Source organism: Heloderma suspectum, chromosome 1, assembly GCF_057233095.1.
Source record: "Heloderma suspectum isolate Gila_16-S chromosome 1, 16-S_ref, whole genome shotgun sequence".
Lineage (NCBI taxonomy): Eukaryota > Metazoa > Chordata > Lepidosauria > Squamata > Helodermatidae > Heloderma > Heloderma suspectum.
Genome location: NC_139458.1, coordinates 43,178,251 through 43,250,339, shown reverse-complemented (window position 1 = coordinate 43,250,339; position 72,089 = coordinate 43,178,251).

Sequence of the window (72,089 nt, the reverse complement as noted above, 5' to 3'; positions counted from 1 at the left end):
TAGCACATATACAAACATGTGCATTTTTGCAATTGCCATTTTATTTTTCAAAAAAAGGTGACCGCGGAGCTTGACGAGGCCACCGGGTTGAGTGCGGGCCACTCACCGAGCACGGGAGGGACTCAGGTGTGGTCCAGGGACTGGCGAGTGGGGGCAGGGGCTGGGCAGGTACCTGAAGAATTGCTATAATGCTTTCATACACATATACATATAAACCAGGGGTGGGCTGAAACTAAATCTCCAGATGTTTTAGACTTCAGTGCCCAGCATTCCTGACCATTGGCTAGGCTGGCAGGGGCTTCTGGGAATTGAAGTCCAAAATCTAACTTCTGTGCATCCTTATTACTAAGCTTGTATTCTGGACTATTGCTTTAACAGATCTAGGTTTGTTAAAACAGCATGCATCAATGGTGTCTCCCTCCCCGTTGGTACAATGCTGAATGTTGATTCATTCAACATCTGCCCCCAAATCTTGTAAGCAGGATTCCACTGTTGCCCTTCAGCACAAAGGAGGACTGGGTTAATGGATTGCCAAGATCGGGGACAGACAGCGTTCTGGAAGGCTGCCTCAAAGGTTGTTGGAGCAAGAGTCAAAGGATGCTAGACAGGAGCTCACAGTCCTAACAAGATTAAAGAACAGACCACATATTACATCTAAATAGTACTTAGCTAAGATGTTTAGAACTTACCATACCTGTTTCTTTAAAACTGAGAGCCAAACTAAAAGTTCTTCTAATTATTCACTTCAGAGCTTATTTGCTTCAGAGTAAGTGCACCCAGGCCGGGTTCAGATCAGGACTGTGATGCTTTAGGAAAGGGGGGGCGTGGTTACGCTTTACATACGCACATGCCTGTTTTCATCCCAGAATTCCACACACTCCAGAGTGGCTGCCTTATGTGCCTTTAAAAAAAACCTACCTCCTTTGATTTCAGTTTCTTTTTCACACACACACACACACACACACACACCCTCTGTGGGGGTGTGGAATTTCAGGATTAAAACAGGTGAAGCTTAATGGCAATGGCATACCCCTTCTGGAATACTGCAGTTCCAATCCAAAATAGGGCTGTGCTCTGACATAAATAAACTAGTCAAGCACAGCTCTCGGGTGCATGACTGGGAGACCGTTTAGTTTGGCCCTGACTATTGTGTCCAATGGGTTGGGATTTTTGGAAAGATTCTGGATTCATACACATCTTAGGAATTGTAAGGGTTATTTTAATATTTCTTCCTTGCATACAGACACAAGCAGCCTGGCCATCGCTTTGCCAGTCCTAGGGTGGTCTATCTGTGCATAGCCAATGCTGGGAGTTACAGTCCAACACATCTGAGGATCATCAGGTTGGGGAAAGGCAGGCTTAGCCAAGGTATTCAGAATGCCTGCCCTGGCTCAAGGAATTGATCCACCACAAATATTTCACTGGCCATATCTGTTTCTTTAGAAAAAGTAGTCACAGCACCACCACCCCCAAATCCAGATTGAGACTGGGGTACTTGGCCTCTGAGGCAGATCCATGGTGCTCAGGGAGGAGGGATTTAATCCATCTCTGTGGCAGTGGAGGCTGGTGGCTCAGATTTCAGTGGGGCTGCTAATCGACTCTAAAGGATCTATCCAAGGTGCTGAACCTATTTGTGGTATAAGGTTCAGCACTGTGGATAGCTCCTTGAGAGTTCTGACTGAAAACCAGAATAGATTCACAGCCCCACCAAAATCAGAGCCAGCAGCCTCCACTGCCACAGAGATGGATTGTTGTTGTTGTTGTTGTTCAGTCGTGTCCGACTCTTCGTGACCCCATGGACCATAGCACGCCAGGCCTTCCTGTCCTGCGCTCTCTCCCGGAGCGTGCTGAAGTCCATATTCATTGCATCAGTGATGCTATCTAGCCATCTCATCCTCTGCCGTCCCCTTCTCCTTTTGCCCTCAGTCTTTCCCAGCATCAGGGTCTTTTCCAGAGAGTTTTCTCTTCGCATTAGGTGGCCAAAATATTGGAGCTTCAGCTTCAGTATCTGTCCTTGCAATGAGCACTCAGGGTTGATTTCCTTTAGGATTGACTGATTTGACCTCCTTGCAGTCCAGGGGACTCGTAAGAGTCTTCTCCAGCACCACAGTTTGAAAACATCAATTCTTCGGCGCTCAGCCTTCTTTATAGTCCAGCTCTCACAGCCATACGTTACTACTGGGAAAACCATAGCTTTGATTATACGGACCTTTGTCGGCAAGGTGATGTCTCTGCTTCTGACTATGCTGTCTAGGTTTGCCATAGCTTTCCTCCCAAGGAGCAAGCGTCTTTTAATTTCATGGCTACAGTCACCGTCTGCGGTGGAGCCCAAGGAAATAAAATCTGTCACTGCTTCCATTTCTTCCCCTTCCATATGCCAGGAAGTGATGGGGCCAGATGCCATGATCTTCGTTTTTTTAATGTTGAGTTTCAAACCAGCTTTTGCACTCTCCCCTTTCACCCTCAACAAGAGGCTCTTGAGATCCTCTTCACTTTCTGCCATTAGGGTGGTACCATCTGCGTATCGGAGGTTGTTGATAATTCTCCTGGCAATCTTAATTCCGATCTCTGATTCATCCAACCCGGCATTTCTCATGATGTACTCTGCATATAAGTTAAATAAGCAGGGTGACAATATGCAGCCTTGTCGTACTCCTTTCCCAATTTTGAACCGATCGGTTGTTCCATGTCTGGTTCTTACTGTTGCTTCTTGACCCTTGTACAGGTTTCTCAGGAGACAGGTAAGGTGGTCTGGTACTCCCATCACTTTAAGAATTTGCCACAGTTTGTTGTGATCCCAAAACCATGGGGAATCCTAATCATGCATTTCCCACGTCACATCTAATTTAGCCCTTAGTTTTCCTACATCTATTGCAAATGCCAGCGAAAAAAACTATTTTGCACTTGAAAGTATTGTGAACCAAAGCAAATTGATGAACCCATGAAATTTCCTCAGAGTACAAAGTGATATTTTTCTAAAACAAAAGAATATTTTATAATAAGTGTTACACATTTCTATGAACAAGTATGTCAGTCTACCTGCTTCTCCTCCAGAACCAGTTTGTTGCCACAGTTAGAGTAGCATTGGAAAGCAACTGGCAGGGAAGGTAATATGTTGTGATTGTGCAGCCTCTCACCTGGGAAGAAGAGCCAATAAATCCCCCCCCCCCGGAACTGCATTGTGGAAAACCATTTCAAAGCAGCCTGAGAAGGGAGCCTTCCATTTGTGATATCATTGGTAAAGTCACCAATCTCATCCCTCTTCTCACAGCTATTTGCATGATTCTATCCCAGAGCAATAACTACAAGAATTCCAGTTGGAGCCAAGGTGAGCAAGGTGAGGTGAAGCCAGTTAGGAAGGGATTACTAATGCATCATTCATGGAGCTGCCTTTGAAGACAGTTCAAACAATTCAGTTAGTGCAAAATACATCTACCAGCATTTTGACTGGGACAGCTTGTTCAGGCCACATCCCACATGTCCTGAGAGAGCTTCACTGGCTGGCCTATTCACCTTCCAGCCCAATTCAAAGTACCGGTACATCTTTAAAGTACTTGGGACCCAAGTAACTGATGGAATGCCCTTACCCATACTCTATGTTCATCAGTTAAAGCCCTGTTCGGAATTTCTTTTCCATTTGAGGTGAGACTCGTGTTAACTAGAGAGAAGGTGTTTTGGCAGTGGCACCCCAATTATGGAATGACCTCACTGAGAAGCCTCACCTGGCACCATTGTTCTCTTGGGCATTTTAAGTTTTGTTGTATCTTTCATCTGCTATGGGTTAGTAATCTCTTATGTCTTTATTTTGCTTACATCTTTGTCTGACTTGAATTCCTGCATTGAGCAGGTGGTTGGGCTCGATGGCCTTGTAGGCCCCTTCCAACCCTACTATTCTATGATTCTATGATTCTAACCACCTTGGAATATTTCTTGAATTTAATAAGGGAGGTTGGGGTTCTTGCCTGTCCCTCATTTCTAGTTCACCTTCACAATCATGTTTTAATAAACATCCCAGCATTTGATGATCATCTTGCTCAAGTTAAGTAATGGGCAAGAACTTACAAACAGCCATGCAGGAGTAGATGAACAGGTACCCATTTATACCTACAGATGTCAATAACCAGGAAAGGAAGCTTAGCAGCAATGCATACATTATGAAATGCTCATTTGCCTCTGGAGCAGACAACAAATCTTCATCAAAGATTTTTGAGCTTTCTGTAATATGCATATTCTAAAATACACCTTGCTTGTTGCCAAGTTCGGTCCCTCATCACTTGGGCTCCAAAGGACAGATATATTATCACTGTATTACAAGACTTAGTGGCCCTAATCCCTTTCCAGGCCTTTGAACAAATGCCAGGTGTAACACCATGCCACTGTGAGATAGGAGAACATCTGAGGTGTCCTCCCAACTAGGATGCAATGCACACCTTGAAGCCAGGATGAGGATAATTTGCATAAGACATTGCAAGTGGTTGTCCCTTTAGTTAGCTGTTGCCTCTGATTATCTCCTTGGGGGAGGAGGAGGAAGTTATGAACTTTGAAGTAGGTTATTAATTATTCATCTCTCCATTGCCCAGAATACGGCAACCTGATTCCCAGGAGCCAGCTCCAGAATTCATTATCTTCCTGCTCAGGTTTGCAATAAAAATAACACTGAATCTTAATCCTGTCACCTTCCCAGTTTCTTCTTCCCTCCTCCAAATTGTCCTCCTTCTCAATCATCTCTGGAGACCATGCTGTGTGCTTAATTCTTCACTTTCCTTGCGACTCACAGAACACAAAGTGTGTATTCAATTGTATTACCGGCCTATTAGAAATAAGTACATTTCTCTGCTCTGTGGGAGGGCTTTGCTTCTGTTCGAATGCAGTTAAGGCTTCCAGCGGATATTTGCTTGTGTTCATTTGGTTCTCCCCTGCTGCAAATTTGGACCCAAGGTTACTTCATTCACAGAGTTTAACCTCACCAGGCAAGTGAGGCTACTTCAGCTGGTTAAAACATCCACACAGTAAAGCAACTTACCACAATCATATTTCATGTGGGGAAAACACCATATATTGACTTTTCACTGTCTTTCTCTTATGATTGTGCTAACTTAATGCCTGTACATGCGATTGAAGTTAACTGCCTTTAGTGCACATGGGAGTACCTTAATCAAAAAAGCTTAACCACAGGAAGAGTTACCATGAGATTAGGGATGGCGGAGAATTTCTCCCCGAAATCGGCGGTGAAATTCTCCACCCCCCGCCCCCTCCCCGGGATGGGACTTACCTTTGGTGAATGTCCCTCCCGGCGGCGGGTCCTGGCGGCGGTTCGTCAGCCTTTTGTCAGGGGCGGGGACGGCAGCCGGTCTTCTGACCGGCTGCCGCCGCCGCCATTACAAAGTGTAAAAAACAACAACAAACCCCGTGATAGGCTACGTAACGATTAACGTAGCCTATCACGGCTAGATTTCCAAAGTCAGCCGTGATAGGCTACGTAAATCATTACGTAGCCTATCATGTTTTTTTTTTTTTTTTTACACTTTGTTTCGCGGCCAGGGAGACGGGGCACTTCTCCCTGGCCTGAATTTCGGCCAGGTGAGGCGGGACGGCTCCCCCCCCACCTGAACTTTGGGGGGAGAAGCGAAGTGCCTCCCCCCCACCGCGAAGCACCCCTGCAAAAAGGTAAGTGACTTTCGTACATCCTTACTGAGATGACCCTTTCCTCTACCGCCAGCTATTGTGATGTTTTTTACCCCTTTTTCGGACTAAGGTCCAGTTCAGTCACTTATCCCAGTGGCAGCTGACTTTGAGTGTGGGAAGAGCAGACACATCCCTCCCTTGAAAAGTTTCAATAGCTTGATTCCAGAAGAAAATTGCTGTAGTGGAATTGGGGCTTGAAGGGGCCAGCGCTGGGACTTTTTGAATAGCAAGGATGATTTCTTACTTTATTTGTTTATTAATAATTATATACTGCTTAATATAATAAAATCTCTCATCAGTGATGTCATCCGTCACCCCCTTCAGACTTCCCTACTCTGAACTTAGCTGCAATCCTACCAAGAAGCTGATGGGAGGAATGGATTTTCCCAGCAAGACTATATTGACCCTCAGATGGGTTGTTTAACCCTCAAATAGACCACAAAACCAGGGATTGCACAACACATCATTGCTTGCATATTTAAAATGGCAGCTGGCATGCATCTTGGAGCCCCACAGGTGAACTAACCCATACTGGCTTGTCATCTTACATGCATTTCTTGGAGGCCTTTTGTGGAAATTAGGAAGAGATTAATACTACCACCGGGTCCAACTAGAATCATAGAATCATAGAATAGTAGGGTTGGAAGGGGCCTATAAGACCATTGAATCCAACCCCCTGCTCAATGCAGGAATCCAAGTCAGAGCATCCCTGACAGATGGCTGTCCAGCCTCATCTTGAATGCCTCAAGTGTGGGAGAGCCCACTACCTCCCTAGGTAATTGGTTCTATTGTCATATTGCTCTAACAGTCAGGAAGTTTTTCCTGATGTTCAGCCGGAATCTGGCTTCCTGTAACTTGAGCCCATTAGTCCGTGTCCTGCACTCTGGAATGATCAAGAAGAGATCCTGGCCTTCCTCTCTGTGACAACATTTCAAGTACTTGAAGAGCGCTATCATATCTCCCCTCAGTCTTCTCTTCTCAAGGCTAAACATGCCCAGTTCTTTCAGTCTCTCTTCATAGGGCTTTGTTTCCAGTCCCCTGACCATCTTTGTTGCCCTCCTCTGAACCATCTCCAGTTTGTCTGCATCCTTCTTCAAGTGTGGTGCCCAGAACTGGACACAGTACTCCAGGTGAGGCCTAACCAGTGCTGAGTAGAGGGGAACTAGTACTTCCTGGGATTTGGAAGCTATGCTTCTATGAATGCAGCCCAAAATAGCATTGGCCTTTTTTGCAGCCACATCACATTGTTGGCTCATATTCAGCTTGTGATCGACAAGAATTCCAAGATCCTTCTCGCTTGTCGTGTTGTTGAGCCACGTATCCTCCATCTTGTAACTGCGCATTTGGTTTGTTTTTCCTAGGTGCGGAACTTGGCATTTATCCCTATTAAATGTCATTCTGTTGTTTTCTGCCCAGTGCTCCAGTCTATCAAGATCACTTTGAATTTTGTTTCTGTCTTCCAAAGTATATTATGTTTCCATCTATTGATCTGGTACTTTTACAACTGAGAGGGAGTAAGGGACAGGCCCATTGTTGTAAGCTCTCCCTGTTGTAATGCAAACTACTTTGGGATGGGCAATTAAAACCCTTTAGCTTTACGCAAGGCCTGCTCCTGGTTGAGATGAAATCTGGTAGAACTAGAGGGTGTAACACAGCTGCCTGACTTTGGGGGCTCTCTTTGGGGACTTAGCTATGGGAGCTGTCATCATGAGTGCCTGCACCTCAACATTTACCACTACACCAGTGCCTGTAAATGAATTTGAGCTGACCAGTTCAGCATTACAAAGGCCATGCTCCCAAGGGACAGACACAGGGAGGTTCTCAGAACAAAGCGGTACCATGAGGGATAACCTGGTGGTGTCTTAACCTGATGATATAGCTAGAGGCTAGGGATGTCAGAGAATTCCACGATGGATCTCGGTGAGGCCGAATGCCAGTGCATTTGGCCCCCCAAAATCCGTCGTGGAATGAAGCCCCCACCCCCCCAACCCATGAAAGGCGTGCGGGACGGAGCACTTACCTGCTCCCGTCCACGCTGCTTTGCGAATGGCGGCCGTCCTGCAGCCGCCATTTGCTATCTCCTCTTCAAGCCGTGATAGGCTACGTAAATACTTACGTAGCCTATCACGGCTAACGCAGGGATGCCATTTGCATCCCTGCGGAGGCAGTGATAGGCTACGTAAGTATTTACGTAGCCTATGAAGGTGTGTGGGGGAAACCCCAGCGTACGCAAATGGCGGTGGCTACCGCCATTTGCGTACGCTGGGTTTTTTCCCCCCTGGCCATGATCGGTTATGTAAGTATTTACGTAGCCTATCATGGCAGGGGGAAAAATAACGAATCCCTTACCTTGCTCCGCTGAGGGGCATCTGCAGTGGGGGGGAGGTAGCCACCGCCATTTGCGTACACTGGGGTTTTTCCCCCTGCCGTGATAGGCTACGTAAATATTTACGTAGCCTATCACGGCTCAATACAGGGATGCAAATGGCGGCGGCTACAACAGCCACCATTTGCGTCCCTGCAGGGCTGCCCAGCGGCCGGATGTGGAGCCGAGCCCAGCAGCTTGGCGTGGAGCGGAGCCAGCCGGGCAGGATTCCGGGGGGAGGGACAGAGCGCCTCCCCCCCATCGAGGATTCCGGGGGGAGGGATGGAGTGCCTCCCCCCCACTGCAGATGCCCCTCAGCGGAGCAACGTAAGGGATTCGTACACCCCCCACTAGAGGCACACTTCAGGATTGGGCAATGTTTCCTGCCAGGTTTTTAGATTAGTCAATTCTTTGGTTACCTCATGGGTTGCTTTGCAAGCGGGGTGACTTGGACGTCAGGAAAGCAGGTGCATTCGTCCGGCATTTCCATCATTTGCGCACTTGCACAAGGGCAACTCCTATTAATTACATTACAATAGAGGACACACACCGGTCATGAACTCTAACTAGCTGAGGTGCTAGTAGCTCACACATTACCATCAGGGCCCTTCTGCTCCTAGCTGCCACACACTCCTTACCCATGCAGCCTTTCCAAAACAATTAAACAGATTAGACAAAGTGCTAGGGTGATGCCAGCAAAACACACATGTACAAGCCATCATGGAGGAACGTCTCAGTAACACTCTCCTCCATAGCCATAGGTAGATTACATCAGGGCCTCTAATCAGGGCCTGTTTCCTGCACTGAGCAGGGGTTGGACTCGATGGTCTTGTAGGCCCCTTCCAACCCTACTATTCTATGATTCTCTACACAAAGGTGAAATTGCACAGATGCTTAATTTGCATGCTCTTCCCTTGTTTTGGGGGTGTGGGTGTGGAGAAGAATTCTACAGCTTGGACATCTAAGCACTTAGCCAGGGGAATACTGGTGTCATATCTGTGGTCATCTGTGTTGGAGGGGGGCGCATGCCCACTCCACCACCATGTGAAGAACATCACCCTCCAGGATAGTGTCTGAAATAGACTTTACTGTTCCTATGTCTTGGCTATTCTATCTCATTGTTTGTTCATACAGTGGAGCGAAACTATAGTTCCTACTTGGTTGGTTTTCAAATGACCTGCCTTAGCATTTTTTGACACATGGCTGGCTTTTATTTAGTTCAGCTTCAGTGCTTGGGAATAAGCAATCTGAAGTGTTCATATATATATGCACAACTAAATAATGGCTACCATCTATTTTTCCAGAAGGAGCTTGATTTTTGATGTGGCTAACATCTTTACAAGAAACATAATGTCTATAATACTTTAAAAATTTAACTGGCATGAAAGGGTTGGACAACTAGAAGTGGAGTTTTCTTGCTGTGGCCTAAGGCCTCAAAATGTGACATGTAGAGTAGGCCTCTCAAGATTGGGTGCAAGGGTGGGGGGAGTGCATGAGAAATTTCTGTGTGTGTATTTTTTGTGGATGCTGTCAGAATACCTTGAGCAGGAATGTTGCATACAGGGACTGGAGGAAAAAGCCATTTGGTTCCGTTCCTTTCAATCACTGGCTAGGGAGTCAGGCTAAGGCTGGGCAAAAATAAAAAATAAAAAAATAAAAAATCAACAGTTTTCTTTTCTGACCATTCGTAGGGTGGATGCATGGGAGTGAAAAATCATAGGGGGGAAAGTAATTTCTCAGGAAATTAAGGGGGTGGTGGGTATTGCCATTTGCCTTGATGGTCTTGAATTCAAAAAGTTTGAGAAATATCACATTATGCAAATACGTTAGGCAGTATCCATTGGGGCACTTCTGGTCCCATCAATTCCTTTCTGCCCCACCAATTTCTTTTTGCAAGTAGTAGGTTCTGCTGATTCCATTGTGCAAGCAGGACCCACTGCTCACGCAACGGAGATTTAGAACTTCCTAAAGAAAGGCCCAAAATCAGTGGAAATGCTCATTTCTGGATCAGGACAGGTCGGCGGAGCTCCCTTATGTGAGCTCTGCTGACCTGCCCCTTCCAGAAACAAGTGTTTCCACTCATTTCACATTGCTTCCGGAAGTGCTAAGTCTCCATTCTGCAAGGAGTGGGAGTTGCTTGCGGAAAAGAATCAGCGGGGCACAAAAGCGTCAGTGGGGCCATAAGCACCCTGTTGGATACTGCCCTAAATTTGGAAAGGGTGATGATTATATCCCTATTCATACATTTTTAAACACTGCACAACATATGTGTGGGAGGGAATCACACCTGCTGTCCCCGCCCTCTGACCTCTACATGTACATTAGTCCTTTGAGAACACAGTTTACGCATGTATAAGTTGTACACAAATAGGATCTCTGCTTCATTGGGCACCCTGCATTTTGCAGAGTCCTAGATGGCATGTAGGGTTTTGCCCTATTGAGGCTTTCCATCCTTTGCAAGATTAGAATTGCATGAAGGGGAAAGAGTGGGGATGTATGCATTAACTCTGCCCTACATTGCATCCCCATCGCTCAGCATTGCCACCTTCCACACATTGGATAGGGAAGGTCTGAAGTGAGGAGACTGTTCTATATAACTAAGTTCCCTGAGCAACTCAGAATCCCAAGTGATTTGGATTCTAAATCATGGGCAGAGTGTCCACGCATAGAGCAAGCTCTCTGGTTCAGACCTTCCCCATCTATTGCATAGAAGGCAGCGAGGCCAGGTGGTGGGGCCATAGCAGAGGAGCAGACCAGTAAGCATGGTCCCATCTCCCCCGCCTCCTCACGCAATGAGGGTGAACACCTGGATAGGGCTTATGTTCACAAAGAAACAATGAACTCACGGAAGTTGAAGGTAGCAGCCATAACCCCCCAAGATGCAATGAGGTTGAACATCTGAACAGGGTTTATGTCCACAAAAAAGAAAAGAAAAAAAAAGAACTCACAGAGGTTGGGGTAGCAGCCATAATCCCCCAAGATGCAATGAGGGTGAACACCTGAATAGGGCTTATATCCACAAAAACCCCCAATGAACTCACAGAGGTTGGGGTTGGCAGCCATAATCCCTCAAGATGAAATCAGGGTGAACACTTGAATAGGCCTTATGTAATATGTCCACAAAGAAACAATGAACTCATAAAGGCTGAGGGCAGCAGGCATAATTCCACAAGATGCAATGAGGGTGAACACCTGAATAGGGCTTGTGTCCACAAAGAAACAATGAAATCACGGAGGTTGGAGGTAGCAGGCACAGGATGTATTCATTGTACACAGCAGCTTAAGAATCTGTGAAAAGGGATTATGTTCTACTTTAATTAGTAAAGGGCTGTTGAAAGGATTGGGGTGCTTTGTATATGCAGACAGATTATTATGCTAATCCAACAGATAGGCTGTGTGATACCTTTAGTTCACTGTTTCTCTGAAAGGCATTTTCTACAGGTCTGTAGCATCATTGTCAATGGGAACCGTATTAATTGCTGCATGAGAAGAGAAACTCCTGATTTGTGCAGGTATTTGCTGCAAAGAGGTATCACTGGTACTAAGCACTTCAGTTGCTACCACAAATGGGTGGGAAAAAAGAATGCCAACCTGTAGCCACGTTCCATTGGCTGCTCATCAAGCCATGGGGCATACGCTTTGCTAACCAAGGCTCGACACACCCCATATAAGCATATAATAGAGTCCCTTCCATTAAGCTAGCTCCTCTTGCTTCGATGTGTCTTATTTCACTGTTTGCAGTGATGGAGTTTTCACAACAACTTAAAGGCAAAATTGTTCCAAGGCCCAACAGTGATGTACTGAAAAACACTGTGCGTATATAAGATTCTGCTCATATATGTCCCTATTATGTGAACTCAGAGAACAATTCCTAAAATAGAGTTTCCACCTTTGTTTCTACTAGTAAAAGCATTTCATTAATTTGAAATATTCTATCCCATCTTTCCTCAGCTCAATGCAGTTTATGCCCAAAAGATTTAAAAGATAGTCTAATAATACAACTAACACCTAGCAATTTAAAAACACCAAATGTATAACAACAGTTAACTGTAATAACAACACAGCAGTGGATCTCAACAGATGAATGCCTTCTGAAATAAAAAATATTTTGCATCCTCTCTAGAAAGACATGAGAGAAAAGCAACTTGACACCTCATCTGGGAGGGTATTACAGAGCTTTGGGGCAACTGTTGTAAAGACTGTGCTCCTCAGAGGAGGAGTTCTTTCCTTCGGTAGCAAAGGCACTTGGAGCAGGGCCTATTGCCCAAGCTGTTATTGCAGTGGGGCTCATACAGGACATGGTCATTAGATAGGCTTGAGTCCCAAGACCTGTGTTTCAAAAATGAAATGCATAGCAAATAGGGTGGTGCTTTTATTATTATTATTATTATTATTATTATTAATTTATATACCACCTTGAGCTTTTCTACACAAAGCTGTTAATCCACTGTATCTACTTTCAGTTTCATCACAGAACTGAGTTCCAAGCACTCCATGGAGAGCATTTCTTTTCCTGCTTTTCTGCCATATAACCTCTAGGTGGCACAGTGGTATAGCAGAATAGTGCAATTACACAAGTGGGAAGTGTTTACTTTTGCTAATACCACATTTTACCCGTTCTAAACAAGAGGTGGTGGTGGTGGTGGTGGTGATTGTACCCTTTTAATAACAAAAACAAACATGCCTTACTCAGCTTTGGTTTTCCAAGAAATTGGAAAATGTCATTTTCCAATTTTTAGAAAAGCATACAAAATGCATATATTGGGGAAGTTGTGTATAAAAATGTGTACATAAGGGGAAATTACATACAAACTTATTTATTAGGGAAAAGTGCTTGTAGAAATGCATATATTATGAGAAATACATAAAATGTGTACACATTTTCATGCATGTGAAAAAGTGCATGAAAATGTCTACTACTTGTGGAGACTTAAAAAAAAAAGCAAATTGATGCAGAAATGGGATAGAATAAATGCATGCTTGAAAAAATGTGAATGATATACCAAGCAAAACAGAGAGATTCATCCATCCCTATTATTCACTCCATGCTTTGGACTCATGCTGTGCCATTAATCATTCTGACCTTCTTTGTCATTTTAAGGGTGCAGTCCTGTGGTCCCTGGAGAGCATGGGATTTTTCACATTCCCCCTCCCCAAATCATAGACACAACTACAACTTTGGGAGGGGGTCTCCAAGATCTGATCTCTCCCCCTCCCCTTCACAGCCTGCTTTCCAAGGTTGCAAAAGCCACCTTGGATGACCTCACAGAGGTCAAAAAGGGGGTGTTCTGGTGGGTAGGCAGAGTAGGGTAGAGGAGAGGCCAGGAGACGAAAAGTCCTATGACCTCTCCAGCCCTGCCCCCTCCTCCAGCAGTGCTCTCCTCTAGCCCATCTAGGGGAAACAGAAAAAAAGGAGGGCTGATCAGTGAAAATTGCCCCTGTCACTTCCCCCCGGCAGTCCGGTAGGGCACTGGATACTCAGAAGCTTCCAAGATAGGAGGTGTCCTTCTAACGCATGGCAACCCAACAGGGTTGCACCCTAAGTGGGAAAATATTCTGGGTCACAGTTTCACCTCCATTATTAAAAGGACCCCTCCCCCGAGTGATGGAGAGAAGTAATTAATTACAACTTTTCTTTGATATGGCATTAATGACACAAGGAAAAACAAATCCAAAGAATGCTAAGACTGCAATGATCCTATACACATTTATCTGGGAGTAACTCCCATTGAATGCTATAGGAATTACTTCTGTGTAGACACAGATAAGATTATGCTGAAATACTTCAATCCTGTGCACCCTTACCTGGAACTAAGCCCCACTAGACACAGTTGGACTTGCTTCTGAGTAAACACAGATAGGATTGCATTATAGCTATATGCACAATTGGGCATAACACTAGCAATGTTTCTTTTTTCAACTAAGTATCTTGAAGTTGTTGTTGTTGTTCAGTCGTTCAGTCGTGTCCGACTCTTCGTGACCCCATGGACCATAGCACGCCAGGCCTTCCTGTCCTGCACTCTCTCCCGGAGTGTGCTCAAGTTCATATTCATTGCATCCGTGATGCTATCTAGCCATCTCATCCTCAGCTAAAAATTAATAGGCTATTTAAGTCTGTTAGGAAATACAGGAAGTGGTAATTGCTTACATCTTTAAAATATTATCTCTTATCTAATTGAAATTCCCAAGAATTCATGTAATAAGTGCACAAGTCCATCTTTGGTATACATCTTAAGTAGCACATTGATAATAATAATATGCAAAGACACGTGGCATGTTCCAGTCATATTTTGCAATTGCAGAATTAATCACTAGGAGCTGTGTGTATCCCTGCAAGTATGCAGTATTGGTTTTGAAATGAAAACATAATGCACATGAAGGCTTAGCAGCTCCTAAAAAAAAAGTGTAAGGGCCAGTTCACAGAACCACAGTGGGTTAGATCTAGCTTCTTTTCCACCAGCAGGAGCATTGCCTGAGTGAAAGTCCACTCAGAATGCTCTTGCTGGTGAAAATGGGCCAGGGGGAAGAGCCAATCTTTGTCAGATCTCCCTCTGTGGCCCCAAATCCCATCTCCGCCATTGTTCCAACCCCCAAAGCAGATTTTTGGGGTGGAATGGAGGCTGCGGGTGGGGGGGGGAGGAAATAAATGAAAATCACCTTCTCCCCTGTTCTATGAGGAAATGCTCCACTGGATCAGAAGTGTTCTGGGGATGGATGGAGCCCTCCCATCCTTGGAAGAAGAAAGACCCAAGATCCAACCTATTGTTTCTGGTGGTCATTTTTCCTATGCCAATTCCTGCTTGTGGCAGATGAGTCACCTCCTTTCTCACAGACAGAAATTCAGCATGCAGCAACAGTCTGCGTGGTGGATAGAACAATGAGCTGGACATTCACGTGGTTCTTCACACAGAGGACTAATCACGGATAGACCACAGGATGAGGTATAGACTGTGCCAGCTTTTCATGTCTATGTTCATTCATGTTATGTGAAAAAATCCTTGTGTGGAGATATCATAATTTCTTAGAGTGATCCGTCTTCTCCAGTTGTTATGGGGCAAAACAACTTACAGCCCTATCCATAGTTAATGCAACATGAGCAAAGCTCACCCCCACATTTCCACAGTAGGGAATGTCAGGACCTAGTCCCACACAAAGCAACATAACTTCTCTAACACAGTAGAACCTACCTCATAGTGCTTCAGAGTTGATAAGGATTTGGTCAGGAAATACCTAATACCTAAAACAATTTTAAGACTTCAGGTCTAGATGAATTGCATCCTAGGGTATTAAAGGTACTTGCTGATGTACTTTCAGAACCCCCTGGTTATCATCTTGGAGAAACCCTGGAGAACAGGCGAAGTGCCACAGAACTGAAAAAAGGCAAAGGTTGTCCCAAAAAGGGGGGAAAGGAGGAAGCAAGAAACTACAGACTGGTCAGTCTGATGCCAGGGAAGATACTAGAACAGATTTTAAAGCAGACTATTTGTAAGCGCATTGAAAACAATGTAGTAGTTAGTAGAAGCCAGCATAGATTTGTCATGAAGAAATGTATTTTTTTTAAATTTACCAAGAAAAATGGCACTCAAGGCAGTTAAATTCTTCCAGAATAATCTTATCTCTCTTTTCTAGGATGGGTTACTAGATTATTGGATTGTTGAAATGCTGAGGACATACATTCATCTTGATTTCAGAAAAGCATTGGACAAAGTTCTCCATGATAGTTTGGTGAGTAAACTAGCTAAATGCAGGCTAGTTGATAATACTGGCAGATGGATTCAAAGCTGGTTGGAAAACCTCACTCAAAGAGTGCTTGTCAATAGTTCCTCATCAAATGGAAGGGAGATTTCTAATGGGCTGCCTCACATGTTCTGTTCTTGCTGATATTCTTCCATATTTTTTATCAATGAGTTTAATCAGTGGTTCTCAAACTCCCCCCCCCCCACACACACACCCTTGCTGGTAGTCTGAATCTGAATACATGACCTACACTTTTTTTTGTACTACAAAACAAAGCACAGTCATAACTCATATTCTAATTATTATTATTTTCTTCAGGACTGGCATCATTGTCAAAACAAGAGCTATATTATGAAAATTGCAGGCCCTAAACCAGGGCTGTGTCTCCATGAGCGATTTACTCTGAGCTGGCTGCATTTGGAGGTCGTTAGGGATACATGATGCCATGGCCATCCAGCTGCCACCCCGGGGCTTATCAGGGAAAAAAACAGATTTCCTGATACTGCCGATTCTTTTCCTTAAGTTGGGTTCTCCGTGGTATAGTTGTTGTGTGCCCCAACCCCTGCATTTACCTCGCATATGTTAGCCCTGCCCAGAGGTGTGTCTTTCACTGTGACCCCAGTCAAGGGGTGTTTCCTGTCCCCGAGTTTCCCAGCACAAACCAATTAGTGTCTACTAAGAAGTAACTCCCATTGTGATCAAAGAGGCTTGTCCCCTGAATGCGCACACCAGAGATCCCCCTCAATTGAAATAACACATTTTAACACATCCCCTAAAGGGTGTAAAGCACTTCCCCAAGCTGTGATTCTCTGTTTGGTTTATTGTCTTCAGAAGTAACTAATTCAGACCTTCCTTCCTGCACAGCATTAGAAAGGGGGCTGTTTTCCCCTCCCTTTGTTTCCCCTCCTTTCCCAGCACAAACATATGTGTGTCTACTTGGAAGTAACCCCCATTCTGGTAAATGAGGCTTGTTCCTGAAATTTGCTCTCCTGAAGTTACTGAGATCCCCATGAATCAAAATAATGCATTTAGAAAGCCTTAATGTCAAACCTTCGAAGCTTTGATTGATCGCAGCAGGGCACCAAGAACACTGTGATCCTATAATGATTGTCGCTATAAGGAAGTAGGGATAGGGGTGGTGGAGAATTCTGCCACGGATCTCGGTGAGGCCAAATGCCAGTGCATTTGGCCCCCCGAAATCCATGGCAGAACAAAGCCCCCGCCCCCAACCCATGAAAGGCACGCGGAACGGAGCCCCCAACCCATGAAAGGCACGCAAAATGGAGCACTTACCTGCTGCCGTCCGCGCTGACTTGTGAATGGCAGCCGCCCTGCGGCCGCCATTCACTTCGTGATCATAGACGTGATAGGCTACGTAAATACTTACGTAGCCTATCACGACTAATGCAGGGATGCCTTTTGTGTCCCTGCGGAGGCTGTGATAGGCTACGTAAGTATTTGTGTAGCGTATCATGGCAAGCAAAACCCCCCACACACAACGCATACGCAAATGGCGGCGGCTACGGCAGCCGCCATTTGTGTTCCCTATTTTTTGCCGTTTTATCCTATGCAAATATTTACGTAGGCTATTACAGCAAAAAAAAAGAGGAACGCAAGTAGCGTAGTGGGTGCTATTTGCGTTCCCTTTCCCCCCCCACCATATAGCCTATGTAAATATTTACGTAAGATAAAATGGTGAAAAATAGGGAATGCAAATGGCGGCTGCTGTAGCCACCGCCATTTGCGTATGCCGGTTGTTGGGTTTTTTTGGGCCTGCCATGATAGGCTACGTAAATACTTACGTAGCCTATCACGGCAGCCTGGCTGGATGCAAATGGTGGCCACTACGTCGGCCGCCATTTGTGTCCTCAGCAGCCCATCTGTGGCTGGAACTCCGACTGCGGACGGCCCTGGCCGGCTGCTCTGCGGAGGCGCCACGGAGTGGAGCTGGCCGGGCAGGATTCCAGGCGGGAGGACTGGATCGCCTCCCCCCCATCGAGGATTCCGGGGGGAGGGATGGAGTGCCTCCCCCCCACCGCGAATCACATCCGCGTGACTTTCTTACATCCCTAAGTAGGAAGAGAGAAAGAGAGTGATTTCTGTGGATACAGGGGAGGAAACCTTTCAGGATTTTAACAAAGGAGAAAGGGGGAGAGCCTGGACGGGGGGGGGGAGTCTCTCTTATTGCTTAAGCAGCCCCTGCCCATCAGATGACATTCACTCCAACCCCTCCCCCCAACCTGGAAGTATGTTCTGTGAAGTGATTTTTACAGGTGTGATTCACTTGCTCATGGACCCTGCGCAGACCAAAATAGGCTGCTTGAAAAATCCAGGTAAGCCACGATTGGCTTCTCCTTCCATCTCCTTCTGTTCTCATGGAGAAACTCCCCAGGTCCTTTTTACCCTGTTTGATAATCCTTTCCTGGTCAAAACGGCATTGATCTCCATTATCACAGAAAATAAATCAAATGTGGGTCCAAGTACAGATATTCTCAGCTGTAGGATACCTTTCCATAGACTAACTGAATGGAGCTCACAGACCACCAGTGTTTAAAGACCACAGTTTGGGAAGTTCTAACTTAGATAAAGAGGTGGAGGGAATCCTTATTAACTTTGCAGATGACAACAAAACTGGGAGGCATAGTGAACATCTCAGAAGACAGAAACAAAATTCAAAATGACAGAATGAAAAACGGCTGAAACTTACAAAAAACTAAAATGAAACTAACATTTTAGTCTTTTAGCTCTGTTGTTTTAAATCTGTTACTGTATTTTCAATCTCTTTGTTGCTTTTAGGTTTTATTTTTATACTGTAGTTTTGAACTTTTAAAGTTTATATTGTATTTTATGCTGTATCTTGTGGATTTAATTCTTGTGAACCACCCAGAGAACCTCAGCTATTGGGTGGTATAAAAATGTAATAAATGAATGAATGAAATTCAACTCTGAACTTAGGCAAAAAAGAAAAGAAAAAAGAAGCTGAGATGTAGACATCAGAGATACTTGGCTTGGCATGTGAAAAGGATCTTGGAATTGTAGCTGATCATAAGCCAAACATGAGTCAGAAGTTTGATGTGGCTGCAAAAAAAGTCTAATGCAATTTTAGGCTGACTTAATAGAACCATTGTTTCCAACTCATGAGAAGTAATAGCTCCACTTTATTCTACACTAATTTAAGACCTCATCTAGAGTACTGTGTCCAGTTTTGGGAGATGCCCTTTCAGAAGGATACAGACAAAATGGACTGGGTTCAGAGGGGGAGGAGGGGGATAGTTAGTAGTACTGAAAAGATACTCTATGAAGAAAGGTTGAAGGAATAGGATATTCCTTTAGCCTAGAGAAGTGGGGACATAACAGCAGTCTTCAAATACCTGAAGGGCTGTCACATAGAAGAGGGCAAAGACTTGTTCTCTGCTGCCCCAGAAAGCAGGACTAGATCTAATTGCTTTAAGGAAGAAGAGGACAGATTTTGGTTGAACATTAGGATTTTTTTTTAATGGTAATTGAAGTCCGACAATAGAATGAATTACTTGGGATATGGAGAGCTCTCCCTTGCTGGAGATCTTCAAGCAGAGGCTGGATAGCCATCTGCTGGGGATACGCTTTGGATTTCCTTCATTGAGCTTGGGGTTGGATTAGATGATCTATAAGACACCTTCCAAATCTATGATTTGACTCAAGATTTTGACCCATTCTGCATGCCAGTCTGGCATACCCCCCAAAATGCATGCTAACTTCACCACAGGACGTTCAGCAAAGTATAAATGGCCATGAAAATTGGCTGTTGGTGTCCCTGTTGGCCTTCATTTTCCAACTAGGTGACAAGTTAACTTCACCAAGCTTTGAATATGCCATAGTCAAAATGTCGTCCATTTTCTCATTTATAATGTGTGTCTATGTTTGGCACATTTAAGGTAGTGCATAAAGAAAATTTCCATATTTGTCACAAGCTGTCAACAGGGAAGAATCTCAAATCTCAATTACCATCCTACAGTGTCAGGTCCCTTTGTAGGCAGAATTTTGCACGCAGCACATTTGAATAAGATGACAGATCTATTTTAATTGCTTTCCTTGGTCACATTTAACCTCTATCACTGTGGCAGCAGAAAGGAAGCCAACCAAGGGAAGGGGTCACCTCTTTGTTTTAAAGGCCAATGGTAGAGAGAAGCAAGAAGGATGGGAGGTCAACTGGCAAGCATCCATCAATTCAGAAGCACCACTGTCAAAGGGGTCCCACTGCTGTGGACAACAGCTATTGTATCCCCATCCTTATCAAAATGGTTTGCATATAATCAGCTGGTTGGATTTGCCTACAGCTTACACATGAATCATTCATAAGTTGTGAATAACAGGCTGGTGCTCTATTGTTGCAGGTGGCATTTTGAATGGGGGCCATCAATGATTTCTTTTTTCCTCATCAAAAGGATGGCTGCTAACCCCTCCTGATTATTGCCTGATTGCTGAGTAGCAATTGGTATTCTCCGGAGAACAGAAAGTCTTTCTGTTTCTGCAGCTACATATACTTCTGTTGGAGATAAGAAGACAAGACCATGAGAAGAGCCCTGCTGGATCAGACCAACGGCTTACCTAGTCCACCATTCCATTCCCATAGTGGCCAACCAGATGCCCATGGAGTGGGCACATGAGCAACACGTGAACACTATAGTACCCTTCTGCCCATGTTCCCCAGCAACTGGTATACAGAGACATACTGCTTCCGATGCTGCAGGTAATCTATAACTAGCAAAATGAGTAGCCATTGATAGCCTTATCCACCACGAATTTGTTTAACCCCCTTTAGGTTTAGTGCATTAGGAAGTTTTTGGAACAAATCTTGCTCCTGCCACAAAATCACTAGGTGTCCTTAAACAAGCTGCTATTTCTCAGCTGCAGTTTAGGGATCATAATAGTAACTTACTGTACAAATGAGTTTTAAGAATTAGGACACAATCCTAAGCATGTTTAGACAGAAAAATGTCCTACAACTCCCAGCATAAGGAGACATTTTTTCCCGTCTTTCAAATACTAGAACCCGGGGTCATCCTAGGAAGCTGACTGGTGGGAGATTCAGCACAGAGAAAAGGAAGTACTTCTTGACACAGTGCATAGTTAAACTATGGAATTCGCTACCACAGGATGTAGTGATGGCCACCAGTTTGGATGGCCTTAAAAGGGGGTTAGACAAATTCCTGGAGGAAAAGGCTATCAATGGCTACTAGTCTTGATGGCTATGTGCTACCTCCAGTACCAGAGGCAGTGAGCCTATGTACACCAGTTGCTGGGGAACATGGGTGGAATGGTGCTCTTGTGCTCATGCCCTGCTTGTGGATCTCTGGTTGACAGCTGGGTGGCCACTGTATGAACAGAGTGCTGGACTAGATGGACCCTTGTTCTGATCTAGTGTGGCTCTTCTTATGTTCTTAGCATTCCCCAGTCAGCCATACTGGGTAACGCTGGAAGTTGTAGACTGTTTCCTATCTAAACATGCATAGGATTGCACCCTTACTGACATAAAGTGTTATATAAATGGTTATTATTCTTTTTATTTAGGGATGTTGTGAGAATCTGAGGGGGGAGGAATCCTGTGGACTCCCCCGTACTCGACATCCTGGACCCTGCTTGCCAAGCTGCTGTGTTTACCAGACCTGCTGGCCGAGCCATCGTTTTGTGAAAAAATGGTGGCTCACTCAGCCAGCTGTGTGTGGAGGCTCACGTGGCATGGCGAGCAGGGTTGGGCAGCTGACAGGAGTTCAGTGGACAGGCAGTGGCACAGACAGAGCTGAGTCCATCTATCCCTATTTCTATTATTTATTGATATGACTGTTTGATTTTTTCTTCTTCTTCCCCAAAGTGGTCATTGTTTGATTTGTCACAATATATAAAGTGTTTCTTTTTCTTAGACTGTCTGTGCCACCATTTGTTTTCCTTAGACTTACACTGTCACCCTTGATTTCTGTCTTGGGAAAACACCCTTTAAAATTAACCTTTTACATGAAATATATAGACAAGAGTGGAAATTTCTTTTGAAAACTCCCCCCCCCCCGAAACTGTGTGTGTGTGGGTTGTGTGTGGGACTACAGGTTTCACAAAATCAGGTCCCACACTCACATTTTCACAGATGCCTTCTCTTCCTATGATCCTGACAATGGTGGTGGTGACTGTGTTGATCACTACAGAGTCTTAGCACATTGGTTGCGTTCACCCCTGCTGCTTTTGTGGAGTGCTGTTTTCTCCAATGTTTACTCCTAGAAGACATCAGAGTGAGAACAGTCTGATCTGGCTTGATGACAGCACCATGTGACATCATTATCAAGTCTCGGAGTAAGATCAGGAGCCAGAAGAAATGGCTCTGTGGTATCTTCAGGACAGGAAACTGGGTGTGCATTGAAGGAAAATGACATCCACCAACAGCAGGGAGTATGATTGCCACCATGGGTAAGTCCCACTCTGTTCACAACCCTATTCACCCTCCAGTTTCCAAAATAGTCCTCAGATTTGCAGCCTGTGAACAAGTTAGCAAATAATGGGAAGAGGCATTTTGGTTCAGCAGTGTGTGTGCATGCATGCATCTGTGTGTGTTCAGCAATAGATACACACTCAGATCAGAGAAGATTCTCCACTCAGCTGTTTTAAGCCTTCATTGGTTTTGTTAAACAAGTCACTACTATTCAGCTAGCAACTTGCTGATCATATTATTCAGAAAATACAGACAGCCTGTGTGAAGCCATATGAACTTCGTTAATTATACAAACATGCCTCCAGTACCTGATGCCTCTTAATCACTTTCTTTCCTTCTTTACAATCTCATCGGAATTTGGAAAAAAAATATTTTAATGAAGTTTGAAATATGAGAGACATGGTTAATCAAGCCTGCATACATAATCATTGTAACAACCAGGCTGATAGCTCCAAGCGAGTTAGAAGTAACCTGAAGAAAGCTGTGCAGTTCACGGGAAAAGCTGTCCACTGCCCTATGAAATATATGTACAAATGCCTAGGGATGGACGGAACACTTACCTTCCATTCTGTTCTGTTTCCGCTGGAGGGGGAGGCACTCCATCCCTCCCCCCGGAATCCTCAAAGGGGGAGGAGGTGATCTGGTCCTCCCCCCCGGAATCCTGCCCGGCCTGCTTCACTCCGTGGCCAAGCCATAGCCGCTGGCCGGCTCCGGCCACCCGCAGCCGGACATCCGGCCGCTGGGCAGCACTGCAGGGACGCAAATGGCGGCTGTCGTAGCCACCATTTGCGTCCCTGTATTTAGCCATGATGATAGGCTACATAAATACTTATGTAGCCTATCACGGCAGGGGGAAAAAACCCCAGCATACGCAAATGGCGGTAGCAGCCGCCATTTGCGTACGCTGGTTTTTTTTCCCCCTGCCATGATAGGCTATGTAAATACATCGCAAATGGCGTCCCTGCATTAGCCGTGATAGGCTACGTAAGTATTTGCATAGCCTGTCACGGCTATGAAGAGGAGGAAGCGACTGGTGGCCGCAGGACGGCTGCCAGTCGCAAAGCAGCGTGGACGAGAGCAGGTAGGTGCTCCATTTCGTGTGCCTTTTGTGGGTTGGGGGCGGTGGGGACTTCATCCCGCATGCCTTTCCTGGGTTGGGGGGGTGGGGGCTTCATTCTGCGATGGATTTTGGGAGGGCCGAATGCACTGGCATTCAGCCTCACCGAGATCCGTCTCAGAATTCTCTGACATCCCTAGAAATGCCCTAACCCTGGCGCCAGTTTGTCTGGCAAAAGGGGGGGGGACGCTGCGGGGGGGTGTAGTGAGAAGAGGTGGCTGCTGCCTATTGGGTGCCCCCCCATGGCACCACCAGGCAGGGGAGGAGTCAGCAGAGACCTCTTAAGCTTTGCGCCCCCTCCCAAACCAGCTCTCTTGCTCTCACGGCTCCCTGAGTGAGAGAGATCCCCTGGACAACAGCGACCGACCTTTGCTTGCTGCTTCACCATCGCCTTGTGCCTGCAGCCAACAGCGCCTCCAAGGGTGCCGGCACTCGCCTTGACAGCACAGGCACCCCTCGCTTGGTGGCTGCGCTCCACTCCTGGGGTGGCGGCGCTCACTTCTACAGCGCATGCCCCCCCTTGCCTTCCTCCTGCCACTGCTTGCCTCCGCGCTGTGGCCAGCTCAGCGACCGGGCCCTGCTGGTTCCTGGCCAGCAGCAGCAGTGGCGGCGCAGTGTTGCTGTCGGGTGGTGGTGGGCGATTGCGGTGCACACCTCCCTGGCCTCCTCATTGGTGGTGGTGGCCGCACTTCATTGTCTAGGGGTGGCAGCGGTCGCTTCTGTGATGCGCCCCCCCTTGCCTTCCTCCTCCACGTACCGCGGCAGACGCTGGGAGCAGCCCAACTAGTCTGTGCCGGCGGCCACGCGGCATAGCCTGCTTGCCAGTGGCGCTCCCCCTCCTCATCGAAGCCCCCTGCCAAGCCTTGTGCTGCCAAGGACGCGGTTCCTGGGCCAGTCTGTCCCTGGCAGCGGCAGTGCTTCACCGCCCTCCAAGGGACTCCCCTGTCCGTCCCCAGCGCCGGACCAACAGGCCCACAGGTTTGGAGGATTTGGGGGAGGGCTATTGCTGCCAGCACCCTCTCAGGCCCCACCTTCGGCCTGTCCTCCTGGCCTTCAGCACCACCGCAAGGGGCTGTGTGGTATAGTGGTTAGAGTGTTGCACCCAGTCCGGACCCCAGGTCCTGGTCTCCACTTGGCCATAGGCCTCACTGGGTGACTTTAGACCATTCTCTTTTCCCAAAGTAGTCCTTTGCCATACGCCATGCCTCCTAAGGAAGGACAAGGGGGCGGAAAAGGGAAGGGTAAAGCCCCATGACCTCCCACGAAGTGGCCACAGCTTAGGCTTTATTCTGAGTCTGAGGATGAAGCAGGCCCAATCCTGGCTTCAATCCTTTCTTGCCCTGAAGCGGCAGAACGTACCTCCAGGATAGCACCCCCCTCCCCTGGCTGGGCCCGGCAACACCACGGTAGTCCAGCCCAAACGGACGCGACCGTAGATGCAACGTTCATTGTTGCTTTCCATTTCAGCATGTCTGGACATCATTGAGGCCTCCATTTCATCCTCCCAGGTTCGGCTCGCTGGCGCACCACCTCTGGAGGCTGCCCACCCACCAAAGCCTCTCTACCGCCAGAACGCAGGCGCCATCATCCACCTCACTGGTGGAGGATCCACACACGACCACACTAGGTCCAGCACGTCTGGATGCCATTGAAGCCTCCACTTCGTCCTCTCAGGTTCACCCCAATGGCACACCCACACAGGAGGCCATCCACTCTTCCATGGCACCTCTACCACTGGTGACGCAGTTGACACCCTCCGCCTTGCTGGCAAGGGATCCAAGCATGGCCGTCCGGGGTCCAGCATGTCTGGATGCCATTTCAGCCTCCACCTTGTCTTTGCAGGCTCACCTGGGCAGCGCACCACCACCAGAGGCAGTCCACCCTCCTGAGGCAGCTCCACCAGCAGTGATACAAGTAACATCATCTGCCTTGTTGGCACGGGACCTGGGTGCTGCTGCCCTGGATCCCGTGCACCTGGAAGCCATTGAGGCCTACACCTCGTCTTCGCAGGCTCACCTGGGTGGCACACCACAACTGGAGGTGGTCCACTGTCCTTGGGCATCTCTGTCAGCAGCACTGCAAGCGACATCCCCCCTTGCTTGCAAGGGACCCGGGCGTGGCTGCCCCGGATATGGTGAGATGACCACACCCTATATGACGCACGGGCCACCTGCAGCTCCATTAGTCACATCTCCGCAGTAGCCCCAGCTGCTCAACTCCCATTTCGTTAGTGTCTGGCAGGGTCCTGCTGATTAGCTCTGGATCCCTTGCCCTGCCCCCGCACTCAGACTCCCACATAGGTGGCAATATTGTCTCCTTTCACTATCCGGAGAGAGGGGCAATGCCCATCTGGGCTACTTCTTTCCTATTGCTTTCACCTTAGGGGCAGCATAGCTGGCTTATGATGAGGTTTTCCGCAGAAGGGCTGCTATTACCCTTCTATGTGGTGGGACCTGAGAGACCAGGACCTTTGGGCTACAAGTTATGCCTCCTTCCCTGCTGGGTTTTGGTGACGGACTCGACACTGGCCTCTGCCTATCGCAGGTCCAGTGGTTCAGCACTGCTTGCTGCACTGGGAGTACAGCCTGAAGAGCGCATGCTCCCGGAACCGTTGCCGTTTCGTAATAAGTGCTCCCCTTGTAGCGGACAGCACCCATGCACCTCTTATCCAAGAGCCCAGGGGTGGTGGGGTCCCCCTTTGGGCAGACCAAGGCAGTGGGAAGCCTTGTAGGAGGCTACAGCTCCCTTAAAATGGGACCCAGCCTGGTTAGGATGGAGCCGCTCCTCTGGCTTTTAAAACGCTACCCCGACGGTGAAAATGCATTCTACTTGGAACATCACTTCATACTAGGTTTCAGGACCACTTTCTAGGGTCGACATAGGCCATACTTAGCTTGCAATCAGACTCTGTCCTTACCATGCATCGATGGGTTTGGGAAAAATAGACAAGGAAGTACTGGCAGGATGGGGTATAGCCCCCCCCCCCTTTCATAGCCTCTCTTCCCCAAAGGCCAGTCCATTCTTGACGAGATCCCTGGGCATCTGCACTCAGTGTGAAATACCTCTTCCGATGAGACAGTTGTCTCGGTCCAGGAGCCCAGCACCTGGCCCCTGAAGGGCATGTGCTGTGTAGGGTCCTAAAGCCCAAGGCACTGTTCTAACTTAATGGAAGCATTCGTTCCCTTTCCTTTTGACTTCAGTGTCACTTTTGCTCATAAGACAGTGGGCCTGTCTGCCATGTTAACATTCCAGGGAATCGAGTTAGACACCCTTAAGCAATGTTCTCGCCTCCCTCAGGACATATTTCTGGTCCTTCGGGCACAGCTCCAGGAGGTTTTACATCTCCATAAGGTCTCCCTTGGGGGCCCTTGCAAGAAGTTGTAGGGCATTTTTCAATTTCTCATGCAGGGTAGTGAGATGTAAAAAGATGCCTTCCTGCACCAGCTCTGTTGGGCAATGCAGGGGCTGCAGCTGCCGCACCATAGGACCAGGGTCACTTCTGCTGTGCACATGAATCTGGAGATCTGGCTTCAATTTTGTGGGATTTTACTGGCGTCTCCTCCTGGTGGTGTGAGCTGCTCCTCCAAGCCGACCTACAGGTTCACTCAGGCGCCACTGGTACACTGAGTCTTGGACACATAGGGCAGGTTCAGTGGTGCCCCATGCAGTGGCCTGAGAGTATGGCCGCCGCCAGATTTTGTTGGGACCTTGCCTTTCTGGAGATCTTCCCTATTTACCTAGCTGTGCACATTTGGGCTGACCTCATAGCCAAGTCGGTGGCCCTCTTGTATACGACGACATGGCCACTGTGTGTGATATTGATTCACTATCCCCCAGGAATTGGGGATCATGTCATTAGTCAGAGCGTTCCTGCTCCAGTGTCTGTGTGATAACAGCTGGTTCTGGGCCTGCCATGTGCCGGGTTTGGTGAACCCATTTGCCGATGCTTTGTCATGGAATCAGGTCAACAGGTTCTAGACCTTAGCCCCTTGGGTTTCTGTTATCAGATCCCATCCCTTCAGTACTATGTGGGACTAGCATACTGAAGCCGAGGATGTCATCCTGAATTCCATAGCTCCCAGTACTGGAGCCGCCTACGACAGGGTGGGTAGGGAGTTCCACGCCTTAGGAGCAGACTTCAGTCACTGGACTCATGGCCCTTCCTATAGATCCTTTGCTGCAATTCAGAGTCTCTTTAAGGAACAAGGGGGATATCTGCCAGAGCCATAAGGGGCAAGCTGGCCATCTTTAGTCTTCTTGGCCACAACAGAAGTGAGATACTGACTCCAAGTTAGGTTTCAGGGCCAGGCGTGTGGTGTAGGGTTGGGGCACGGATGCCGCCTGCTTTTAGCAGATTCTAGGTGCCCTTCCCTCTCCAGATACCCTTCTGGGGTTCCGAGACGATGGCCCTCCATTTGCCCTTCTCAGTATGACATTCCCTTGTTCCATGCTGCAGCCTTATCGGCCTTCTTCGGGCCCTTGGGATTTCAGGGTTGTTTCAGGTTCCCATATCTGACTTGCCTGGGAGTGCCTTGAGATACTATGATTTACAGGTCTGTCCTGCTGTGCTCCACCTACCCATTCAGAAGTTAATGCCCCGTCAGGGTCATCACGGGTTTTTACTGGAATACCGGGTCTGGGAGGGACCCTTGTCTTGTCACTCCGATGGTTCACCGTTGACAACATTTCAGTTTGGGCAGTCACCACGTCAGCTCTAGCATGCTAGGCCAGGTAATTTTTGATTCAGAACCCTCTTTTGCATTGAGCGGGCCCCAAGGCAGCCGCTTCAGGTTTCTCTCACAGGCACGTTATGACGGTGGGAAGATGGCGCTTCGAAGCATTCCAGCCGGGCCTTCGCAATTTGACTGCTTCTTCCTGATGCAATTTTCCCTTCCCTTGCCCTAACGTTTTCTTCCTCAGACTGTCGAACTTGACGTACACCGGTACGGGTGCTCTTATGTGGGCACAGTATGGTGTTTTGGGCTGCACGAAGGGCTTCTACGCTGGCCTTTGAATCTCAGTTTCTGTTACTCCGACACGCTACGATCCAGTGGCTTGGCAGACGGGACATGTGGTGGGAGTCCCCCACCTCACCCTGTTCCACCAAGGTTTGGTCAGTCTTCCTCCGCAGGTCCAGGTGCTGCATGATGGAGGGAACGACTGGGTCTGTAAGCCAGGCAAGGACCTGATCGAACAGGCCCTTGGTTAATGCGCAGGTGGTCTGGCATACCTGGCCGGAAGTAGCCATTGCAGTTCTCACTGCTCCCATGGATCAATTGGAAGGCTTGGAATGACATTGCCATTGGCAGAGCACGTCGGAAAGTGAACGGAGAAATGGCTTATGGCCTATGTGAATGGGGTGATGGATGCACCACCCACAGGAAATTCTTTGGACAAAGAGGGAGTGTTACAGGCAGGACGGTGTCCGCCTGTCTAATGTAGGGAATAATATATTTCTGTCTGATCTGCAAAGGGGCCTGCAGGACGTTCTTCTGCACAGGTGGGGGGAGTTTCACAAGCAGGCTTGTGACTCCTGTGGTGGCTAGGACAGGCAAAAGCAGAAAGAGATTAGGGATGGTGTGCATGCAGAGGCACCTTGTGGTGACAGGTGATGCCTGAGGCCCCCCGAACGGGTTGTGCGGCTCGGGGGGGGATAAGGGTTGCCTGGGAGACCAACCCTCCTCACTCACCCAGGTGTTGTGTGGCACCGGGAGGGGGTGACAGGGGAAGGTCTCCCTCCCCCACAAGGGATTGACGCCACCCCTCAGGCTGGGTGTGCTTTCACCCGAGAAGTACCAGCTAGTCGCTGGCACAGTCAGCTGCCTGTCCTAGGTACCCCTTTGCAGATATATTTTCAATAAATGTGGCCCAATTTTCAACCCCAGCCTTGTTGTCTGAATCTTCTTTGACCCATCTCCACTCACAACAAACATACAGATCTGAACACCAGTTTGGACTAAGCACAGATACACTGTTTTTTATTGTTTTTGTTCATGTCACATGTTCCCCCACTTCCCTGAGATGTTCTGGGGAAATGCAACAGGTTTTAATTTACTTTGTATGAGGAAGCACTGGAAGCTAAAGGTAATTTTGTATTTGCTTTATTATTTACAAATATCCAAGCAAGAGAATAAGTGGAGGCACATGGGCACACCTACTGCAGTCACAAAGGGCAGTATCCTATGGTGTCACTCCACAAACTCAAATAGCGCTACTGGAGCTCCACTGAATCTTTCCGTTGCGCTACTGGCTTCCCATTAAGCTAGCACAACCAGTTGTGCAACAAGTTGTGCAACCAGTTGCACAGAAGTTATGCAAAACCGGTTGCACAACCAGTTGTGCAAGCATAATGTATTACTGCTTGCGCAATGCTTGTGCAACTGTGCTTCCACAAACATAACTTTAGTTGGATTCTGCTCTGGTGCATAGTTCGGAACCTAATTTCCACTAGTGCAATGTCATTTGCGTTAACAGAATGACACAGTTGTATACTGCCCAAAATTCTCCAGAAAGCAATTTGGGCTGCCCCCAAGACTTGCATTCTCAGTTCCAAGTTTTAAGCCAGCTAGAAACTCTCAGTTTCTTTTCCACTAGCTCTTATCTGATGATTATAGTGAAAATCTTTTCACTATAACCTTTGAGTGAAAATATTCATTGTGTATGTGCACATGCGTCTGATCCTGGTCTCCCTGTACCTTTGCATATGTTCATTTGAAGGTCACAGTGGAGACTAGACTCATATACATGTACATAAGGCTCTCTCAATGAGACTTGGGATGCTGTTTTTATTTATTTATGAGTTCCCAATCATTCAGAGAGCATTATGTCCACATACAGTTGTACATGCATAAGCGGTTCTGACTTTCAATTGAATATATGTAGGTTGTGGGTGAGGGCTTCTACCATGATTCTTCTCCCCCAACATGTACACATTCACTCATCTGACATTTGTGGTCTGAAAAAGGACTTCTTTCTCTGCCCATTTCAGGTTCAAAACTGCTGTTTCTCCCACATCCTTTTTTCAGGCACTTGTCTCTGTCCCATCCTTGCAGGTGGAAACATACTCATTCAGGAAATGTGCACAGTCATTAAGAAACATTAACATTCTTTTGACCCATCCCTGACCACTCACTCATAGTGGCTAGAGTGTTGGACTGGGAGTCGGGAGATCTGGGTTCTAGTTCCCACTTGGCCATGGAAGCTTGCTGGGTGACTTTGGCCCAGTCACAGAGTCTCAGCCCAACTTACCTCACAGGTTTGTTGTTGTGAGGATAACATGGAGTGGAGATGGATTAGGTATGCCACCTTAGGTTTCTTGAGGAGGAAAAAAGGTGGGATATATAAATAAATAAAAATTAATTATTTGTGGTCTGTTTTCGAGATACACACAGAAACTGGTCTTATAAATGGTATATACTGGAATCAACAAGCAGGACTTTTTCCCCAGCCACAATATAGTGGCAATGTTAAACGGTGAGTGGAGGATGGGTAAATACATGTGTATTGCTCGTGTTTTGTGAATGGCTTTGAACTGACTGCATAAAGACATTTCTAAGTGGAAGAGATAATCGAGTGGACATGCCTGATAAATAACTGCTCTCACAAAGGGGTGTGTGTCTTTACTTACTCACACGAGCTGTGTAATATTATAGTTCTGTCTGTGCTGACATCTGACTTGCTCTTAAAAAACTTTTGGGCAAGTAGTCTTCCCACTCAGGGCTTGCAAAGAGCAAGGAAGAAAAACAATTGCATTTCAAACTACATAACTATGCTATATACCACAAAACTGAGGTGGATAAGCTGTACCCTTCAAAAGCCCTCTGCAAACAATCAGTTCAGATTTCTGGTAAGAGTGAACTGTCCCTCCTTGGCAGCCCACTGGGTGTGAAGGAAGAGGGAGAGAGAGAAACAAGGGGTTGGTGGAGAAAGAGAGAGAGAGAGAGACAGAGACAGAGACAGAGAGTGGGAAAGGGGTAGCAGAAAAAGAGAGAGAAAGAAGTGTGAACCTGGAAACTACTGTCTTTGGTCCCACCCACCACTAGTATGCGTCCGTCCCCAGATTATCCCAAGAGAATGTGGCCTTTGACAAAAAAAAGCTTCCTCATCCTGTCATAAAAGGATACCAAAAGGCACCATATCACTTTAGGACTCCCAGTAAAACAAACACTGATTTCTACCAACCTGGTGTGCAGATTCCCTCAGAAATGAAAGAGACAGGAAGGTGATGGCTTGGTAGGTTGAACATAGGTTCCTCAGCTCCAAGCAAAAACAAATGAACTATAAAACCTCCCCCTACAGCTCAAATAACAGCACCTGCCCACATCACACCTTTCAAAGATACTATGCACAGAAACCCTACTTAGTGGAACCACTATGAGTGAATTAGGGAGCAATCCTATGGCCACTAGACACTGTCTAGAGGGCCATAGGATATGCTCTTTTCTGGGAACCAACCTCTGAGCCCAGAAAACTGACCTCCCGCCATGTCTGTGCTGCCTTGGAGGCAGTGCAAAGAAGCCCCATCCTCCACGCTCAGAAGAGGAGCGTGGAGCGACCGAAAATTATGTATGTATGTATTTCATTTCTATACCGCCCAATAGCCTGAAGAAAAGGGGCAGGACTGGGGGTGTTCCGGGGCGGGGAGAGAGGAGCTGCGTGTACGACACATCCCCTCCCTGTCGGCCCCCTGTGGCTAGACAGCTGAAAATGGCTGTCCAGTGGAAAATAGCAGGGCAGGAGTGGTGTGGAGGGAATGTCCCGTCCCCCCCGTGCGTCTCCTGCCTTGCTTTGGATAGGCGGTTGCCGCCTATTTTGATAGGATTGTGCCCTTAGTATATCAGTCAAGGAGTCTTAAAAACAAGAAATCAGAACAGGATTCTGCAGATCAAATGTGTCTATGGAAAACAGCATTAGGAAAGAAGAAATGTGTATCTGGAAGAAAATAGGAGGCACACACAAATACACAGACAATATTTGTTCATATTAAACCAGCTCAAAACTATCTGACATACCAAAATCTCCCAATCATCATGGGATACTAGCTAAGCTTACTTGAAACTGAAAGACTATTTCCATTTGTAAATTCCGTCCATGTGTCAGAGTTTTCAGACTAAGCGAAGTAGTGTGTCCCTTTAATGAAGCACATTTTTGTAACTTGCTCAGTGATTAAATTCCAGGAAGTAAATTAGGCAGATCCTGACAAGTTAATCAAGTCTGCAAAGGAATATTAGAATTAATTGTGCTCATTTGGTTTGAAATAAAAGTGATCATTGGATTGAGAGAATATACCAAAGGGCAGCCCAATCAAATTGATTAACCATTTAACAACTTCTTCAAGCTAAATAGAAATAACTAATAGTTCTATATAATTACTGCTCCTTTTCTGGTTGTTTTCTTGCCTTTGAAAAAGCCCTGAAAGTTCAGTTAGTCCAAAATAGGGCAGAAAGATTGCTAACTGGGATTGGATAGTGTAATCATATTACACCAGTGCTTTGTCATCTGCACTGGCTTCCAATCCATTTCTGGGACCAGTTTTAAGTGCTGCTGTTAACTATTAGAGCCCTAAATGGCTTGTGGCCAGATTACCTGGAAAAAATGGCTGGTCCCAGTCTCTAGTTGGGGATGCCCCCAAATCTGGACTTTGGTGGAATATTTGCACGAAATTCTTGGAAAATTGAACTTCGGACTAAAGAGAATCCATTGGTTATTCCATGGAATTCTGGAATGCCAGCAGGCCATGCTAATCTTCATCAAATCTGTAGTAGACACACGTGGCAAAGGCACAATGAGAGACAGACATGTGTTAATAACATTCCTATTAGGGATAGGACGGCAATGCATTCAGTTTGCATTTTATTGCCAACTTACCTCATTTTGCACTTTCAAACCAACATGGAAACTGGAACTCAGTTCTCTTTCCAAATTCACATTTCTCCAAATGTTGCAATGGAGTTCTCTAATAAAATGGTGTACAAAAATGCATATATTAGGGAAATGTGAAAAAAAAAAGTATATATTCATGAAAATAATATTCAAGGTGCAGTATATTAGGAACATTACCTGCAAAAATTTGACAAAATTGTGTACAAAAATATATGTATTAGGAGAAATGTGCACAAAAATGCATATAGTCTGTGTATTCTAGTCCAGTGGTCTCCAAAGTGGGGTGCATGCACCCCAAAGGGTGTACAAGATGATCCACTGGGGTGTGCAAGCTGCCTGATATTTGAGCAGCCTCTCGCTGCCCCGACGAGCGGCCATTGTGTGCAGTGACGGCGGCGGTGGAGGCAGCAGGATGGGACAGGAGCCGAGAGGGGAAGTCCGTGGCATTTCTGTCTCGGCTCCAGTCCTATCCTGCCTCTGCTGTGGCCACTGAGAGCAACTGCGCCAGTCTCTGCCAGGCATGGCAGAGGAAGGCGCAGTTGCTTGCTCAGCCACAGCACTGGAGCAGCTGCCGTCCTGCTGAAGGAGAGCAAGTTTGTTCCAAATTTGCTGACCTTTTCTGTGATGGCAAGTAGTGTGCTACCTAGCAGATATTTTTGAAAAAATAAACACACTTAGAGAGGAATCCTATAGCCCACTGGACACTGTCTAGCGTGGTCTATTCCGGAAACTGACCTTAGAGCCCATGCTCCGAGGTTGGTTCCCGGAGAACAGACTTAAGTTCCCCCCTTGTCTGTGCTGCCTCGGAGGCAGCACGGAGAAGCCGTGTCCTCCGCTCTTGGAAGATGAGCATGGAGCGACTGAAAAGGGGCGGGGCGGTGAAAGTGGAGCTGCACATAGACACATCCTATGTGTCATATGATAGCTTCCTCTCCCAGCTGGCCCCTCTGCTGCTAGACAGCTGAAAACAGCTGCCTAGAGAAAAAAAGCAAGGCGGGAGAGGCATGGAGAGAATGATCCCCCCATGCCTCTCCTGCCTTGCTTTGGATAGGCAGTCACCTCCGAGGTCGGAGGCAGCCATCTATCTACTTAGGATTGCTCCCTTAATGTGCCCCTTCAAGGTAAAGGTGATGTTTTAACAATGAGTGAGGAAGTAACTTCTTTTCGAAAGAAACTCGTGCTATGGAGGGAGCATTTTGAAAATGGATGTTTGGAAACGTTTCCAACAGGAGGTGATTTTGTTGTCGAAAATGATGTGTCACCTATAAAAACTCTCATATCTGCACACTTAAACAACTTGGAAATGGAATTTTCTAACCCTTTTAAAAATCTTCCAAATGAAGAGTTTCAATGGGTTTTGAACCCATTTGTTAAAAATATAAAAATGCAACACCTTCCAGTTATTTTGCAAGAACAACTGATTGACATCAGGGAAGATGGGAATTTAGTAGCTGAATTTCAACAAAAACTGTTGCATAATTGGTAGATGGGATTGAAAAACGAGTAGTATGATTTAGTAAGCATAGCCAAAGATGTACTTCTTCCATTTGTATATATGTATCTTTGTGAGGTGTCGTCTTCAGCTATGACAGCCATTAAAACCAAGTATCGAAATAAACTGAACTTAGAACGAGACCTTCGAATCACTGTATCACAAAGCGTTAAACCAAGATTTTAAAAAAACAATGAAGCCTATTCAATCACATTGCTCTCACTAAAACAATATTATGAATAATAATATTTTTAGTGAGAACAAAAAGGGTTTTTGTATTGTTAAAAATAAGATAAATTATTTTAAAAATATTGTTTATTTCATCTTTATCTCATCCTTTTTTAGTTTCTATTTTTGTGTATGTTTTATAATGTGCATAGCATATTGGCACAGTAGTAGATGTATACAATTTATAAATAAATATACATACATTGGGGATGCATGCTCAAAACTTTTTTACTGATGGGGTGCACGATCAAAAGCATTTGGAGGCCACTGCTAGTCTATAACCCTTTTCCAGGTCCCCATCAATCCAGTTACATGTTGTATTCAGTGCAATATACATTCACACACATACAACCCTCCTGGTGGACTCTGTATGGTCTCTCCACATAAAGGACAGTTCTCAACATCCCTTTAGGGTCACCCTGAGCATAACCAAGAAAGAGAATGTTGGGAGCTGGAGATCGAGCTGTGAGCAAATCGCTTCTCAAAAATCTCCAGCCTATTTGTGGGCAAAGAAACTGGAGGGAAAATTTTGCTGAATTTCTCTGAGGGGAGGAGAAATTCTCCAACAGTTTCTCACAGATAGGGGTCACTATTGGCAGGGGTTGTAGTAGCACAGGTTCTTTCTTTTTTCCAAAGTGTTTTTGGTTTATTGCACTGTTCTGGCAAGTGGCAACAGAATCAACTATGTTGAGGCTTTCATTTTTCTGAGGCAGAATTTTGAATTTCTTTTGGTTTTTGAGCTTACCTAATCACTGCGTGCTGAGGGTGCTGTGTGTGTTTTCTCTCTTACCCATCTTTCCATTGCTCTGCAGCCTCCCAGGCCGCCTTCCATTCCTGAACTGCAAAAGTCCCATGGGAGGAGTTACCTCATGATGTCTTCCACATAATAGCTTTAATTGAAGTGTGGGAAGCTGACGAGGCTTCAGGCTGCCACAGAGATTATTGTACAATGTCAATGACAGACAAGACAATCACGCACTCTCCATGGCCACCTCATAAGTAAAGTAAGGAAAAGAACCCCAAATGCAACCCATGAGAATTTCCCTGAAATGCCTTGTCCTTTGAATTCCTTTTCAAAAGCAATCTCTTTTCTATCAAATTGAATGAGAATGGTTGAAAAAAATGTGGGAGAAATTTTCAGCACAGCACTAGCTGGAGACATCATGGTGTCAAATGAAGCCGAATTTGGGGATTGTAAGGGATGGACAAAATGTTTTTGTTGTAATGTTTCCCCCACACACACTATGGAGGACAACCCAGGAATTGGCTCGGGGAGAGGGAATAAAGGAGGCAATTCCGCCCGTGCTTCTTCAACAGTGTTACGTCTGCTGTCAGAAGAAGGCGCAGAAAGACAATTCTCATTGCCTCTTCTTCTCTCCCAAAGGCAGCTTCATTGTTGTGAAGGAACTCAAGATACACAGCTCAACATTTGTCTGCTCTCCCAACCAGCAACTAAGATGAGGAAGATGGAGACGCTTTCTAATATTCGCTCCTGATTTGGGCTGGACTGGGCTCATGTGTCACACATCTTTCTGTGTCTGCAGCCCTGTAGCTGTCTTTGAGAAGGGAGGCTCCAGGTTTTTGAGGGCCCTTGGGCTAGATACCCTCACTGGGCCCTCTCTCTCAGGGCATCTGTCTTCTCAGTGCCATTGTCACCAGCTGGAATGGCTCCTCCTCCTCCTCTTCCTCCTCCTCCTTGCTACAGCTGGCTTGCTTGACAGGCAGAGAGCCAGTGAGCATGCAGGCAGTGGGAGCTACAGCTCTTCCTTCTCACCACTAGAATGAGAGGTAGATGAACAGGCAGGTTGCATTGGTGAAAAGGAGGAGCAACTCCAAGAGACTCTTGTTAGTGGGCTCCTGCGGGAGTGTGGACCCTTGGCAGGTGCCCAATCATGCCTTCCTTTGGTGCTGATCCTGATTCCCATCATTCCTTCCACATTCTTCATAAATTGTTATCTAAAGCTCAAAGAGGGTGGGGAGTTCCTACACTGGCCTACACTCACTTTATGCCCAAGCCCAGCTCAAGGCATTTTCTATTTTCGAATCCTATCTTCATGTACAGTGGGGAGAGAAAATGGTGTTGTTCTTGAGGTTCTTTTCCTCCTCATTCCAAGCCTCATCTTTCACTTCATTCAAGGGCCAAACTAGACAATAGGTAAATGTATGATTATGTTGAATAATCTCCCTTCTCCCTTTTTAAAAATAGTTCTGGGGGCTGCAGAGCAGGATTGGGACCATGGTGAATAGGGAAAGGGAGGGTTAAACTCTCCACCCTCCCATCATGCTGCTGTCTGGATCAAAAATACCACCCCCAAACTGCTACTCATCCCAGGAGGGTTTTGCAATGATCTTTGGATTGAGCTATAAATGTGTTATTTACTTACTTACTTACTTACTTATTCATTCCAGGAGGGAAATTAAATGCAATCAAACATTTAATGGATCATCTAGTTTGGCCTGAAGGGAATGAAGGGAAGGTAGTAAGGAAGAAGAAATTGGGCAGTGGGGTTGGGGGAAAGGCCCAGAACCTTCATCCTTTCCACCCCCGCCCTCCCAGACATCAAACCTATTGGGCCTTTGACTAGAGTTCATAGAAAAATCAGTGCCTGCCATTCTGGCACTGTGGACTGTGATGCTTCTGATACATAATGAGATGTTGGCTTGTTGAATTAAGATGTGAGAGACTGCAGGGCAGCTAAACAAACATGAATATCTGACCCCACCCCCCCACATACACTTTAACTTGTGCTCCAGCCTGATGAGCTCATTAAGGGAAAATATGTTAACACTTGATTCATGTTGGCAGAAGACTAGAGTGTGGTGCATGCTGTCATCTCAACAGGCAATCAAGAGGAATTCAGGTCTGACATGACCTGTTGCTGCTAAATAGCAAATTCCTGCCGTTTTGTGTGTTCTGAAAAACTGTTTGATGCACATTAAAGGGAACCTTTTGAACCCCAGGCTCATTATTTTCATCTATTCCCCCTAATTCTTCAGATCCATGAGCAGACTGCTGTTCTATTCCCAGCCTCTGTCTCCTGCCAGCCAACTAATGAATATGGATTCTATTTGCATGCACTGCTTTTGCAAAGGAAAGTGTCCAAATCAAGATGTCCATCCTTCCCTCTAGCTAAATGAATTCTCTATCTGTGGCCTAATACTCTACAAATAAGCCAATAATAATAGTTTGCTTCTATACAACCTGTCTCTTATACGCTTAATTAACTTTTCATACATTAACTTAGCAATTCTTGCAACAGCTCTGTAAAGTAGACCAGTATCATTCCCATTACTGAAGGTGAAAGTGTAGTGGGTCAGTGATGCCTGAGTCACTGAGCAGGGTCACAAGAACGTAAGAAGAACCATGCTGGACCAGATCAAAGGCCTATCTAGTCTACCATTCTGTTCTCACAAAGGCCAAGGCCAACCAGAGGCCTACAAGAAACCTACCTGTATGAACCTACAATCATAATCTGAGGCCCTCCTCCAGTGCCACCTCCAAGGGATGTTCAGAGGATGGCAACAAGGGAGAGGGCCTTTAAGGTGGTGGCCCCCTGACTGTGGCATGCTCTCCCCAGTGAGGTCGATCTGGTGCCATCATTGGCATCTTTTCACCCATCTAGCTGAGGTGTCAGGGAGGGGAGGGAAGGACACTGGGGAAGCCAGACGATTCTTCATGAGCCAGCCTCCCCAGACCCCTCTACTCCCCACCCATCAGAACACATTCTTTCCCTTCCTCAAAGGTCACTTTTGCACCCTCGGAGAGGCAGCCTGCACAGTTCTCTCCATGCCAGCTGTGGGTGGGAGGGGAAGGGGCAGAGAGCTCGGATTCCTGAGTCGGAGGTCAGAGCGCTATCTTGGATCTTGGATCCAGGAATCTGAACTATCCTATCCCCACCTCCCCCAGATGCTGTCTCAGGGCCACAGGATTGCTCTTCCCATGATATAAAAACACAGGTATAAAATATTTTATTCACAGAATATGTGGGGGATATTTGGCATCAAAATGAACAGAGGAGAGTTCGTGCTGAAACCTTCTTTCTTGTGCTGCCACTCTTGACGTTTCCTGAGAACTTAATTTCATTCACAGGTTAAAAAGGGAGACAGCAGACATTAGTACAAAGACTTCCCCATGACTTCTTCTCGAGAACAAGCACAAATCATTACCTCCTACACAGTAGCCTCCTGGATTCCAGATGGGCTCAAGCTGTGAATCCTTTTTATGGTTGTGCTGGCACTCCTGTTTAAAACACTGTGCTAGGATAAAGAGATGGAGTACATTGCTGCCTATAGTATTGTGTACATGGAAGACACAGGGAATAGTTTCTGTCATTTTAAAGAATGTCTTTGTGTGTAAGAAAATAACATGATCATTCAGGATCTCTAACATACTATTCACTTCTAGTAAGATAAATTTCATGTAGCTACAGATAAACAAGCACAGAATATACACAATGCAGGTAAATAGCAAAGATGCTACATGAGGGCTGAAATCCTAGTAGAACTTACTTCTGAGTAGACATGCATAGGATTATGCAGTAAATCCACAGGAAAAAAATGGTTTGATATTTTCCCACCCCTTGTTTTACTTCACCATGCTTTTCTACTGGATACAAACTAAAATTCTCATCGTGCTCTGTTCTCTGCTTTCTCACAAATTTTTCTTGTAACACCTTGAGGCTATATGAAGTTTGCTACAATTCTTATCACACACACACACAAAACACACTTTATCTCCACCATGTTTTGCCATTGTGTGTAAGATTCCACTGCAGGCCTTTGGACCTCTTGTATTTAATTTGTTTAAAATGTTAATGGTCTTTCAGATACCATAATAAAAGTAAAATAAAGAAATAAAAAGTAAAAAATGATTTGAACACCAAAAGATAGCAAAATGTAGCAATAAATTGAAAATGATGTAAAAATGGATGAACACTTAAAAAAAGGGAAAATGTAACAAATATTTTAATTACATGCTCTTTATGGCTAAATAGCATTGGCTGTTTCAATCAAGTTGGTTCCAGGCTTATTCATACTTAGAGTAAGACCACTGAAATCAATGGAACTTAAGTTAATGACTAATTTAAGTCCCATTAATTTCAATGGGTTTACTCTAAGCATGGCAATATCTGCATCTGACCCTTCAATTTTATCCCACCTTTCTTCCAAGTTCCACGCTGGACTTCAAGGCAGCATAAACAGGTTTTGTAGTTGGTCTCCGGTCTAGGCACTGGCCTGACCTGCTTATTTTGCTATCACAGCCTTACCCCACCTTGTGGGTGCCCTCCAGATGTTTTGGACTTCAACCCCTAACAGCCCCAGCCAGCTCGGAGTGATGAGAGTTGAAGTCCAAAACATTTGGGGGGCACCAGCTTGGGGAAGGTTGCTATACCATGTGCCTTCTCACCATGCCCTTCTTCCTACTTTAAAAAAGGGAATTAATAAAACAAACATACTTCATGGTAGCGGATGATCCTTTGGAGGGTGGGCTTAGGTTTCTGAAATGATTCCATTCCCTGACACCCTTGTAACAAGTTAATCATCTTAATTATCTGCTAAATATATTAACTTTGATTTAAATACATGTTGGTATCACTCCTCACAGATAGCCTTATATGATTGTTTTACAAAGATGGAGTGCTAATCCCTAATAAGTATGTGGTCATGTATTATTGGCAATTGTTCCACTAAATCACCATGCGTAGGGCATCTCTACACCAGCTTAAAATCCCGCATTTAAAATGGGGCATTCTGCTTCTGTTTTAAATGCAAGATCATGACAGACTTGCTTCCTTCTCTCCTCCTTTCCCCCCTTATCTGAGTCTTCCATATGTTTCATTACACAGCTGCTAGATGGCACTGTGGTCTGGTTCCCCTTATTTCTGTTTGCTTCTTTTCACAGAGAGCCTCATGTGGCGCAGAGTGGTAGGTGGCAGTATTACAACCAAAACTCTCCCCACGACCTGGGTTCGATCCCAGCAGAAGCTGGGTGTCAGGTAGCCGGCTCAGGTCGACTCAGCCCTCCATCCTTCCGAGGTTGGTAAAATGAGTACCCAGCTTGCTGGGGGAAAGGTAGTCATGACTGGGGAAGGCAATGGCAAACCACCCTGCCATAGTCTGCCATGAAAACACCAGCAAAAGCAGCATCCCTCTTAGGGGTCAGTAATGACCTGGTGCTTGCACAGGAGGAACCTTTCCTTTCCTTCTTTTCACAAGAGAACTGAAGCGGAACTCAAGCGCTGTAATTTGATAGCTCTGATCTTTTAAAAAAATGGAATAAAGGTCATCTAGTGCAGGAGATGCCCTGGAGGTTTGTGACATCATCTAAAGGACCCACAAACTTCCACAGGTAACCAATCTCAATAGCAGGATAAAAGCTCCATGTGAAGAAGCCCTTAGTTTCATCATTTAAGTTCTAAGTTCTGGTGTTCTCTGAAATATGTTTCATTCTGAAATGGGAAATGATTCTCCCAGGACCACTGATCCCTGTCTTATACAGCCAGCCCAGGGAACTTAAGGAAGTAGTGGCAGCAGATCTACAAAGTTCAGCAGAGCTCTTACCATGAGTAACCATTGTCTTCATAGGGCTGGATTCAGACTTAGTCATGCTTAGAGTACACTCACTGACAATATGACAAGTTAGTTATTTTTTCATTTTTTTTAATTGTGAATTTCAACAAACAAACAAAAACATAACAAAACCAAAAAGAAAAAGAAGTATAACAACATTCTAAAATCCTCAGTTTCAAATTATTACAATATTCTAGAAAGTGGGAGGAAAAAGAGGAAAAAAATAGGTTACATGTAAACGTCAGTAAAAGCAGACCAGATATCCAAATATAAGTCCATTTGCAAGTTATGCTTATATACCACTCTTTCAAATGTTGCTAGCATTGTTAAGTCTTCAATCCATTGCATTATAGGCGGTGAACTTTTATCCTTCCAGTATCATAGTATCAGTCTTTTAACAACCAAAAGGGCATGAAAAGTCCATTTATGCTGACCATGTGTTACATTCCAAGAAGCAGGTAAGTAATTTAAAAGAACATTTACATCAGTAGGTATTAGAGCTTTCCAATACAAAATTTATCCATATAATAACTTCCTCCCAATAGGAGGCAGCTGTTGGGCATTTCCAAAACATATGAATAAGAGAAGCATTAACTACATTACAGCTCCAACAAGTAGCCGAATTTGACAAACCTTTATTAAAAAGACGTTGTGGTGTCCAATAGACCCCAAAGAAAAGTTTTTGCTGAATAAGGTGTAACTGAAGATCTGTTGAGATGTCCGATACAGAAGCCAAAATGGCACTCCACTTATTAAACAAAATAGGATGTTCCAGTTCCCTGTTCCATTCCTGCTGTAAACCATTTGTATCATATTTATTCATTGATAATAAATATTTATAAACATGACCGAATTTAGATACCAACAAATGTTTAAATTGCAAGTACTGCCATCCTGCTGTAGCAGGCAAATCAAATGTATCTCACAAAGTTGAGCATAATAAGAACTCATCATCAACCCCCCACTAATTGATCCTGGGTAAAGATAATTTATCTGTCCACGTCCGCCACAAAAACATTTTCTTTCCAATTCTTAAACCTGGATTTCCCCATAAAGTCAATTTGGCATGGGAAAATGGGTCAAACTGTAATTGCCATGACATTATACGCCACATGTCACTAACTGCCAAGACCATGGGAGGAGCTCTATCAGCCTTAATATGTCAAGAACCTAATGCCATCCATTTAGAGAGAGGCTCCAGACAAGAAGATTCCAACACTGACCAAGGTGGAAAATCAAATCTGAGTGGAAAAGACCAAAATTTAGTACAGATCAGCAAATAAGCCTGATGGTATGTAGCAAAATCGGGAAAACCAAACCCACCTTCATTAATTGGAAGTTGCATCCTTTTCAAAGATATTCGTGGTAGAAAGACCCTCCCCCATTTTTTAAAAATGAAACAAAGCATTAAGTTTTTGGAAATATTTGCCAGGTATACGTATAGGGATCCCACGTATAACATAAATAATTCAAGGTATGGTATTCATCTTAAGTGTATTCACCTTACCCCAGAAACTCAATTTTAAAGATGCCCATCTATCTATATCTTGTGAAATATCATTAATCAGCTTGTTTAAATTTAACCTAATCATTTGAGATATACATCTAGGGATAATTATTCCCAAATAAACTTTACTACTTACTTTACTACTTATACTTTATTTTGATGGGCACCATAGAAATTGCCAATTGGCTAATACAGTAAAGTATACCCTATCTCTAATTGGCATTATTTCCGACTTTGACCAATTAACTGAATAGCCTTAATCAATTTCATCAAAGCTGGAACGGATGACTGGAGTCTCAAGATAAACAACAAAAGATCATCAGCATAAAGACTAATTTTAAATTCTAAACCAAAATGGACAAATCCATGAATACTATTATTTATTTATTTAAAATATTTCTTGGCTGACTTTCAGGGCAGAAGCCCTCCCAAGACAGCTTACAACAATGAAATATATAAAAACAATTAAAATATTAAAAGTGATAAAAATATGAAAACAACAATAAAAGCCAACAATAAAACCAACAATGGTGTTAAAAGCAGCAACAGTGATGTTAACAGCCACAACAGCAACAATAGCAGTCATATCAATAGAAGGCCAAGGTAAAATAATATGTTTTCAAGGCCTTCTGATGGAGAATGGCGGACCTCCAATGGCAGCTTGTTCCAAAGATGTGGGGCCACTGCAGAGAATGCCCTCTCACATGTGGTCACCCATCTGACTGCTCTCATGGGTAGGTAAATGAGAAGGGCCTCTCTTTCTGATCTTAAAGCGTGGGCAGGCTGATATGGGTGAAGGCAGTCCTTCAAGAAACTTGGTCCCAAACTGTTTAAGGCTTGAAAGGTCAAAACCAGCACTTTGAATTGGGCTCGGAAATGCACCGGTAACCAGTGCAGCTGGCATAATATAGGCTTTATATGATCGAATCGCCTTGCCCCCACCAATACTCGGGCGGCCGCATTCTGCACAAGTTGGAGTTTCTGAACCATCCTCAAAGGCAGCCCCACATATAGTGCATTACAGTAGTCCAGCCTGGACATGACTAGTGTGTGGATAACTGAGGCAAGGTCCATCCTCTCCAGATAGGGTCTCAGTTAGCATACCAGCCTAAGCTGGTAAAAAGCATTCCTGGACACCGCAGCCACCTGGGCTTCCCCAGTTAGCTCAGAGTCGAGAACTCCCAAACTGTGCACTTGGTCTTTCAGGGGGAGTGCGACCCCATCTAAGACCAGTTGTAAACCTCCATCCAAAGTAGTTGGTTTCCCAACCCACAGTACCTCCATCTTGTCTGGATTAAGTTTCAGCTTGTTCACCCTCATCCATCCCAAAACAGCCTTCAGGCACAACTATTGTCTAATACTACTATTTTGTTTAATAGTGCATGCCAGAGGTTCCAAGTATAAGTTCAATATCAATGGGGACAGTGGACAACCTTGTCTGGTGCCCCACCCAAGAAAAAAAAGAGCTGAAAATAAATGGTTAGTGATTACTCTTGCTCTTGGAGCTGAGTATAAGTTCTTAACCCACTTCAGAAATTCTATCAGAAAACCAAAATTAATCAATGTAATAAAAATAAATTTCCAATGTATGGCCTTTTCTGCATCCAAGGGAATGATGGCCGCCTGGTCAGTTCTTCCAGAGTTTAAAGCAACTAGATCAACAACCAATCTGAGATTATCAGCCCCCCTGTCTATTTTTAATAAATAAAATATTATTATTTATACTAATAAATAAATTGGTTTGGTCTAACCAATGCGACCATGACTTGTTGCAATCTATCGGCCAAAATTGCTGTTAATATTTTGATATTTACATTAATTGATAATATTGGTCGATAGCACAATTGGTATGATCCTTGCCTGGCTTAGGAATCATAAAGTGTCATTTAATGATGAAGAAAGGGAGCCCACCTCAAAAATGTGGTTATAGAGGTGATACAACTTTGGGGCTAAAAAACTAGAAAATGTTTTATACCATTCAATTGGGAATCCATCTGGTCCGGGTGCTTTGCCAGTATTCATTTTCATTATTGCATTCATAATTTCCTCTAAACGCAGAGGAGCTAAAAGGAGCTGTTGTTGTGAAGAATTTAAGATGTGAAGATTAATCTGAGAAAAAATCCTGTCCATATCTTGCTCTGGTATCTTATTTCCAGAACTATACAGATCAGAATAAAGCTTTAAAAATTGTGAGTTTGTGTCTGCGGGAGAGGTATATACTTTGCCACCCTTGTCTTTAATGGCTGAAATAACATGTTGATGTTGGTGCTGTTTAAGACAACGTGCAAGGATCTTATTAAGACGTTCATCATTTTCTCAATATTTCTATTGTAAACAGGTCAGAGCAAATTCTGCTTGTTTTGAAATAATATTATTGAGCTCATGCTTAGTATTCTGTAGCTCCTGATAAAGTTCTGCTGTAGGGGAAGTGGCAAACTGAGTAATAAGAGGTTTCAGCTTCTTGTGTAAAAGCGTCTGTTGAGTTTTTTAAAGCTTCTTTTGATAAGAAACGTAAGAGATAATTTGGCCCCTTATAAAAGCTTTACTAGCCTCCCATTCAATGGCACATGAACCCGCTGTATCCCCATTAATATTAAAGTACTCTGTTAGTTCAGCTAACATCTGAGTTTTAAACTTCTCATCATTAAGAAGAGAAACATTAAGACACCAAAGGCCCTAGGAGTATCAGAAAATTGCAACATACTGGGGCATGATCTGACACTACAAATGTGTCAATCTTGCAGTCTTTGATTTGACATACTAAAGATATAGACATCAAAAAGTAGTCTAATCTAAAGCAATTATGGTGAACTGGTGAAATAAAAGTATACTCTCTATCAGCAGGATGTAAAATTCTCCAAATATCAATTAAACCATATTCTATCATATAAACCTGGAGTGCCAATCTCACAGCAGATTGGGTCTTAGGAGAAGATGTACTCCTATCTAACAAAGGATCTAGGACCTTGTTAAAATTCCCACCCACAATAAAATAATCATAGGTGATATCTACCAGTTTAGCATAACAATTATGAAACAGCCGGAGGATCAATATTTGGCCCATATACATTAATCATAGCAATTAATTTACCCATATTCTTTCCTACCAGAATCAAAAAATGCTCCTCAGTATCAAGAACCACCTGTTGAACTAAAATAATAAGTCACTTATGAATTAAAATCGTAACCCCTTTACACTGTGTTGAGGTATCTGTAACATAAGCCTCACCAACCCAGTCCTTCCGCGACATCTGTCGATCTGCAGCAATCAAGTGGGTTTCTTGTAAAAAAGCCATGTCAACATTAAGCTCTTTTAACTTAGTACAAACCCTTTTCTGTTTGTTTACATTTTGCAACCCCTTGACATTCCATGAAATCATGTTAACCATTGAAAAAACAAAAGCAAATTATTTTCCCCTCTGCCCAAACACTTCTTTCCAAATTTACAAACAATAACTAAATTTATATACCATAAGTGATATAACAAATACATCCATAGTTTACATTTAGGACTAACCATTTCAGACACCATGAAAATAATTTTTATTGCATAGAAACTGAGATAAATTTTTAAAATTATTCAAAAATGTGAACAGTAATTGAAAATTAAAAAAGCCAGAATGAAAATGAAACTCAAATAATCCAAATTATATCCACCTCTTTGACTAACTTCAGTACCATTGATTTCAATGTCTACTCAAAGCATGACTAAGTCAGGATCCAACCCATAGATAGCAAACTGCTATGACCATTTTGGCCATTCCCATTAATTTTGTTTGGCATGCTTGCAAGTCCGATTCCTGAGAAAGATACACTCACTTTTCTTATTTTCTCTAAGATGTATACATATTTAAGTTTACAGCAGGTACTACTTCATTGTTGTTGTTGTTCAGTTGTTAAGTCATGTCCGACTCCTCATGACCTCATGGACCATAGCATGCCAGGCCTTCCTGTTAGGGATGTATGAAAGGTACTTACCTTTCCGTGGATTATGCTGATGCTGGGAGGGAGGAGTTCCGTCCCTCCCCCCGGAATCCTGGCCGGGGGGGAGGTGCTCCGTTCCTCCCCCCCGGAAATCTGGCCGGCCAGCTCCGCTCCGCAGTGATTCTGCGGAGCCGCCGGCCGGCTCCGCCAGCAGCCAGACATCCGGCCGCTGGCTAGCAGGGACGCAAATGGCGGCGGCTGTAGCCGCCGCCTTTTGCGTCCCTGCAGTCAGCCATGATAGGCTATGTAAATGTTTATGTAGCCTATCACGGATGATTTTTTTTAAAAAAAGGCGCATACGCAAATGGCGGTGCCCATGGGCGCTACCATTTGCGTACGAGCATTTTTTTTTTTATCAGCCGTGATAGGCTACGTAAACATTTACGTAGCCTATCATGGTGTTTTTTTAAAAAATCTAGCCGTGATAGGCTACGTAAATCTTTATGTAGCCTATCACTTGTTTTGTTTTGTTTTTAACCTGGAACTGGCGGCGGCGTCAGCCGGTCGGGAGACCAGCAGCCGCCGCCCCGCCGCCGGAGCCGCCACCGGAGCTGCCGCCGCCAGGAAGATCCGCCTAAGGTAAGTCCCGTCCCGGGGGATGCAGGGGGCCATTCTGCCACCGATGTCCGGCTCAAGTTCAACGACCGCACTATCATGGCTATCAGGGACATTAAGATCTTTCCTGCATAGTTCTTCTGTGTATTCCTTCCACCTCTTCTTAATTTCATCTGCTTCTGTTAGGTCCCTGCCTTCTTTGTCTTTTATCATGCCCGTCTTTGAACAAAACGTTCCCTTGAGATCTCTGATTTTCTTGAAAAGATTTCTAGTCTTTCCCATTCTATTGTTTTCCTTGATTTCTTTGCATTGTTCATTTAAGAAGGCCTTCTTGTCTGTCCTTGCTATTCTCTGGAAATCTGCATTCAGTTGGGTATATCTTCCCTAGGGATGTCAGAGAATTTCTCCACGAATCTCAGGGAGGCCGAATGCCAGTGCATTTGGCCCCCCGAAATTGGTGGAGAAACGGTCTGCCCCCCCGCCCCCCGGGATGAGACTTACCTTGGTCGAATGTCCCTGGCGGCGGCGGCTCCGGCGGCGGTTTGGTGGTGGTTCGGCGGCGGCAGCGGCGGCGGCCGGTCTTCTGACCGGCCGCCGCCGCCACCATTTCCAAGTAAAAAAAAACAAAAAAAACCCAAGCAAACGTGATAGGCTACGTAAATGTTTACGTAGCCTATCACTGCTGACTTTGAAAAAAAAAAAAGCGCGTATGCAAATGGCGACCCATGGGCGCCGCCATTTACTTTCCTTATTTTGGCACGTGTAGTCTACGTAAACATTTAAGGATTATTTTTGCCGTAGTCTACATAAATGTTTACGTAGACTACACGTGCCAAAATAAGGAATGCAAATGGCGGCGCCCATGGGCGCCGCCATTTGCGTACGCGCTTTTTTTTTTAAAAAAAAAGTCAGCCGTGATAGACTACGTAAGCATTTACGTAGCCTATCACGGCTGACTGCAGGGACGCAAATGGTGGTGGCTACGGCTGCCGCCATTTGCGTCCCTGCAGGAGATGACGCTTCACGGCTGGAGGGATGAGGCGCCTCCCCCCCGGCCAGAATTTCGGCGGCGAGGGACGGGGCGCCTCCCCCCTGGCCAGAATTTCGGGGGGAGGGATGGAGCGCCTCCCCCCCACCGCGAAGCAAGCTTCGGGATCAGGTAAGTGACTTTCGTCCATCCCTAATCCCCTTTCTCCCTTGTTTTTCGCTTCCCTTCTTTCCTCAGCTACTTGTAAAGCCTCATCAGACAGCCACTTGGCTTTCTTGCATTTCTTTTTCTTTGGGATGGATTGAGTTGCTGCCTCCTGAACAATGTTATGGACCTCCATTCATAGTTCCTCAGGTGCTCTGTCTATCAGGTCTGATCCCTTAAATCTATTCCTCACCTCCACTGTATATTCATAAGGGATATGATTTAGGTAATACCTGAATGGTTTAGTGGTTTTCCCTACGTTCTTCAATTTCAGCTGAAATTTTGCAATAAGAAGCTCATGATGTGGGCCACATTCAGCTTCAGGTCTTGTTTTTACTGACTGTATAGAGCTTCTCCATCTTTGGCTGCAAAGGACATAATCAATCTGATTTCGATATTGACCATCTGGTGATGTCCATGTGTAGAGTCGCCTCTTGTGCTGTTGGAAAAGAGTGTTTGCTATGATCAGCGTGTTCTCTTGGCAAAACTCTATTAGCTTTTGTCCTGCTTCATTTTGTACACCAAGGCCATGCTTGCCTGTTATCCCAGTGATTTCTTGACTTCCTACTTTAGCATTCCAATCCCCTATAATGAAAGGGACATATTTTTTTGCTGTTAGTTCTAGAAAGTGTTGTAGGTCTTCACAGAACCGATCAACCTCATCTTCTTCGGCCTCAGTGGTTGGGGCATAGTCTTGAATTACTGGGATGTTGAATGGTTTGCCTTGGATTCGTACTGAGATCATTCTATCATTTTTGAGATGGTACCCCAGTACTGCTTTTCCCACCCTTTTGTTGACTATGAGTGCTACTCCATTTCTTCTAAGAGTTTCTCGCCCACAGTAGTAGATATAATGGTCACCTATTAATCCGCCCATGCTTGTCCATTTTAGTTCGCTGATTCCCAAGATGTTGATGTTAGGCATGGTGGAGAATTCTGCCATGGATCTTGGTGAGGCCGAATGCCAGTGCATTTGGCCCCCTGAAATCCATGGTGGAATGTAGGGCCCCCCCCCATGAAATGGGCCTGGAACGGAGCATCTACCTGCTGCCGTCCACGCTGGATTGCGAATGGCATCTGCGGCCGCCATTCGCTTCTTCCATATAGCCGTGATAGGCTACGTAAATACTTATGTAACCTATCACGGCTAATGCAGGGACGCCATTTGCATCCCTGCAGAAGCTGTGATAGGCTACGTAAGTATTTACATAGCCTATCACGGCAAAACTAAGGGAACGCAAATGGCAGCAGCTACGGCGGCTGCCATTTGTGTTCCCTTTTTTTTTTGCCGAGATAGGCTACGTAAATATTTACATAGCCTATCACGGCTTAAGCGGGAACGCAAATGGCATAGGGGACGCGTCCCTGCTTTAGCCGTGATAGGCTACATAAATATTTACATAGCCTATCACGGGCCGGCGTATGGACACAAATGGCATCCCCTAAACAGGACGCCATTTGCTTCCGCACCAGCCCGGCAGCGGCTGGAGGCCCCGCTGCGGGTTGGCCCAGCCTGCGGCTCCGTGGCCTGGCCGTGGAGCGGAGTCAGCCAGGCAGGATTCCGGGGGGGAGGAATGGATCGCCTCCCCCCACCTGCAGAACCTGGCGGAGCCAGGTGAACAGGCTTTCGTACACCCCTAGTTGATGTTCAGTCTTGCCATCTCATGTTTGACCACCTCCAGCTTACCTTGATTCATTGATCTTACCTTCCAGGTTCCTAAACAATATTGTTCTTTACAGCATCGGACTTTCTTTTCACCATCAGACACATCCACGGCTGACTGTCTTTTCGCTTTGGCCCAGTCACTTCACTCTTTTTGGCACTACTTGGAAATTCCCTCTGCTCTTCCCCAGTAGTATATTGGACACCTTCCGACCTGAAGGGCTCATCTTCCGGCATCATATCTTTTAGCCTTGTGATATGTTCCATGGGGTTTTCTTGGCAAGAATACTGGAGTGGGTTGCTACTTCATTAGCAACTCCCAAATTAAAATTGTCCTGGCATGTGAGGGACCCTGTCACTTTTTAATAATATATTTAAATCTTCACTCAGCTGGAAGTGAATGACTATTAACTCAAGGAAGTGTTTCTTGGGTAGAGCAGCCATTTGCATCTGGGAGTTGCAGACAGTTTTTGAAGGTGAACTTGTCAATTAAGAACTTTCTGGGCCCATTCTCTCTAGTCACAGATTTGAAAGGCACTGAGAATGTTAAGGAATGAAAATAACAAAGCAGGAACACTTAGCAGTTTTTATCCATTGATCAGCCAAACCAGCCAGTCTCCAAAGCACCGCCTTCACCTGGAGATGGATTCTGCAGTCCAGTTAGGTTTGATGGAATGAATTATGACAGGATCATCTTCACCAAGTTAGTCTAGACCTAAAAGAGAAAAACTATATGCAATGGGTTGTATCTAGACTTAATCATACATAGAGTGGACCCACTGAAATCCATCATGCGACTGACTTAATGGCCCTACTCATACCTAAGTATGCTTAAGTCTTGATCCAGCACATAGAACTATTTTAGGGGTGCCCATGGGCTTGGACATGCCCAATGAGTTGATATGTTTTCCTGCTTTTTCTTCTTTTGAACAGCAAACTCCAAGGTCATATGAAAAACTGCTTTTAAAACTCACAAGCTGAATATGAATGCAGTATATCTCCCATGCAATTTTCAACTTGCGTTCAGTGGCACGCTACCACTGAACATGGAGGTTAATTTAGCCATCATGGCTAATAGCCAATGGTGCAACATTTCTCCATGAATACACCCTATCCTTTTTCAAAGCCATCTAAGAGAGCTATCCTATGGTCCCTGGACTGGACAGCAATCCAAGGAGCACAGGATTATTTGGAATCCTCCCCCCCCAGGCAATAAACACTGCTATGATCTTAGGAAGAGGACTCTAAGTTCTGGTCCCTTTCCCTTGCATTCTGTGGAAAGAACTGTGCTAGCTTTGACATAGTGATAGCCACCACTTTGGATGGCTTTAAAAAGGGGTTAGACAAATTCTTGGAGGAGAAGTCTCTCAATGGCTACTAGTCCTGATGGCAATATGCCACCTCCAGCATCAGAGGCAGTATACTTATGTACACCAGTTGCTGGGGAACATGGGTGGGAGGGTGCTGTTGCGCTCATGTCCTGCTTGTGGGTTTCCTGTGGGCAGCTGGTTGGCCACTCTGTGAACAGAATGTTGGACTAGATGGACCCTTGGTCTGATACAGCATGGCTCTTCTTATGTTGTTATGGCTGCTTCCCAAGGTCACAAATGTGGCCTTGTAGGGAGAGAAAAGGGTGTGTTCAGGTGGGTGGGAAGGGGAGAGGAGAGTTGGGATATGAGAAATCCACTGGCCTCTTCCGCCCTGGCCCAGTCCCCAGCAGTGCGCCATCTCTAGATGGGCTCAGAGACTCTTCTAGAGGCCCATCCACAGGAAAAGTTTGTAAAAGAGAGGTGAAAATCTTTCTACCCTGCTGGCAGCAGGGCACTAGATACTTGGAAGCTTCCTAGATCAGAGGCTTCCTTCTAAGGGGAGTGTGCTCTAAGCTACTGAACCTCATTGAACCTTCTGGCAGTGAATTTCATAAATTAGTTATGCATTGTGTGAATTTCTTTCTATTGCCTGACCTGAATCTATTGATTTCATCAGAGTATGACCCATAGTTCTAATGTTATTGAAGAGGGAAGGGAAAAATATTCTGTGTCTTTCTTTACACTATTCAAGGGCTTTGAAAAAAACTCTGATTAATATATTGGAGGTTTTTTTAAAAAAATAAACAGTTGGTGCTAAATCGATATTTTGAGAAAAGGCCTGCAAATTCTGGCAGGCTACAATGCATATAATTAATGCTGACCCTAAAACCAAGAGTGGAAATTGAAACAGCTGATACTAATTCCTAAATAGCATACATTTGCCCATGGAGCCATACTGTTTTATTAATTTCGATGAAATTTTGAGAGCAATATTGATTCTAAAGGTTTTCAGAAGATGAAAAATTATAAAACAATGGCCGGTTGTAATATATTTGGGGTAACAATGCAAAACTTGTACAAAAGATGTTTTGAATCCAGATGCATCAGTCATAGAGCATTATATAATGCAAGGATTGGTATATGAACAAGCATTTTGTACACTGACCATTTTATAGGGACAAAACTCTAACAGCTGTTTCTCTGATATTTTGATGGAATATAAACTGGCAAAAACTGGAGGGCTATTATGGGTGTGCAAAAAAATTGTCCACCTTATAATTCTCACCATGTGCATGATTTTATGAAGTTGAGATGCATAAGCCCAGTTTGCATGTAGTGACAACCTATGGGTAGTTTAAACCATGGGTTGTCGGAACTAAGCAGGAGCAAGAATGCTGCTTCCTGCCTGCCTGCTGCTTCCACTTTACATCTGATTTCTCAAACAACCAGGGAATGTCTTGTTCCTGGGTTGTTTGATGAAATGTCTGACCCCAGAGTTTGAACCCATGGCTTGTTGATAAGTTAAAACTCTGGGTTGTTTGTCCCTCAACAACCCAGAGTTCTGGGTTTGGAAGTCGCATCAAACAACCCAGGAATGGGGCATTCATGGGTTGTTTAAGAAACCAGATGAAAAGCAGAACTGGCAAATGGGTGGGAAGCAAAGCACTCGCTCTCTCCCATGCAATCCCAACAATTCATGGGTTAAATAATTCCTTATACCCATGAATCGCAATTATGTGCAAATCAGGTCATAGTGTTGATTTTATTATGATTAGAATGTTCAGGTATTTTCTACGTAGGCTTCTAAAACCTCTGGGATTCATGTTAGGCCTAATACCAGCTGCCCCTCAAAAATGCCGTCAAAAGTGGTAAAACCATGTTGCTCCAAGGGCAAATGTATGATATTAAGGAACTGGTGTCAGCTGTTTTGGCAATCCTTGGATTTAGGGCCAATGCTAAAGCTTTCAGTCTCAGCTCACTAGGGATGTTAGAGAATTCCGCCACCGACTCCAATGAGGCTGGATTCTAAAGAAGTCTGTGGCAGAACGGAGCAGTCCCCCCTGCCACCCCCCAAAATTTTCCCGGGACAGACGTACCTGGCGTTGGATGGTCCGGTCTGCGGCCACCATTTGCCTCCCTGCGTTAGCCGTGATAGGCTATGTAAGTATTTACGTAGCTTATCATGGCAAAGAGCAGGGATGCAAATGGTGTCCGCTACGCCATTTGTGTTGCTACTCTTTGCCGTGATAGGCTACATAAATATATACATAGCCTATCATGGCTAATGCAGGGATGTAAATGGTGGCTGCTACACCATTTGCGTCCCTGCGTTAGCCATGGTAGGCTACGTATATATTTATGTAGCCTATCACGGAAAGAGCAGGGATGCAAAGACCAGCTGCAGGCAGGTCCGGCCGGCGGCTCTGCGGACTAGCCGTGGAGTGGAGCTGGCTGGGGAGGATTCCGGGGGGAGTGACGGATCACCTCCCTCCCTCAGCGGACGCCCCCACCTGGAATGGGGTAAATAATCCACTCATTCCTACAGCTCAGGGCTTTATTTCCAGTCCCCTGATCATCTTCGTTGCCCTCCTCTGAACCCTCTCCAGTTTCTCTGCATTCTTCTTAAAGTGTGGTGCCCAGAACTGGCCACAGTACTCCAGATGAGGCCTAAGCAGCGCTTAGTAGAGGGGAACTAGTACTTCACAGGATTTGGAAGCTATACTTCTATTAATGCAGCCCCAAATCTCATTTGCCTCTTTTGCAGCCACATCACATTGTTGGCTCATATTCAGTTTGTGATCTACAACAATTCCAAGATCCGTCCTGCTTGTAGTATTGTTGAGCCACATATCCCCCATCTTGTAACTGTGCATTTGGTTTCTTTTTTCTAGGTGCAGAACTTGGCATTTATCCCTATAGAATTACATTCTGTTGTTTTCAGCCCAGTGCCCCAGCCTTTTAAGAACTCTTTGAATTTTGGTTCTGTCTTCCAGGGTATTAGCTTTCCTGCCCAATTTTGTGTCATCTGCAAATTTGATCAGCATTCCCTGTACCTCCTCCTCCAAGTCATTAATAAAAATGTTGAAGAGCACTGGGCTCAGGACTGAGCCTTGTGGTACCCCGCTCATTACCTCTCCCCAGTTTGAGAAGATCCCATTGATAAGCACTATTTGAGTCTGAGTCTCTAGCCACCTGTGGATCCACCCGATAGTTGTTTCATCTAGCCCACTTTATGCTAGTTTGCTCATCAGGATATCATGGGGCACTTTGTTGAAAGCTTTGCTGAAGTCGAGGTATATTTAGGGATGTCAGAGAATTCCACCATGGATCTCGGTGAGGCTGAATGCCAGTGCATTCGGCCCCCCGAACTCCGTGGCGGAATGGCCAGCCCCCCTGCCCCCCCACGGATCCCCCCCGGGACGAGACTTACCTGGGGCAGATCTTCCGGGCAGCGGCGGCTCCGGCAGCAGTGGCGGGCTGCGACGGCTGGTCTTCCGACTGGCTGCTGCTGCCGCCATTTGCGGTCTTGTAAAAAAACACACAACAAAGACGTGATAGGCTGCGTAAAGATTTACGTAGCCTATCATGGCTGGGTTTAAAAAAAAAAAAAAACCTGACGTGATAGGCTGCATAAAGATTTATGTAGCCTATCATGGCTGGGTTAAAAAAACACAAAAACCACGTATGCAAATGGCGGTGGCTACGGCCGCCGCCATTTGCATTCCTTATTTTTGGCCGTCTTAATCTACATAAATATTTACGTAGACTATGACGGTGAAAATAAAGGGGAACGCAAATAGCGTAGGGGGCGCTATTTGCGTCCCTTTTTGATTCGCCGTTTTAGCCTACGTAAAGATTTACGTAGGCTAAAACGGTGAATCAAAAAGGGACGCAAATAGCGCCCACTACGCTATTTGCGTTCCCCTTTATTTTCGCCGTCGTAGTCTACATAAATATTTACGTAGATTCAGACGGCCAAAAATAAGGAATGCAAATGGCGGCGGCCATAGCCGCCGCCATTTGCATACGCGGTTTTGTTTTGTTTTTTGTTTTTCCAGAGCCCTCCGTGGCCGGAAATCCAGCTGCGGACGGCTCTGGCCTGGCTGGGCCTGGCCGGCTGCTCCGCGGAACTGCCGCGGAGCACAGCCGGCCATGGAGGATTCCGGGGGGGAGGAACGGATTGCCTTCCCCCCGTCGAGGATTCCGGGGGGAGGGACGGAATGCCTCCCCCCCCACCATCAACATAATCCGCGGAAAGGTAAGTGACTTTCGTACATCCCTAGGTATATTATGTCCACAGCATTCCCACAGTCCACAAGGGAGGTTACCTGATCAAAAAATGAGATCAGATTCGTCTGGCAGGATTTGTTCTCGAACCATCCATGTTGGCTTCAAGTAATCACTGCTTTGTTTTCAAGGTGCTTACAGGTGGATTGCTTTATCATCTGCTCCAGAATTTTCGCAGGGATTGATGTCAGACTGGCTGGTCTGTAGTTCTCAGGTTCCTCCTTTTTGACATTTTTGACGATAGGGACAACATTAGCACTCCTCCAATCATCTGGCACTTCACCCTTCCTCCATGATTTCTCAAAGATAATAGACAGTGGTTCTGAGAGTTCTTCTGCCAGTTCCTTTGTTACTCTAGGATGCAGTTCATCTGGCCCTGGAGATTTGAACCATTCCAAGTAACTAGGTGTTCCTTGACCATATGCCTATCGATCTCAAGCTGCAATCCTGCCCCTTCAGCCTGTACTTCTCCTTTGCCAGTGGGGTCATAGATCTTCTTTCGGGAGAAGACTGAGCCAAAGTAGGAACTGAGCATTTCTGCCTTTTCCTTGCCATCCTTCTTTAATAGCTGAACCACCATTTCTTTCCTCTGCCTTCTACTATGCACGTAGCTGAAGAAAGCCTTATTGTTGCTTTTAGCATCTGTCGCTAACCTCAGCTCATTCTCAGCTTTAGCCTTCCTGACGCCATCCCTGCAATTCTATGATACCTGCCGTACTCTTCCTTTGTAGCTTGGCCTTCTCTCCACTTCCTACATGTGTACTTTTTTGTTTTCAGGCCATCTCTAAGCTTTTTGTGAAGCCACACTGGCTTCTTCCGTTGTCTTCCACCTTTTTTTCTTGTTGGAATTGTTTGTAATTGTGCTTTGAGAATTTCCTTTTTAAAAAATTCCCACCCATCTTGGACTCCTTTTCTCATTAGAGTCGCTTGCCATGGGGCCTTACTTATCATTGTTCTGAGTTTATTCAAACTGGCTTTCCTAAAATCCAGGGTACGCATTTGACTACACTTGGCTTTTGCTTCCTTTAGAACCAAGAACTCCAGTATAACATGGTCACTTTCCTCCAGAGTTCCCATAACTGCTACTTTATCCACTAAGTCATCTCTGTTGGTTAGGATCAAGTCAAGGATAGCCTATCCTCTAGTTCCTTCCTCTACTTTCTGTACGAGGAAATTATCCGCCACACAAGTTAGGAATTTCCTGGAGGGGCCATGTTTTGCAGAATTTGTCTCCCAACAAATATTGGGGAAATTGAAGTCCCCCATTACTACGACATCATGCTTCCTTGAAACACTGGCAATTTGCTTTTCAAAAGTTTCATCCTTGTCTTCTCCTTGATTGGGTGACCGGTAGTAGACTCTGACCACCATGTTCCTTTTATTCTTTGCTCCATTTATTTTATAGCAGCATATCTGAAAAACTGATTCTGGATTCTGCAATTGCTGATGGCAAGAAGTGTGGGCAAGAAGTGTGAGAACTGACAGATCTGCATATAAAAACTAGTAAGAGAAAGCAGCCTGTGGTAACTGTTCATTACTTTTTCTGTAAAGCTGTAAAATGCAGTTTGCTTCTACTGGATTTTTTTTCCAATACCACACACACACACACAGAGTTGTCAGTAGTTCTTGTTAGGTTTTATAGGTTAAGCATCAGAGCCATTTGATCTTTTGTTTGCATTCACTTCCATTTCTCCTTTTATATCACTGTTATTTTTGTTTTTTAAAGCAGCTCAGAAATATTAATTTTTTTTGCCAGCAACCACAAGCAGAAACACAAACAGAAATTGAATTGATGATTTTAATTATTCCCCAAATATTTAGAAGAGAGGACTAGAAAACATTCAATTAAGTGGAGTTTTAATTAAGGCAGCTATTTACATATTAATGGCCAGGTGGAGATCTGCAGGCTCTAGGACTTGCTCTATTTTGTTTTGTACCATAGATACAATCCATTTTCAGTGTGAACCTGATATCAAACGTTACTGTGCTGCATAGGAAACAATATTGTTTTTAATTAGATTTGTTGAATCTATTGTATTGTATTGACAGTAGAGAAGCCAACAGGGAAAGAAAGGGAGTGGTGAGGGTCTAACCCAGTATATCTATTTCCAGCAATGATAACACTGGGTGCTTGATGGCAGGGACAGCTGACCAGAGGACTTTAGGGCAGGTTTTGCTCACCAGAGCAACTTTACATAGCCCCCAGCAGCCTCAGGAAAATTTTAATCACTGTAGGGCAGCAGCAGTTTGCTCATGGTTTCATTGTATAAGGAATTTGTGTGGGGCTTTACATCTTTTTACCATATTGCTATTTTGTGCATATCCCAGAATAGAACCATCCAGCCATATATAGCATGGCTGAAATAACTCAGCCTCTGGACTAGCATCTGAAGAACAGAGTGGCCCCAGAGTTATGTTAACAGAAGCAGAGCCCTGTTGGATCAAATCGAGGCCCATCTAGTTCTCTCCCCAAAACTGACCAGCCAGATGACTCTGGGAAGCCCACAAGCCGTCATCCACTGCTGTATGATTCCCCCCGCCCCCAACAACTGGTATTGAGATGTAACCAGGGGCAATCCAAGATTTTTTGCTGCCGGACATGAAGGACAAGACGGCGCCTCTCCGCATTCCCTGTACAAAAGCCAACTAGATTGGCAGTTGATCTTCCTTCAGCACCAGCGATAGGATACCATTCTCTACTGCACCTGAGAGCAGCCACCTCGCTTCGGGGCAAAGCGCAGATCATGTGGCACACATAGCTCTGTCCACTCTGCACCCTCAGCATCTACTGCCTGAGGCAAACACCTCACTCTGCCTAATGATAGGGTTGGCCCTGGAGGTTGCTTGCTTCTGAACTAAAAGTTTCCATTAGCTACCATGCCTAATAATTATTAATAGATCTTTCCTCCATGATTTTGTCTAATCCGCCATCTCTAATGTCCCTGCTTATTTATTTATTACATTTCTATACTGCCCAATAGCCAAAGCTCTCTGGGCAGTTTACAAAGATTAAAAACATTAAAAATACAGTATACAGAGATTAAAAGCCATTTACATAAAAAAACACATGAACAGACAATATACACAAAAGAACATATACCTAAAACAACTGCGAACAACCATAACCGTAAGCCATTCCAAGATTGATTAAAACTTATCATATGCTGTCAAATGCCTGGGAGAAGAGAAAGGTCTTAACTTGACACCAAAAAGATGTTGGCACCAGGTGGGCCTCGTCAGGGAGATCATTCCATAATTTGGGGGTCACCACCGAGAAGGCCCTCTCTCTTGTTGCCATCTTCTGAGCTTCCTTCGGTGTAGGCAGCCAGAGGAGGGCCTTAGAAGTTGAGCGTAGCATATGGGTAGGTTCGTGTTGGGAGAGGTACACCATCAGGTCTTGTGGTCCCAAGCCATATATGGCATTATAGGTTAAAACCAGCACCTCGAATTGGGCTCGGAAACATACAGGCAGCCAGTGCAAGTGGGCCAGAGTCAGTCTTACATGTTCAGACCTTCTGGTCCTTGTTATCAATCTGGCCTCCACATTTTGCATGAGCTACTGCTTCTGAACTGTCTTCAACGGCAGCCCCACATAGAGTGCATGGCAGTAATCTAACTTGGAGATTACCAGAGCATAGACAACTGAAGCCAGGTTACCCCTGTCCAGATAGGGGTGTAGCTGGGCCACAAACCAAAGTTGGTAGAATGCACTCTGTGCCACTGAGGCCACCTGAGCCTCAAGTGACAAAGATGGCTCAAGGAGGACCCCCAAGCTATGAACCTGCTCCTTCAGGGGGAGTGCAACCCCATCCGTAACAGGTTGAGCACCCTCCATCCAATCAGAAGAACCACCCACCAACAGCATCTCAGTTTATTAGCCCTCAACCAGTCCATTTTAATAGCCAGGCACCAATTTAGCACATTTAGCTTACTGCTTCTAATCCCCTTTTCATCAATCTGTGGTTGCTTCGAGTATATGAAGGACCAATGCATGCATCTCAGTATTCTGTTGTTCCATGTGTGGACCACTTCTCACTTTATGTTTTTGTATACAAAAACATGTTTTTATACGCCTACCTGAAATTTAGGATTTAAGCACTGCCAGTATGATCGATCCTACATTCCTGCTTAGAGTACATATTACTTCTGACGGTGTATTTCTTATTTCTAAATATCAAATACAATCACATATCTTATTTTGATGTATTTTCAAAGAGCAGTTGGTTAGTTTTTCTTCAAAGGAGCAAATATACTTTTATATTTCCTTGATTCTAGAGTGTACATTTTATGTTAGATTAGATTATTTATAGGTTTCTAGCATGAACCAACATGATGCATTGCCAAGGCCTTATAAATAATGCAAGCAAGTACTACATGGAATGATAAAAGCCTGTGATTTACTTCATGAAACCTTTACGGGGACCTCATAAAAATCATACAGTAGAACTGAAAACTGTGGGTATTGGCCACAGTGATACACGGCTCCAGTGTGGCATCAGATAGCATCAACTGTGCAACAAGAAATAAATTTACACATAGGCAAGGAAACCTAGCCAATTTGCTCCACTCCCTGCCTGGAGTAATGAGAAAGAACACAATGGATATGCCGCAAATTTCAAAGTACAGCTGAAGAGCCTGAGACCCCGTTTTTGCTAGCATATATTTTTCAAAGTTTCCATCCCCTCTATTTCCAATGTTCAGGTTCCAAGGCCATTGCTTATTTAGCCAAAACGGCACCACCCCCACACAAGAGGGAGATTTTAGCAGGTTGAGGGGAAACCAAAGGTGTGCAGAAGTACCCCTTCCCCCCCAAAAAAACCATTAGGGAAAAAACCCTAAGGGAGGAACCCCTCAAAATTTCCCAAAGAGGACTGAGTATGCTTGGTAGCCTTAGAATGCTGAGTGACCAGGGCCAGGGATGACAGAAAACTGGGGTGGAGTGGGGATGGAATGGAATATTGTGGAGAAGGAATGCTCTACAGTGCAACTTTTTTTTCTTTCTTTCTTTTGCAGGTCTCACTTGTTCCATCTATGACCTGGTTCGCATGTAACAACAACCCAGAGTACGGGTCGAGTATGGGTTGTTGTTGAATCATGGGTTGTCATCACATGCAAACCCTGCGCTATGGTTTAACTGTGGGTTGTTAACCACAAACAACCCCTAGGTCACAACCCAACAACAAAGTATGGGTTCTCTTCCTGGGTTGTTTATGGTTAGCAACCTATAGTTAAACCATAGTGCACATGTAACGACTCCCCATGATTCAAGGACAACCCATATTCAGCTCATACCCTGGGTTGTCGTTACATACGAACTAGGCCTATTTCTGACATTCAGGCTCAGTGCCATCTTTATGTAGCCAATGGGAGGTATTAGCAGACACAAGAGAACCCTGAGGTTTGTGGAAATACAAAAAGCTTTAGACAATAAATGTAAGGGGGGAGGACCTCCCCCCAAAAAACAATCCAGTGAGGACTGAGTGTGCTCAGTGTCCATGGAGTGCTGATTACATGTTGGGATAGAAGAATGGAAACTAGGTCATAGGAGAAATGGAAAGGAATATCCTGAATAGGAGCACTCCACATTGCAACATTTCACTGCGGGTCCCACTTGTACTCTACTTAACCCAGATTCTGTAAGGAATCAGATGTATTTCAGGACTGATGGTCCAGGCAACTTGGAAACATGCTTATTAGGGATTCTGTGACATTAGACTTGAAGCAAAACTAATTACATCTAGGGAGCCTGGTTGGGGGCTCAAGCTTGGCAGACTACCTCCAGCTTGGCCCTCCAGATGCCAGCTTGCAGAGCCCCGAGACTGCCTGACTTGTCATGTGCTGACGTGGGCAAGCTCACAGTTTTCCACCGCCTGCCAACTAGGGATGGACGAGCCCATCTCCATCCGGGATCAGGGAGCTTGATGAACTGCCCCCTTGCAGCTCGCGCAGCCCGGGCCTGCTCACCGAGCTTCCCTGCTTGCCCCGCCTGCCTGCGAGCTGCGCGAGCTGCCCCTCTTCTGCACACTGCTGTCAAAGGCTGGCACGGGGAAGGAGGCCCTCGGTGCAGCCAGCCCCCAGCCTCTTGCCCTGGCCTTCTCTAGAGCAGGCCAGGGCGAGAGTGCTGGGGTGCCGCCATCACCCCTCTTCCGTGCGCTGACTGTCAAAGGCTGGCGCGGGGAAGAGGGGCCTCAGTGCAGCCACCTCCAGCCTCTTGCCTTGTCCTCCAGCAGGTGGGGGGGGGAGAAGAGGATAGGTGCCTCCTTCTTCCCTCCGTCCCCACCTGGTACAGCGGCGGCGGCTAGGGACAAGCTGGTCGTTTTTCATAAGGCCAGGAAAACTTACGGAAAACGACCAGCCTTTCCCGCGTGGCGCCACTGCTGCTATAGCAAGGATGCGGGAAGGAGGAGAGGCTCAGCCTTCTTCCCCTCTCCTTGCTGAGGGAGCAGGTGCCCGAGCTCTTGCCCGACTCAGCACGCCGCGAGTCGGGCAAGAGCTGAGGTCCGCGAACTGGTGTCCAGGGGGCCAAACCGGCAGCTTCTTGCCAGGCTTCATGCCCCAACTGGATGCTCACGACATCCCTGCAGTGCCAACCCCCTACACTTTCCTTGCAAGGAGGAGAGAACAAGGGGTAGTCAGGTGGCGATGGGGACTCTGGCAACCATCATTTTGTGCAATATGGCAGCTGCTAGGCTTGTTCCACAAATTCTTGTTCTACAAAATAGGCTTGTTCCTACTTACAGCCACCATTTGCACAAAATGGGAGATCTGCGGGAAAAGCCTAGCCACCATTTTGTTCAAAATGCCATGGTGGCTGCCAAAGCAGTGGGACACCTCGTGCTGCTTGCCAGGCGCCTGTGGACTGTTTGGCGGCTCACTGCGCATGGCGAACAGGGTTGGGCAGCCAGCAGGGGTCCAGCAAACGGTGCACTGGGCAAGTGGCTGTGAGTTTGCCCAACTCTAATTACATCTTACCTGAACCAGTGTGGTGTACAGCCAGTGTGGTATAATGGTTAGAGTGACAGATTAGGACTGGGTAGACCTTGGTTTGAGACCCCACCCTAGTTAAGCCTTTCTTTGCCTAACCTAAATTAACCAAGTTGAACCAGATCCTTTGTGGATTATATCAGTCAAATGTATCCATTTCCATAATGTCTTAGGATTTTAACAGCCACCCTTTAATCATAGGAGGGATAGGATTTTTTTTCTAGAGATGAACCTAGATAATTTCCACAGCCAATAATAAATTCGATATATGAGTTTTTAACACATATGAAATGGTACATGAAATAATATCAGCATAGGATATAGAGTCAAATTATAGCCCACTGACAAATTGCTCCTAAAACCTCTATCTGGTAATGTTGCACCTTTTGATTGCTTCATCACATGTAGGCAAGTTCTACATGAGATGTAAAGGATTTCCACTTATAATGAAATCCAAAGCCTTAATCCTGTTTTCACTATATCTGCCAAGGAGAATGAGACAGCTGAGACACATAGCCTGAGCACTGCAGATATCCACAAGATAGTACTTTCCCTGGGTTGGTCCTGTCTAACAGGAAGAAAAATATCTTCCTAACTATGCACCTATTATTTTCCATGGGCCAAACAATGTGTTAAATATGACCATCCTGCATACATGGCAGACCTGAGAAAGCCCAGGACCCTACTGAGCGATCACTTGCTTTTCCCTCTGTTTGGCATGGCCCTCTAGAACACAACAGAAAAGGGATAGCTTTGAATTAGGGCTAGTGCATTACTTCGGCCCAAAGGCTCTGAGTCAAAGCGGGGCACTTCAAGTTGCTTTGGGCCACCTCCGAGGTGAGGCAGAGGAGGCACAAAGTGGCACAAAGCGGGTCGAGTCTCTCCGAAGCACTTTGGTGCAATCTGGAAACCCAGCCCAGCCATGCCACCACCACTATTTTTAAAAATGGATCCCCTGCCCCCGCCCGGGACAACAAGAGGGCTTCCAGCATGCATCCAGAGGGCCCAGGAGCTGGTGGTGGCAGCTGCAGCTCCCCCTGCAGTGGCGGCATGGTGTGGTGGCAGAGGCAGCTCCCGCCCCGGAGAAACAAGATGGCTGATGGTGTGTGTCCAGAGGGCCCAGGTAAGGAGCTGGGGGCTGGGAGGTATGTCACGCTTGTTGGGGTGGGGGGAGCGGAATGGGAATTGGATGTCCAAATCCTGCTTCAGCTACGGATGCCAAAGCAGGTCCCTCCACCCCAAATCAGCCTGAAGTGAATTAGGCCCACCTTGGAAATCCCAAAGCGGCCTCCGAGGTGGATCAGGGGGTCCATGCACAGCCCTACTTTGAACATGACTTTGATTGCTTGGGGAAGGTCTACTGCTACTCATCAAGACAAGCTCTGTACTGGGAGTCTGTCAGATGCCTGTACTCTTTTTGTAAGTTACCAAATTTATCTTAAAGATTATATCCATCTAGAACTAGTTAGAAAATCACTGGTTTATTTTCTTTTTATGGAACTGCTATTTCTCTACTCATTGAACTGAATCCTTTAATGAAAATAATAAAAATCAGAAGCCTGCATTCTAAAAATCAGAAGCCTGAAGCCTAAAAATCAGATTCTGTCTTCACACAGGATCAATCTCACTCACCCAACTTAGCTATTCATCCATACCATAATAAGGTTTTAAAGGAAGACCAAAGGATGTCTGCTAAAAGGTCTGTCCTTCTTCATAAGTAAATATCACAGATCTGGTTTCCACATGGCCAGAGTTAGGGGAGGTAACATTGTGGTGGCAATTAGCCATGTGTAAATAACATGCAGCGTGCCTCCTAGCCTGGCCTACCTCAAACAAAAGGTAGGAGCATGTTCCTGCTCCGTTACACCAGTGTTTACATTTGGCCATAGACAACATCAGACTTAACTTTGTTGGGGTTAAATAACAACAGAATAAGAGTTTATATTACAGCTCCCATAAAGAGAGGGGCTCTTAACAGATTAACTGCACAATGCTATACATGTCTACTCAAAATTAAATCCCATTGATTTCAATGGGGTTTAATCCCAGGTAAGTGAATATAGGATTGTAGCCTAAATTCCATTTTTGTTATGTGTCTAAAATGGTCAATTCTCTCTAGCATTCTTTATTAAATATTTACCTTTTACTACTCAGATTAGCCAGAAATGCAAAGGCTAATGGACAAAGGCCTTTGCTTCTGGTTTTCAAAACCAAGGTTTCCCATGTCAGCCATTTCCTAAGGCTTAATTGTTGACCAGGTTTAGATAGAACCAGCTCTCTAGTCTGGAGTTACTGGAGTCATCGTATTTCCCCTCTAATAATGAACCTTCCCTTTGACACAAGATTCTTACATTTAGAAATATTATGTACATCACAGCTTGAAATATCCCCTAGCTGATCATCTAGAATTTCTCCCCATTGAAGCAAAAGATAAAAAATACAACAACCCTGGGCTTAGTTTCTCCTTATACTATTGTTAGCAACTGAAATAATGATCTAAATTACTAATTTAAATATAATTTAAGTCTAAAAATAGGTATCTAGAATGGATGATGAAAATCTCCAGGTACAATTAGATACTGTATATTATTACACCCTATTTTTGTCCTATTCAAGCTAAACTATATTTTATAGCACAGACTAATGGAACTAACCATACAAAGATTTAAAGTGCTGAACCCTCCTTGAGAGGTGGGGTTTGATCTAATCACCATTAAGCTTCATCTAACACCTTCAGGATCCAGTAAATTAATAACTTTTTCCACCTGACTGGATTGTGGGACTTGAGATCACTAGAGCAAAGATTTTATAAAAGGTATTATTTGATCCCTGCTTATATGTGTCAGATTTACAGCTGGATTAATTCATTGATTTACAGTGAGATCCGAAGTGGGTTTGGGTGTATAAGCAACTTGATGGATCATCCACTAAGCCACAGGGATGAATGAGAATTTTGTTTCAGTTCACAATATCAAAACTTGCCCCTTTCGACACCCTGAACATCAGCAACAGCACATTTTGCGGGGAGGTGGGGGGAAGCTCATTTCCAGGCTTTAGTCAATGGGGGAAAAGTGTGCATATGGAATTTTGCATATGGAAATGTGCAATTTCTCTATTATTATTATTATTATTATTACTATTATTATTATTATTATTATTATTATATCCCACCTTTTCCCCAATACTGGGACTCAAGGTGGCTTTACAACATTAAAAAGTTGTATAGTTAAAACATATAAATAGAAATATACAAAAGTTAAAAATATAATTAAATCATCAATAATATTAAAATTGTATTAAAAATCAAAATTTGAAAAGACAACAACAATATAAACAATAGTACCAATCCATCATATTCTCACAGGTCCAGACTATCTATCCCCATAAGCCTGCTGGAACAAAAAAGTTTTTGTGTGCCTGAGGAAGCATACCAAAGAGGGTGCCGCTCTCACCTCTCTGGGAAGGGAATTCCAGAGCCTTGAGGCAGCCAGTGTTCGAAATATGCACTTCTCCGGTTTGAACGAAAAGAGTCACAAATAAAAATGGGAGGGAGGTGAACCACGCTTCGAAGTGGAGTCTGGAAAATCTCAGTGACTCGAGCATCCTGGGTTCTCCCATCCCTACTTCCAAAGCCCTGCCAGCCCATGAAGGCCAGGGTGGGAGTTGCATGGCAGGCAAACTTACCTTTTGTGTTCCATGGGCGGAATGCAACAGAACAGTGACTGCCTGTGAGCGGCCAGCCTGCGGATTCTGTTGCACAAGCGGAACCTACCCCATGTGCAATGGAGATTTAGCGCTTCTGAGGGCAACCTGAAATGAGTGGAAATGCTCATTTCTGGAACAGGGCAAGTCGACACAGCTTGCATAAGGGAGCTCTTCCAACCCGCCCCATTTCAGAAACGAGCGTTTCTTCTCGTTTCAGGGCTTGTCCCCAGAAGCACTAAATCTCCATTGCACAAATGGTGGGTGCCCCTTGCGCAATGGAATTGGCAGGGTTGGCCACTAGAACAATGGAAGTAGTAGTGGGACCCACTTGCGGATGGTCAGCATTGGATATTGCCCTATGTGTTTCTGTTTGTGCTGCTGCTTCTTTTTTTGAAATGTTTTTCCTTTTGATTGGTTCCAATGGGGAGAAAATCAGTCAGACCAGCTTCCGGCTGATATAGAGGGCTGACCCAGTTGTGGGGCCTCTTTGGTGGACAAAGGGGCTTTGGATCTGGTGGATCCAAGGCTGCCTCCATCTTGCCCCTGCCCCACTTTGGGGCCTAGCACTAGCAGGAACACCACTGCTAGTACAGTTATGCCTGTAGAGCTTTCTGCAGGTGGAGCTGGGGCCTCAGGGGTATACATGCCCCCTTCCTGGAGGAGAGGCACCTCAACCCCACCCTACCTCCCTCAGATGACTGTCCGAAGGGGTTAGGATTGCTCGGCCCAATAGGAATAGTCCAGAAAGCCAGGGTGGTGTAGGGGTTCAAGTTTTGGCCTGGGACTCGGGAGACCCAGGTTCGGCTATGAAGTTTACTGGGTGACTTTGGGCCAGTCACTGACTCTCAGCCTAACCTACCTCACAGGGTTGTTGTGAGGATAAAATGACAAGCGGGGGGGGGGATCATGTAAGCCGCAGGAGGCCCACGCTGTGTTTTTCCTGGGGCTGGCTCACCTGGCTTCTTGGTCCCTTGGGACCTCACCTGACTTAAGTATCAGTGTGGGGTCCTGGCATAGGGATGAAGTTGGTCAGAGGCTGACTACATAACCCACTGGGCAGTATCCAGTGGTCTCATTCTGCCAACGCAAATAGTGCTAGTGGAGCTCTGCAAGTCTTTCTGTGGTGCAAGGGCTAGCGCTTTATGCTTGCACAACTGCACTTGCACGAGTGTAACTTTAGTTGGATTCTCCTCTTGCGCATAGTTCAGGACCTACTTTCTGCTAGAGCAAAACCATTTGTGCTAACGGAATGACACAATTGGATACTACTCTTTGCCTCCACCACAGTCCTGAACCAGATTCCTCCCTACTCATGGCTGTTATTTGCATTAGGAGGAAAGCTCCCATTGTGACTGGGGGCAATCCAGATGGTTAAATCTTTCATTCTCCATCATGGCCCCAGTCCAGATACGCCCCTCCCCAGTTGCTACATATCAAACAAAGCACAGTTATGCATCTACCATTTGCTTACCATCACATCTAGTTTAGCCCTCAGACCCCCATTCCTGCAGAGGAATTCACCACCAGGAAGCATCCAAAGGCATTCAGAAATGTTAACATTCTTTTGTCAAATCCTGGACTCCAATCAGACATCACTATTGTCAAAATCGTCAGAGAGAGCCAGTGTGGTGTAGTTGCTAGAGTGTTGGACTGGGAGCTGGGAGATCCGGGCTCTAGTCCCCACTCAGCCATGGAAGCTCACTGGGTGACTCTGGACCAGTCACAGACTCTCAGCCCAACCCACCTCACAGGGTTGTTGTTGTGAGGATAAAATGGAGGAGGAGGATTATGTATGCCGCCTTGGGTTGCTTAAGCAGGAAAAAAGGTGGGATATAAATGTAATAAATAATAAATAAAACCAAAATGGCATTTAGACCCATTCACAGGCAAACTCCCAATGCCATTCATAAATAATACTTTTGAGAATCCCATTTTCAGGTTCTTGCTAAGCTAATGCAAACTGTCCATTTCAAAGTCACATTCTGCTCCAGGACAGGAGTTTGTAAAGTTTCTAGAAATTTATATTCTCTGGGGAAATCATTCTGTCAGGGAAGCCAAGTACCATTTCTTTCTCTGTATTATTTTTCAAGAGCTTACTATATTAGCTGGGATTTCAATGGGATTGGTTTTAATTATCTCTAGAGGTAATGATTAGGCAAAGGTTAATGACTTGCCTTATGCAGGAAAAATTGTGATTTAGTTCTAAATAAAAGTGTTGATTTTTTTCCTATAGGAAAAGCAGTGTGGGCTCACTTTTGCTTATGGAACTTTATTTTATTTAAAATCATTTTAGGATGCCTTTAACGGTAAAACTCCTTGAAAGTGGCTTTTCCCTTAAGGGAAAAGCAAATGCTGTGCAAATGCAGGAGGGGGTAACTGCATTCCACTTACTTTTAGGAGAAAGGAAGTGCTGGATTTAAAAAGAAGTTAACTTTGTTCAGATTTCATGTAAGGAGAGGTGGTTGTTTGGACTTAAGTCCTTCACCTAGTTCTGGCTAACTTGTCCTAATAATCTGAATGTAGGATTTAAGCACAACGAGTTTTCTTTGGAAGCTTTTCCATATGAGGCATTTATTGTGCGCTCATCATTCCCTACTCAAGGTTGCTTATGAGACCTTCAGACAACGTTGTGACCCTCCAGTTTTGCTTCTATTTTTAAACGGCACTTTTGGCGATTTTTTTTAGAGCAAGGAAAATATGGTATTATTTGTGAAAGCAAAAGAAAATGCTTTTTCCATCTGCTATACCACAGTGCCACCTAGAAGTTATGTAACAAAAAAACAGGAAAGGAAATGCTCTTCGTGTAGTGTTCAGATCTCAATTCTGCAACAAAATCAAACGTAGATACAGCAGATTAACAGCCTTGTATAGAAAAGCCTGGGTTGGGGCCACCATATAGCAGAAATGCTTGGAAGTGGTCCAGGGTGGGTGCTATGATCATTTGCTCCTGCCAGCACAATAGGTACTGTCATACCCCTCCTTCTCTCCCCAAGGAGTCTTCCTCCTCAGAGGAACTTGGTTTGCTTAAGCTCAAGGACTGTTCTTTCTCTAAGAATGACCCAGTGGCAGCATCTCTGGAGGGTTTCGGATGTGCAGCTGAAGAGGAGGTGGGCCCTCTGGAATGTCCAATGGGGGCCTCCCTCCTCTGCCTCCTCCTTCCCCAGATGGCTCAGATTCCAAGCCAGAAGTGGAGCATCCACCCAGCCCTCATCAAAGATGTATGAAGTGCAGAGAGCAGGCCCAGCCCCTTAGGAGAAGCGTTAGGTTCTAGTCCAGGAATGCAGCACTGTGAAGGCCTTCTTTATATAGCTGGCTTCACCAGAAAGCTTGCTAATGAGTTGCAGCAGATGGGCATGTCTAAGCTAGGACCTGTATAAAAGGCTGCAAGGCTGGTCAAGCCATCATTGGCAACATCGCCATTATCTGTTACCGGTATCCAAGCTTGCTTCATGTATCCTGAACTCCTGATCTGAACTGGATTTCGTGAATAACTTCAGGGTGTTTCTGACTTTGCCTTTGCTTCACCCTGTACCTGGAACTCTGACTGCTTGGATTTCTTGGACTGTCTAATGAGCTCCTTCTTAGCCATGCACTTATTGATGTTTGTAACAATCAGCAAACCTTGAAGTGTTTCTGCTGGCAGGACTCCCAGTTAAAGGAAGCTGTGTGTTTTGAAAAACACACGTTGATAGAGGGCTCTGTCTTTGAAACAGGACAGGTACATACTGGAGTTTGGAGCCCTCTCAACCATTTTGTAGTTAGAATTTGAGCTGAAATGAATTTGCTCCCAAGCATTTCCCTCAAAATGCTCTTATGTTGCTTCAGTATTATTCTCATATCCCTCCACTTCCCTCCTCTTCCTCACTTATTTTCCCTGGTATTGAATTATAGATTGTAAATTCTTTGGGGCAGGGAACTGTCCTCTTGCAAACCACCATGAACACTGACAGTGTAATAATAACAACAACAAGAAGAAGAGGTTGGATTCAGAGTTTGATTTTGCTGGTGGTAGCATCCTTTGAGTGGAGTTCTTCTCAGAACACTCCTGCCGGTGGAAAGAGGTGGAGGTAATTTTTGCTGATTTCCCTTCCCCCTTCAGCTCCCAGTGCCACCTCCCACACTGCCAGAAGGTCCCCCAACTCTCCAGAGCACATTTTCAAAAAAGGCTGCAGGGGGACAGAGGAATTAATGAAAATCACCTCCTCCCCCGTTCTGCTGGTGAAATTCCTCTGTTGGATTAGAAACCTTCTGTGTGTGAACAGAAGGAGCCCTTCTGTTCACAGGAGGCAAAGTTTGGATCCAATCCAATAATAATTTGATTCCCGTTTTTGACACCCAATCATATTGGGTTAGATCCAAAGGTTCCCTTCCTCTGACAGAAGGAGATTTCTCAAATGTAAGAACTCCTTTTATTGGATGAAGACTCCTCCTGCTGAAGAAGGAACCCTTGGATCTAACCAAGTGTAACTACATTGTAGTCCTCAGCTGACAGTTCTTGCTCTTTTGCCGGTTCTGTAGCTACTGTGTGGTGTTATCTGGTTTGAGATCAAAAATATTCCTTATTAGCATTTTTAGTCTTTAGGTGGCAATTAAAAACAGCATTGTTTGGCATGATGTTGCTCTATGTTGTTGTCTATTGGTTTGCTTTAGTTGTAGTTTTGTAGGATGATTTTTTGGTAGATTGTTTTCATTTCCGTAGCTTCCTTGAGGGTCTTTTATGAGGGAAGTTAGGAGTATGCATGCATTTAAGTAAATAATACATCATTAATCAAAGTCTACAGATTTAAAAGGAGAATTATTTTTGTGTTCTAGGTATAATTTGTTAATTTATTAATTTGTACTCATGCAATGGAAGTATATAACTCCTTGTTGTATTTCATTTTGCATCAGAATTTGAAGGTCTACATGATTATCAGATTTTGCTAGTGAATACTACCACCTTTTTTTTTCCTCCTGAGTTGTAAATGACACCTCAGAATTCATGATCTAAATTTCACAAATGGAATCAGAAGTGTGTGATATGGAAATGAGTGCATCAAAGGTTTTTGAGCTGGCTATGGACTATTGTTGTAATCACCTAGTGACATGTTGCACTCTAGATCAACTGATTAGCCATTGTGGAAACATATATTCATAATGTATTAATTCACTGTACATTATTTATAAATGTAGCCTAATTGGAAGTGTGACCCCAAAGATGAAATCACAAAGGATGTAAGTAGGTGTTTATGCAGAGATTAGAGAAGGGTAGTGAAATGTGCTGACATTATCACAAGCAGTGGCAAATACTTTTTTTTAAGAAAAAGAATTAGAGGTATATGAAACAGAGTGAAAGGCTTTTGTTTATTGTGAATGACAAATAGAGGTGT